General features: G+C 38.6%; 1 protein-coding gene across 1 annotated transcript; it reads left to right on the forward strand.

The window, feature by feature from the left end:
- Window positions 1-7,042: 7,042 nt before the first annotated feature.
- On the forward strand, window positions 7,043-50,099 carry LOC108682112. Its single transcript, XM_047883567.1, has 10 exons — window positions 7,043-9,994; window positions 11,730-11,774; window positions 14,024-14,158; window positions 40,733-41,109; window positions 43,219-43,449; window positions 43,890-44,067; window positions 44,263-44,391; window positions 44,708-44,878; window positions 45,274-45,356; window positions 47,002-50,099. Exons 1-10 carry the CDS (start codon window positions 7,205-7,207, stop codon window positions 47,252-47,254), a joined length of 4,392 nt encoding a protein of 1,463 aa, XP_047739523.1. The 5' UTR covers window positions 7,043-7,204; the 3' UTR covers window positions 47,255-50,099.
- The last annotated feature ends 21,990 nt before the right edge of the window (window positions 50,100-72,089 follow it).

A 72,089-nucleotide genomic window follows, 5' to 3' on the forward strand; every position in this document is an offset into this window, starting at 1 on the left:
GCTAAGCATACTGAGGTGTAAACAACTCTATGTTGCATGTCTACAGATTAAGTAATTCTTAGCATGTCTTATAACTCAATTACAGAACGGACGAGTAAGCGTACGAGATTCATGGTCATTAATGATTTAGTTGTGAGCCTCATTATTGGATCAAGTTAGGTATGATGGATGTACGGAGTTTATTTTTATACTTTCTATTATTGAGAAAAAAATTAATACCGTACCCTCGGAACTTTTAGTGTTCGCACTTAATTACCTCGTATGTATTTTATTTTTTTTCATGTGTATGAACAATTTTTTCTCCACCACTCTTGTTTGTGTAATTGGGCAAATTTCGAGTAATTATCCTATCATAATTGAACAGGGGGGAGAAACGAGGATATCTATATGAAATAAAATATTTAGATCATTAACGTCTCGATCAATAGTTATTCCAAATGATGTCATTTAGACATTATTATGATAATGCCATTTAGACGTTATAATTTTTAGTCGAAGTATTATCGAAGTATATTAGTTGCTATCGAAAAGTGCAATTGGATTTGTTTGAATCATTCGTTTTCAACTGATGGAGCTGCTGGGTCATCTTTTTATGGAATTATTTCACATAAACCACAATATAGCGTGCCTATCATTTTTTTTGTGTTAGACATCAACGTATACAGACATCGCCGCTTCTGGAGAGTTGTAACTAAATATTTCATAAAACACTGATGTCCGATGATGTCTTCGATGTTTTTTTACCATCGCACGTCGCAAGTGGCTTGAAATCGGTTTTCTCATCAACGTACTTCGATTTAAGCTGCCGACGAGCTTTCGTTTACCTCCTACTGTTCAATGGCTGCCGTGTAATGACGCGCGCTGCGTGTTGCATGTCTATAGTGTCTAGACCTAACCTGCGAATCTTGAACGCATCATGCCGACGCTCATTATAACATGACGAGAAGCTAGAACTGGCCTGTGTTGCATCTTAAGCATCATGTCGACGCTCATCATAACATGTGAAGCTAGAACTGGCCTGTGTTGCATCTTAAGCATCATGTCGACGCTCATCATAACATGTGAAGCTAGAACTGGCCTGTGTTGCATCTTAAGCATCATGCCGACGCTCATCATAACATGTCGTGAAGCTAGAACTGGCCTGTGTATCATCTTAAGCATCATACCGACGCTCATCATTACATGTCGTGAAGCTAGAACTGGCCTGTGTTGCATCTTAAAAACATCATGCCGTCTCTCATCATTATATCTCGCAAAGTTAGCGCTAACCTGTGACTCGTCTCATATTCGTTTCTCCTGTAAGCTGCATGATCTATTGTGTCAACGATTACAAGCGAATCGTGTCATGGGCATCCGTGAGAAGCAACGCTTCTTAGTCAGCGCATTAATGACCTTTCGCTTCATATAAAGTCTTATCTTATGAGTTTATCTCACATTGTACTTGGTCTTACACACTATAGGAATTACCCCTTAGTTATGTCATTGGTTGAGTTCATTGCATTATTTTGGTGAGTGAATTCTTTGGTGAAATATATGATTTTGAATACGGTACATATATATGAATTATATGTTTTTGAATACTTTAGACTCAGAATGTAATTTCCCCACAATGCTTACTTCCATATCCTCATTAAAATTTCGTTTGTTGTAATTTTACTTTATTAAATAGAATGTAGAATTTGAATTATTCAGCTTGTCTTGAGAGTGCATTTCCTGTGGCAAAATGCACAGTTGATGTGTTTGCCGCAGCATCTACGTCGCTCTGAACGCTGAGCGTCATTCGTTGCTTGCGGCGTGAACGCGTGAGCTCATGTTTGACTCATCGCTTTGCTCTTTCTTATCTGGGCCGCGAGCTTTATATGTGATGCATTGCAATAGGTCGTTGCATCATATCTGTGAGACAACTAATGATGAATAATTAGTATCCAAAGTGAAAGTCTGCTTCTAATTCTCATTTCTCTTAACATTGATCGGTGGCACAAATTCCGCGTTCAGTTGAATGATGTTGGTGTTAGAAAGTAACTTTGCTCCTGCGAACTAACTTTTTCCTGGACTGCATCTCAAAACGCGTGAACAATTTCGCTACAATACCAAATAAATTTTGTTTTATCTTTCTGTAGTGTAAAAAATAGTTTAAAACACCGCTCACGATTTTTCTGAGCACGGTGATCTTTAGATACGACTCTGACATGGATAACATATATTGGTTTTAGAAAACAGTAGTTTCCGTTCATTTGTTGCCTTATTTGGTTTGTGCTTAAGCGATCAAATTATTTGGAAGAGATAATCTTACGCTGAGTTTTGATTGGGCCTTCTCTGGTTGTGCTCTTATTTTTCAATCAAATATATATAGCATGTTATAAAAGAACACTACACATGTTTTTGGCCAGTTTTGTTCAGTTTTCCAATGTTTGCATGCATCTAAATATCGCTGTTTTTATTGTCTGTAATTGTAAACAGCTCATCACGTTTGTCGCGCACAAAACAAGACAAAGCGAAGTTGATTTTCCCAATACATTTGCCGGTTCCCAATCGGTATTATTCATAGTATATAGTGCCAGTGTTACCCTTCAGGAAAGGTTGTGCTATACAATCCAAATATATCCTCACAAAACCATCTGCTCGTGTCTCGGATGGTTTTCTATGTTGAGGATTCATGAAGTTCTCAGATTCATGGTGCAACATAGTGTTAGATACCTAACGTATGTACATGTATGTATAATATCCTTCAGAATTAGAATGTTACAATCTAATTAGATCATTTGAACACATGCAGCCAATATACAGAGAAATCCATCCGAGTCCTGTCTATGTCCTGAAAGCATCCTGCTCAAATTAAGCATGCCTGTGCTAACCGGAGGTATCCTGCATGCAGAATATATGCGTACGCTACCCAGAGATTCCTACATTAAACAAGCTTACGGTGGCCCGCAATATCCTTCAAGAAACATGCTTACGGCTCATGGCGTAATATTGCGCAAACAAGTTAATGATGCCTCAAGGAATAACTGCAATTCAAAGCCCCCCCGCAACTGCACTCAATTCCTTACACTTCTACACCCGGCTCGTCCTTGCCCGCCCACACCACTTGGTAGGAATCGTCTGCTCACCTCAAGCCGCCTTTTTGGACGTCGTCCTTCGTCTTTTTTTGCTCCCTTCATATGCATGTAAAGTTGCTGGTTTATTACCTCTTACTTGGACCATTGCCTTGAATTAGGAATTTTTTCAACTTTTGCTAGCGCTAGCAGTAAAAATTTACTGCGGTTAACCTTCATTAAAACTTGTATTCTATCCAAGATTGTTCGTTCGTTGGTATAATTTTAAACTATTTACGAAATCTTAATTTTATTTATGTAATTCACGGTGGTGTCGGTCATGTGTATCATTTATAATTAATTGTGCGGTAGCATTTTTAATTCATTTGAAGTAAGAATAAAAATGCGTTCTCACATTGAAATAATAAGGCCTAGTACTATATATCTATCTTAAATGGCGTATATTAGAGTACAATAGTGCAAGTCCCTCACTACTGGTATATTTGATACCTCATAGACAACTTAAAGTACTTTAGCAAATGCATCTCCCGCAATGATTGCCATCATTGTGATGTAATGTAATATTTATTCCAACTTGCCATGACATTACCTAAACGCACAGACTTGTAGGCTATTTCTCAAACTTAGTTCTGTGAAATTACATACAAATTTTATTTTCATTTGCTCAAAATTAATGTCAGAAATATTTCTTTTTCTCATCAAAGAAACGTAAAAATACTTAAGATGCATTGCGTCCAGATCGAGAGTACAATATATTTCAAGAGACTACACGCTCAATGCTCGCGTAACGATTTGTCTGTACGGGATACATGTACTGGCACTGGCATGGAACGTTTCTTGTTATTCCTAATAGCTCACTGGAGGCTCAATTGCATGGTATGGTCTCTGATATTTCCCCCAGAGTGGCCATAAATTCATTGAAACACAGCGCCGAGATGACAATGGTTTCTGGACACACAAGAGAGGCAGGCATATTACAATTATTTGAAGGCCTGCATTTCTGTTTGCAATGATTAGACAATTTCATGGCCGTCGCTGCATTTCCATTATGCTGGCTGCATTGTCAAATGCGCTTGTAATTTAAGTGTACGCAGAACACTTTTATTACCATTGTTAATTGGAATTAACAATGTTAGTAATATATTAATCATCGTGCATCCATTAACTTTTTTTGTTTGTTGCCGATGTATAGATTGATAAAAAACTTCCATTGGTGTTAGTTGAATTAGTGCGGGGAACAACAGTTTCAATTATTACAGCCATGAACTGAATGAAACTAAAATTTAGATTTCCTAAAAATAACAGCGCGTTATTTCTTCTTGCCGATGATTTTTCTCAGGAGTGTTTAAGCCTTAAAGACGGAGATTTAAGGTATTTGTTTCGTCAAGAAGTGGCAGGAATGTTTCAACTATACTGCCGACGATCCTCGGTAGTCTCTGCGGAATTTTGAAGCTCAAGAAAATTAGAAACGTCTTCGCTAATGCTCAAGTGTCACATAAACAGAGGTTCTGTATAGCGTTCTATGATATAAATAGCATTTAAATATAGATTGAAAAGACCAGCTAAAGCGTAAATATGACTTTTCACTAATCTTCTGATAAGGCCCAACCAGTGAACCATGTATGAATCTTAAAAACAGAGCTATGGTTTTGTAGAAACGTACGAAAAAATTCAGAACTTGAAAGAAAATTTGAACACAATTGACGGTCAGTCTTCGTTCCTCAGCGTTGTCATTATATATTATTATGTTAACCTATAAGGTCGTGACCGCTGTCTTCCTCAACCGAAACTGTTGCAAAATTTCCTGATCGTGTGTGCGTTATTGAAGATTCATTTCAACGATCACTTTTTCATTTTTGTTGATAGGCATCTTTCGTGGTTGCGATGTGGTTGCAACCGTTTTATCTGTACGGGCATCATGCCGCATGAGATAGAAGAAGCGTTTCTTTCTGTGTTCTTAACGCCTTGGGTGCGGCATCTCTGTGATCACGGATCGATAAATCTCGGCGAGCTAACCAGGAATCTCGACGTCGTTTCTTTTCACCGATCACTTTTTGTGCCTGTTGTAGGCAGGTATATACCTTCTGTGTCTTAAATGTCTTACTTCGTGTGTAATAATAAATAATAACAATGTTACATTGTTTCAAGCGCGAATAGTGAACTTTGTGGGTGCTCTATTTCCTGTCGCGAATTTGTTAGATTCTTAGAGATGTTTTATCTAGGATACGACGCGAAAAGATAGTATTGACGGAGAGGCAATGAGCACGAGACACTCCCATATCCGGCACAGCATCTAGTGCCATGTCTCTGCAGTATCTGTGGAAGGCTGGGGAGTGCCGAATGTTGGGCACGCATCTTTACATGGCCGTAGTGCTGAACTCCCTGACATCCTTGGCCGTACGTTAAAATCTGTCAACGAGTGACTGACGTGAACAGACGTCTTGGCTCTTTACGACTGCGCCGGCACAAGGTGGTTTACCTAACATGCATTTCTTAGCAGCTCAGTCTCGATATAGCAGGATAAACCTGCGAGCATATGGAAAAGTGCACGAAATGTGCTTGTCTATACATTTATGAAAATTAATGTCCATGGAAAATACACATTTTGAATCGATTTCACTGGTTTATGAAGCAACAGTCACTAGTTTTTAATTCGTTTGCGCAGTTATTTGTGAAGCAATTCAGTATTGAGCTTTTACACTACCGATAATGTCGGCCTATCCTACGAGAAGTCTTTAAAATTCGAGGCGTTAATGACGTGATTTTGCAAATCAATTGCAACAACGATGTGTGGACCGTAGCAACGAAGCGGGGAAGACAGAACGTCGTTAGCAGTTGAGGCTGTGAAGAGGTTTTGTGTTTATAACCTCACCAGGAGGTCGACGCTAATTACCTGTTCATAATGCGCCATTCATCTTCACAGTGCCCTGCTCCAATGAACTCTTCACTGTTATTTCAGGAACGAATTGTTTGTTTTATGCGCTCCTGTCTTACTGTTGACGCCTCCGACACGAAATTGAGCTGAAAGTAATTAGGCAAACCTCATTACATTATCGAGAAATTTCCCACATGCAGCACAAGATTGTTTTATTATATTTTCATTTTATTCCCGAATCGAAAGCGTTAGCGCCAAAAAACGACTCCTTTCTTTCGGTTCGGTCAACTTGCTTTGAGGTTAATTTTTTTCGAAAGATTCATATTATTTCACGGTAATTCATGTACAATGCAGACAAATATATCTGCTGGAGCAATCCTTTTTGAGTTTCTACTCACTATGCACTTCATATCATCTTTATACAAGAAGTTAGTGCATTGTATTTGTTAAAGACCCATCAAGTTCTCAGCTCTGGTCTGCCCCACAAATCAATTACCGTTCATTTATTTTCAGAATGCCTCGCGTGACTTCAAACAACCGTCGTCTCAGTTGTTCACTGTTAGACTTTTCACGTTTGCCCATTTTTTCTCTTCTGGTAATAACATCATAATCTTTTAGTTCTTGAAGAATTTTTTCACAAGCCTTCAGTTTAAACTTTTTTCTTTACACATCTCAATGTATCTTGAAAATTTGAGTTTTTCACATCTAGGCTTTAGTTAATGATTGTTATGTGGAGGTTAAAGTGTGCCGCTCGGACGAGTCTCACTCTAAGCTGGCATGAAGCCGAGCTAGAGCTAATATTGTGGTGTCATTTTTAGCCGACGGTGTTGGCAGAGCCTTCGCTCCTTGCCACCAGTTCTGTTGCTCGATCCGCTCTCTCTGCATGCACTCGCGTCCCTTTGCATTACGTTACTCTGTTGGATTATGACGTTCTAGATTATGACGTTCAATACAAGTTCTAGTGATATGGCGTTAAACTATGAAATTAGCCCGTTAATATTTACTTCAGTGATTGTGTATAGTTATTGCTCGAAGTGCTGCTTAATCTTGAGCGTGCTGTAAAATGCCCGTGTGTTTTTCCAGTGAAAATTTCGTGCTCTCTTCTATAAAACGAATTTTTGTGTGTATTTTATTTTGGTAAACAACATTTTCAGTGTTTGTTTTATTTTAATTATATACTTTTCGTTTCAGAAAAACTGTGATTGCCTTGTTTTTTCACTTGCGTATATCTATACGATAAATAAGTTTGCTGAATTGTGTCTAGATGCATTGAATGTCCAGTGATGTGGGTGTTACCGTATACTTGGCACAGAACCGTGTAGCGTATTTCCCGTGCCGTGCTGAAAACCTGCGTGCTTTCCATGTATTAGGATCTGCTGATTGTCACGTGAAAAACTGCGGTCAACACTATGCTTTCTGCTCCCCCGCCAACGTTGATATTTTGGACTTTGAGAATAACATTGGCGTGGTCACCGTAGACACGGAAGCTTTAAAGCAGTTTTTAGCGGCGCGGCGTCTACTACCCTCCTGTGAACCTTCACCCTCTCCCGCCACTTCCACCTTCTGCCGCGCCACCAGCCTTCCACCTTACCACTATCAATCCACTGCCGGTGCCTCGAATTTCAGCACTTCTCACACTACCACTCAACTACCCCCCGATCCTTGTCCACCACGTCGTTCTTCCCTGAACATCATCCACACCTGGAATCCTGCGTCGCAGCCTCAGCTTGCAAGAAACTATAGCGAGTCCGAGCTGGCCGCCACGGGACGCAGAGGAGGGGGCGCCTCGCCCTCCTCGGCTCACTTTGACTCTTCACACCACGCGTTCTCCAAGCTTATGCAGACCGACGATGTTTCCAGCATTGCTGAGCAAATTGCCAGTCAGGCAGAACTCATCTATCAAACGTGGAAAACAACGGGACTCAACCCAAATCAACTGATTCGTTATCATAGCATTGCCACCGAAGATGATGTTGACTCAGCGCCAGCCCGGGCAGTTACTCCCGTTCCGCGAACCCCGATGCGAAGCATTAGTCCGGCTCCCCCAGGCTCGTCACCCGCCGTCCCCCGACGAGTTCTTGATTCCTCCATGACGAATGGTCGTCAATCTCAACAGTTTTCAACCAAATCTATTCCACAACAGAATACGTATCAACCGCATCAACAACCGGAGAAACAAAAAAGCGATTCTCCATACATCCAACAACATTATAATCAGCAGTCGTATACATCAAAACAACCTCAGCATCACTTCCAAAACCAGCAAGTTCAGCATATCCAGAATCAGTCTCAGCACGCTTCTTCGCCCGTGAGAACCTTAAATGCCAGTCCGCGTCCGTACGTGTCTCCGAACAGTCCTCAGACCCAAGGCCAAGCTCCTTTCCGGTCAGCGTCTCCGTCTCCCTCAAGCGGAGGTTTCCTTCACTCCAGCTCGCCACGTCCTTATGTTACGTCTCCTCCTGTGTCACCGCCACAGCCCCCTGAACGATCGTCTTCTTACTCTGGTAGTGACTCGCCCGGCGATGGACGTCAGGCACTTACAGATCCCAAACTTGAAGTGTCACTTCGAGACCTGGTAAATTCATTCGTTCTTGAAGACAAAGCCCGGCAAGGTTTAGGTACTCGACTCAACGAGCGTCCTAAAAGTGCTCCTTCCACGATCCAAGATGCTCTGCAGCGTTTTGAGCGACAAATGGCAATAACATCGCGCTCTACGCCTCCAGCGACAGACGATCGCTCGCTTGACATGTCTGTTGTTCCCTCCTCCATGTCATCGCCGTATTCTTCGGATGTTTATTCTGGTTCTTCACCCTATTCTCCTAGCTCGTCAGCTTCTCGATTTTCCGCTAATAATTCAAATAGCTTGGTGGGTGAATCAACTTCTAAGCGTTATACTGGATCCAGAAGCGAGCCGTTGGTCGCTGATGGCTGGCAGAAATCGAGCTCGAGTAATAATCCGGAGCTGGATTTCAGATCTCGGCGGTCAATTTCACCGAGCCCTCCTCCTCTGGCTCAGCCAGGATGGAATGAGACTTCTCAGAGCAGCACATCAACCTGGCCGTTGAAGTTCAAGCAACCTCCCCCCGGACAACAATCTTCTTCGTATTCCTCATCTTCAATGAGCGTTTCGCCTCCAAAAAGCAGCCACGGATCTTCTGGCAACAACTACGTGACAACTCTCGAAACTCGAGTCGAGCTTCCAGGATCGCCTGCAACTGTTCCGAGCCGCCACAAAGTTATTAATTTGGGGCCCCCATCTCAAGAAGAACGAATTTTGCAGTCGTTAAGATCCAGTTCACTTATCCAAGAATCTGAACAAAAGCGACTTGCAAGCCAGCAAGCTTCTCGATCAAGTAGCGGGACATCAGCTTTTACTCCAAGCTCTCCCAGTACCACATCCAAGCCAAAACACAAATTTTCCATTAGTGTTACCGTCGATGTGGATGAAACCAAGACACCCGAAGTTGACAATTCCGCGTATCGAATCAGACCAGAAGTCAGTCAAATGTCCACAATCGACTACGCAAAAAATAGATTCCAAGAAGCCCAACAACATCCTAAAACATCTGTACGCCTTCAAGATGAACGAAGTATATTAGGAACCAGAAGTACCGCTGTTAATGGTGATGGCCGCGTTCTTTCAGTCAAGAGCAGGTTTGAACCTGGTGATGGTATGCTGCGCTCTTACGATCCAGTACTGTCTACATTACCTGAATTTTATCGCCGGAAACTTCGGAAGATGCAGCGCAAGTCGGGTTCGCCAGAACCTCTGGCCGGTGTACTAGCGACTTTACCTCACCCTGAGCTGACGGATCAACAAAAGGCTCACATCAGAGAGCGGTCACAGTCACCAACCGCCGCCGCATTCCATGCCGCTGCTGGAGCCGCTGCCATACGGCCGTTCCTAACGCAAGGCAGCGTCGCCGAAAGGGTCATGATCTTTGAGCGAGCGCCCGTTGAAATGAAGCCCAAACCTCCGTCAGAAATATCACATCTTCCTCAAGAGCGACGACGTCCGATCTTGCCATACCGGGATCCAGATTCCGTACGTTCTAAAGCTCAGGTAAGTCATGTCACTCTTTGTTCCGTGTACCTCTGTAACTTCACCATTACTCATGAAGAAACTGACCGTGTTTAACCGTGTTTAACATTACTCTATAACTTCGCTGATCGTTGGTCAACTGTGTTTAACTGGGGAAAAACTACATGTTAATTATTGTTATTGTCTATACTTGTGACTATAATCACATTTCAAATCATCATCATGGCGTTCAACTGTTTCTGAAGTCTCAGGATTGACGTTTATCCGTGTCTCGTGTTGTACAGCTCCATACCGGAATACTACTACTCTCTGACGTGTGAATACATTAAAGACCTGCTATAAGAAGGGAAAAATTTATAGGATCATAACACACTGAGCTGACCTGGCCAAATTAAGAATGAGGGAAGAAAAGTACTTGCTAAATTGTTATCATTGTAAACCTAAGATTGAGATGTCTTTCAATCTCTATTTCATTTTGATTTCTAATTAGGCAGGGATGGTAGAATTGAAAATCTAAGCTGTGTGAGCTTCATTCTCACTGTGAGGTAATATCGCGGTAACTGAACTATCGACGTAAAACGTTGGCTGCGACCCAAAACTTAGTTTACCCTGACCATTGTTTTGACTTGCGCTTTGAATTCAATTAAGAACGATTTATTCGTAGAAAAAATATGATGTTGGGATGTTGGTGCAGAAATTTTAGATGACATACTCCTATTCTAAAATAGACCAGTAAACAAGTCAAGAATTTCATAACATTGTTTAAAAATTGCTGCATATGCAGGTGATATCATTCAACGATCAAGAACAATCCCTTATCGTCTTATGTTTTAATTCTCGATGAACACGATAGATCCTTGAGAGCTTTTAAATCGTATTTTTTTCTGAATTTATTAGCGCATGTTATCGAGTTACATATCAATTGCAAATTTCGTCCGTGATTGCCATTAAAAAAAAAAGTTCGAGTTCATGAAAATTTAGTCCATTTTAAATTTCTCACTTATTATATTATAGTTAAATGCATTCTGGCGTGACATTTCCTAGTTGAGTGGGAACCCTGCGACCGCTCTTCATTTAGTGGCTTCCTCTCACCACAGAATGTCAATGCTTCTATTACTCCAGCTAATCTGCTTTGTTAAGATCGAGACCTTCTAGAGGGGAGTTGGTAGCACCGAAAGTGTTACAATTAGACTATTGTGCTCGCAGTGCACTTCCTTTGAAACTTGTTTTGGTGACACTATGAAACTCTGGGGCGTCACCGCTGTTTTCGAGAGTCTCTCTTGCGTCTTATGCGACACCTCTGTATTTATGAAACTTTTATTAAGGTTCTCGCCCATTTTTCATAAGGAGACGAAGTTGTGGTTGCGAACTTTATTCTAGTTCGCTATGGGTGTAGTCCTTTGGCTATGTCTTGCAATGAACATTGTAATATACTTTAATACGAGTGTTATTTTTACATATGTTTGAGTGAATAGTATCATCGTTTCTTTAAAGTTTCTTCGAGGTAAGTTTCATCTTCTGAAGACGTATTTTCACTAATTTTTTCGAGAAATCTATCCTGAGATATGAATCACGTTTTCATTCTGCTGATAATGTACTCCGTTACTTAAATTCTCTCAGTCTATATAACTGAACCTAAATTATCATGTGAAATGCCGTTCTATTGAATATTGCTAGATAAAGATAAATTTGCAATGTTTACGAGGTTGAAGTCCGTGGCGCGTGTTAACACGTATGTCTTCTTTCTCTCCTATAGTTCTGGAACATCTTGCACTTTTTGGCCGAGTTAGACAATCTACCGGTAAATATATTAAACCTTTACTATACGTGTGAAGTGCGGCTCTGTTCAATTCAAATCCTTTACGCCTGTGGAAAACTATGGAAACATCTAGAACTTACACCCTCGACCACGCCTGATGTCAGACCAAATGGGTACATTGTATGACACATTCTCTAGATTCTATTCTCTTCATTAATTTCATTTAGGGCGCAGAATCATTAGCACCAGTCAATTTACAGAAAGAGAATTATTCTGGCCGTTATAATTTCTCTTAAATAAAAAAACATCTGTGAACATTAGATTTTTAGACGGTTTTTGTCTCAAAAAAGCTCAGCCTGCAGAGTAGGAACTCGGCTCCATTTATATCCCTGAGAAATATACTCGAAATGTGGGATCGGCATCGTTGCCCATTTAATTACAAATTTTCTCTTCTTATTTTTCAATGATTGAAGAATTTAATTAATAGATGCCGTTTTGATTGTCATTCATTAGAGCGTTGCTTAATTTTACTAAAGACGCGTGCTGTTATTGAAAATTATTCAGGAAATATGCCCTTATGGTCTGACACGGGCCTGTGGTGGTTGTTGCTGTTGTCAGTTAAATCCTCACCTTAATTGGTTCACTAACGGTTGTATGAGCGTGATTGTGTACGTTCCATTTATATGGTATTTGTTGCAGGCCGTTTATTATAATTTGATCAGTTCGATGTTTCCTGGTCTCCTCAGTTCTTTTCTCAGTTGTGGTTGGATTCATGTCCGTGGATAGATTTCTTTTCAGTTCCAGACAGCTTGTTTGTGTTCCCTTTAATGAGAATCGTCTTCATTTAATTTTATACCGCCTCATTTCATCGGTGCTTAAATTTGAGAATTCCGGCCTTCAGTTAAAATAATTTATTTTAATCAACTGCGGTACGAGGGCTCTACAGCTTTTTATGTCATTGTAATTTACTGTGTTCTCTATGGGTAGATTTGTATTATATTTTTTTGTTGATTATACACATCGTTTTCAAAACACAAGCCACACTATCTGTTGTGATGAAAATAATTAACCTGAATTACCGCTTGAGCTTCAACGCTCCAAAAGTTGCTCTTGCTATCATTTGCAAAATGTGCTCTTAATGATTTACTTTGTTTTACTTGTACTGCCGTAGTGCCTCGCACTTGCCTCATTTAATACGTTAAATCATCCCAACCACACTGAGAAATTTTACTGATCGCGTGCGTGCTTTACTGATGAATAACATACATGAAATTCTTAACTAATGTCCTGGCGTGTCTTGCAGCTACTTTGTTCACTCCAAATTGTGTTTCAAATCATGCAAAATTTCTAAGTGACAATACATTGTCAATCATACGTGAATTTTTTGTTAATAATTGAAACTCGATTTTGAAACTTTTACTGATTTATTTTATTAGTCTTTATAAAAGAAATGCTCGATAGGTAACAGAAAATGTTTTTTTATCAGGTTTAATACTTAACACGAAAGTCACATTTTATTGTAAATAAAATTTTACGATCGGACTAACTATATGAGGATATGCTTTATGCATTTTCATTTTTTAAATATAATTACGTGGGTGTGTGAAATTTGTTGCTTTCAACCATTTGTAGTGTGTCAAACTATTGCACTAAGTTCTTCGATGCCCTGAATAAAATGGTTCGAATGAAAATCATTTACTATTGTATGGAGTTACGTGCTTCGTGGACATCTGAAGCAGCGAATCTACGCTTTGGTTTTTCGCCTAGTAATAGTTGCGTTATTTTGTGTTTTTTCTTATTTTTGAAGGAATGAGTCCCCGCCTATCTGACGCTTAGTAACAAATCGTTTCGCAACTCTTAGAAGACTGTCCAAATTGCCATGTAACGTGCAGCAAATCATCGAGGTTCCACGTTCATATTTTGTCGTGTACTGAACACTTCCTATGCACTAATGCCTACTATATACAAACATCGCCGTATTGTGAATTAATCAGTTTTTTTATATAACAACGCAGTGTTGTATAAATGTGTTTACACAACTTAATACCACTTACGCAATGGCCCAGTTGTTGATGGTACAAGACTATAACGAAAAATATTGTAATATCGCTTGATTGTCAAAGATTAAACCTCGTTAGAACTGTGTTCATAATGGTAGTTCGACGACAAAATCCTGACCTTATTAGCACTAACAATCATTGTTTGTGATATTTTTTGTAGTATCCTTTCCCAATATTGTAGTGTCACACACACCCGTATTTACAGCACATGAATTATCTCGTGTCGTGCAGCCCTCAGAAGAGACCTTGGGTCCTCCGCCTTCAGGAGGCACGAGTCCCGCCATCGCAGCCGCCGTGTCCACCGTCAGCCGCCACATCGAGAGCAACGTACCCGCCTTGCTCGCTCCCGCCGACCTGCGCAATCAGGTGACGTACTCATATATTATTTATTCTTATTTATCGGTGATTGTAGGAATCTTTCCTTTCGCCTAGGAAAGAAGTTCTAAGGAATTTTCCCTTTCGCCAGGGAAAGAAGATTTTTAGAAATATTTTTGTTGCTCTGTCTCCTGAGAGCGATAGGCCTTGTAAAGACTCCATTTGGAAAGACTCCTCTCTGGTTGTTTTGCAGACTCGTACATGGATAAGATATTTTTTCCCGTCCGCAGAACGTAAGCGTATCTTCAGTTAGGATGAACTACGCGTGTCTTCATGTGTTCCGGTAAAAAATTAGAATGAATTTATAAATATCACAAAATATTACGTCAAATTGTTGAAGAACACCAATCGATTTCGATTAACCCGGACTCGCTTCAAGGATTCTATCACGCTACAACCCCGGGTGTGGGACACATTAGGTATATACCTGATCCTTGCCGCAATTACTGTGTAATTATTATACGAAGACACGTTATTCATAATTTTCTCCTAAAAATTGTTTTTTAAAGTTCAGTTGTTGACATAATATAATCTACCACTGTTGGAGCTATGGATGTACTTTTTTTCTACTCTCATGCATCCAAACCGTGTGACCACAGTCTGGCGTTTGCCTGTCTTTGCACCCAGCAAGCGCCTCATAGAACAAAGTTGCCGTAATCTATAGAGACTGTCTTGGACAACATTGGTTCTTGCCTTTGTTCTCGTGCGCCAAACGTTATTTCTGTAAACAAAGTTTCACCTGTTTCTGTCGACAGCTTCCGAACAATGGCTGAGTAAGTTGAGGCTCACATCTAGACGGAATGGCACTCCTTCTTGGTCGAAAGCTCCTATAATCTGTCAAAAATAATAGTTACGGCTTATATATGGTCACGCAGGTGTGACTTCTCTAGTAATTTGTGCTCAACATTAGGATATCTAGAGAAAAAATGTTACTCGTACGTGCCACTATCGTAATGGTTAAGAGACGTAATTTCAAGTTTATGTCCTGTGGCGAATTGGGAAGTTTGAATTGCTAAGTTCGGGAATAATGACGAATTATAAGTTCTGCCCGGCTAAACAATTGAAGAAAAAAAAAAATAACTCAGTACTCACTGCAGTGAGTGACAGAGAGCGCATTTTCTCGTCGACGAAAACATGAAGTCACGGACGGACAGACGGACATGGCGAGCACAATAGTGCATTTTTTCATAAATGAGAAAATGCGCTAAAAAGCTGGAATTTCATCACTTGAATTTCTGTTTTGATTAGACTAGGAAAAATGATGAAATTTTCAAACTGAGGAAGGTGTTTGAAATATTGTCACTCAATTAGATTGATGACTTTCTTTATATTCGGCCTAACTGATTTACTAAACAATTAATTTTTAATCTCCGTACCACAGAACATATTTTTTGGCTTCATAGGATCAACCAATTCTAATTATTTTGAACTTCTATTGAGGCTAATAGAGCCGTTATAATAGATGCGCGAAGCACCAATAACCTTTGGGTTTAGCAGTGTTTACGCTATTTTTAGTGTTAGCTTTGTAACTTAAGTCTGATAGTTTGCAGCTTGTTAATAGAGAATAAATGAAAATTTACTTCTTTTATTCTGGAATAGCGTCAACGGGTTTGAACTTCGTGAACGACAATTGGAACAGTCTCCCTGATTACATCGCGACGCGCCGAGTATGAACGCATGCCAGAACAGACTAGATAAAGTCTGTTCTGGCAGAACAGAATAATAAAATACAGAAATATATGTTCAGACTTGAAATGCCTAGCACCATATCCGCATATCGAACCTGATGGAAGTCTAGTGGAGCTATTTCAAAGTCAAACTAACGTCAGTTGAAATGATCCAGTTAAAGGACCTGTTTTTAGATCTCCTGTGGTCAAGTCATGAAAACTAAAAGAATCGGTGACAGGCCACATCAGGCCTATTAGTCAGTGCCGACATTACTTTGATAAACGTATATGATAGTTAGTTAGTTTAATGGTCAAATGTTTACTAGCGCTTCAGCTATTTAGCTATCTCGCACCGAAAGTCAAGATGAACATCACTAAAGAGGTGGAAGGTCTCAATTATTCATCACCCACAAGGGGCGGAAGGTCTCAGATCTCCGGCCCGCTGAAGCTGGCTCGAAGGAAGCAGCGTTAGCATCTCAAAGAGACGAAGTGACAAGGAGGGACAGGTGAAAAGCAACAGAAACGAAGACACTCGAACAAGAGGTCGCTTACACGGGACGTCGGCCGCCCGCACGAGAGAGACAGAGAAGGGAAATGTAGGTATCCTACCTGCATAATAGCTTAACCCCACAACTGAGATCTGCAGTCAGACACCGCGAGCTCAACGGTGGGGCGCTCAGGAACAATCCCCCTAGGAACGCGAAATCCCATAGGACTTCTGACGAGCACAGACAAACGTATATGATAATGACCTCAATCTGCTAAACGTGGCGCACTGTGCAGCAGTTATAGCTTAGTATTGCATTTTCTTCGTAGTGAACGAAGAAAACGCGTCCTTTATTTTTGGGGTAACTGATGATTTCCTATTAATATCGTAATTGTTGTTCTATTATTCGCTGAGCAAATTTATATGTGCTTTTAATATTTAAGTGAAAAAATAAGATTAAGTTTGCACTTCTACTATCTAGAGTAGGTATGCTGCGCCCGAAAATTTTTTTAACTAGTGTCTCTGCTGGAATGTTGGATGTTTTTCCCGAGGAGCACTTGCCAGTTACCACCTAGAAGATTCAGAGCTTTGGTGATCTTTGCAACTCGAATCAAATATAAATAGAATGTTATGCTATCTGTTCAATTACTCGTTTGTAGGTACTTCTTTTGACGATCATTACATTTAATTTGAACTACAGGTCGCATGTTGGGTCGGGTATAGTATAGATCCTAATAGTCGTGATCTTCTAAGGCATAGTCTGGGCTCTGGACGATGCTTCATTTGCGCTCTAATGACTTTATTCAAATGGATCAAATTACCCTTATAGGGCTGATATGCGCCAAAAGTTATAAAAGTTTAAATATGCATCAGGTTGTTAGTGCGTAAATGACAAATTGAAAAGCCGTAGTTCCGTACGAAATTTTTCGACAGTCCACGCAGTTATTTATTTATTTAGTATTTTTAATTCGCAATTTTATATATTTTATTCATGGTATTCTGCATGAAAGTGTCCAGTATATAAAAGTGAAGTTGTTTTTTATTTGCGCTTCTTTTGTACTGGTCACCTAGTCAGAGTCAGACATTAATTGGACGCCGCTCTAACGACCCGCAAAATACATGCATTTCAACCTCGTTTGTTGGCTTATTATCGTCTCGCTCCCGCCAGAAGCAAACAACAATTCATGTTGGTGAAAGTCTGTGTCCGGCATTACAGTGCTATTGGCATTAATGTGCTCGCTGCATCGACAGGAAGTTTTGTCTTGTACAAGTAATGTTGATGCATTCTTGCCTGCGTTCCGACTGCGTGCAAAAAACGACGTACAAGATATCATTGGGTATTATTATGATTAATAGTATAATTCTGCCAAGGGATTGTCGTTGCTTCTGTTTCAAACGAACTTCGAGGGCACGTAACACATTGTTTGATATCTTATAAGTAGTTACATTGTTATGTGTTCAGATTCGAAAGAATTTGCCATTATCTTATTCTATTTTCAGAGTTCCCGGTGTACTGAAGCGCATTACTTTTTTAATATTTCATCAAAAGTATGTAACTTTCGTTCATTCTGAAAATCAAAAGTCTGGGAAACATACTTTGAAGTTATTTTTGAACGCACTGAGGAGTAATTTTCAGTGAACACCTGCTCAGTATGCCAGCCATGTAGTTAATTCCTGGACGAGTTTGCCGAGCCTGCGCTGCTGCGCCCTAACAGTTCAAGATCCGCTGAGCTATTCCGAGCATCTCGTAATGACGTGCTCGTTCTGACCCTCTTAAGGACCTTGAAATGTTCCAGCGACGCAGCGTGTAATTAGACGGATCTATTTCGTTATTTATATGCTCATTAAAGCTTGCTGAAACGGATGCCGAGGAGCTCTTAGCAATTGTTGTCCTGAACTGAAATGCGGCGAGCCTGTTGGTCCCGCTCATGGCTATGACTGCGAATATGCTACTTTCGCTAATGAATACTCTTCTGTGGATGGTGACTCACTCGCTTAATTGCTAGTCCAGTTTTGTATTTATTCCTCGTCTATTGTTGAGTTTCAATCCGATAAAAATCGTCCAGTTCCCCCATATGTTTTTTTTTTTCTATTGCCTAGTTGATGGTTGAATCGAATTCGTTTAAACCAGGTTTATTTCAATGCGTATATTCTTGGTTCATGAAATAAATTGAAAGATGTTTGTTCATGTTCAGTGAAGTTTACGAGTGCGCAGCTACGACGTGAAGTGAGTGGTATCTTACGCAAGGAAGACGTCGAGTTGCGTACAGCGACATTGATGCGTTTCTTGGAGGGCAGGGGGAGGGGGGGGGCTCTCTCCAGGGCTCAGCTGGTGTTGGGGTCACATCGCCCCTCCTCCTGTCTCCCCCTCTCCTCCTCTCCCTCGCACCCCCTCTCCCTCGCACCCCCCTCTCCCTCTCTCCTCAAAGAGTGAAAGTATTTCTCTTCGCAATTCTCTTTGATTGGTCATTCGCTCTTCCCTCATCTTAACGTCTCTTTTGCAGGGTTTGTCCAGTTTTGGCGATTTTTCTCCCGTTGTTTCAGTCTGTACGTATGTTCTTTCAGTTTACCTAATGGTTATCGAATTTAGTTTATCCACCCAGTGCACTGCATGTCAATCAAACGCAACTCAAGGTGTGCATTATTTTCTGTGGGCCTCATAAGTTAAAGTGAAAATTACCCACGACACCATTACCATATGTGAAGGTAATATATTACTTGTTTACCATGTCAACGATACGTGATGATTCACGTGGCTGAATATGAACTCTTACAAGAAACACAGAGGACGACGAGTGCAAAGGTCTGTAGGTGACTTCCTTTAGCAGTTGTACACGTACGGAATCAGTCACTTCCTCGCAAGACTTGAAACCTTTGTGTTGGATCATGGACGACCTGACTCATGTCATCTCCGTGGCTAAGCTCATTAACCATCTGGTTTTCAATACTGCGGCTCTATTGTACGAGCTGTTCATTGACTATTTGGCCTTGCATCTCACTCCATTGTGACGATGTTGAATTGCAGCTTCTGCTACTGTGTCATATCGCGCGTGACGGGGACTAAATTCTACTAACTAATGCCAAGCTTTGCTGACATTATGTCAAATCCTCCATAAGTATATCGCCGGACACGGTTCAGTGCTTCCAATACGATCTCCGATATCTTGCTTCTCCCAAGAGTCCATGTCCGAAGATTTTATCCATGAGCGAGTAGCGCAATTTTTGATCTCTTCATAGAAGGTAGCTGCTTTGATTTGTCGCGGCCGTGTTTTGCCGCATGCACAAGGCCGTTGCTCTGCTGAGGTCGCGGGGGGCTAGGGAGAGATTCCGCTGTCTCAACAAATGGAAGTCGCGGTCGCCGTGCCACCTGTTGAGTACTTTATATAAAATCATTTCAATGTCTTATACCGAAGTCTTTAAAAATTACCTTGATGTTAAATCAACTAAATTCACGTGTATTAGCGAAGTAAATATACGTCTAAGTTCTCCAGTTTTCCCCATTTTAAAAGAAGATTGAAGTTCCAAGGTTCTCTGTAAAGAGGAAGTGGGCGAGGATACGCGCTTTTGTAAGAAGCGAGACAGCTCGCTTTAGAACGAGGGGAGTTTGGTCAATGAGGTAAAGCATTTTCTGTATGCGATTGCGTATACTCATTGTCCAAACGAACTGTCTGGTTATTACCTTAATAAAAAGTGTTATCCTCGAATCTACTATTTTAGCTTTACATCACTAATCTGCGTTTTACATCACGTCTATTTGTTAGTATGCTACAGAATGAAATTTTGTGAAACTACATTGGTATTTGTTTAATTATTTTTGTAGCTCGTCAATTTTGTTCCGAAATAACTGCATATTTTGGTTGTGGCCCCAGAAAAGAAATGTTTGTCACTCATCAATTACTTATAGGCAAGCAAATATTGTAACTAGGAATTGCAGACATTTTTCACTTGTGATTGCAGTTAAAACTTTCATTAAATTCTTATCTCAGCGAATCCTCGTTCCGTTGTTTTTATTGTCATTCGTAAATTACTTTTCTGAATTCTTCAAGACGAAATTCGATTAGTTGTTCGAGATACACGCCACGCTTGTCTGTGAGTACCACAAAACAAAGGTCAATTGATTCTCCGGAGATCGTCATCCATTTGCGGCGGAAGAATTGACCAAATTTAATTTCGGCCAATTTTCTCAGATGCGATTGTGTTTCTATGTTTAAATTCCTGAGTTCCATTTTTATTTATGATGGTTACTGTTGATCATTTGGATGCAACCAGCACTCGCATTCCGGGTTCAGACTGTCCTTTGTATCGTTGTATTTGAATGATAGTTTGTGTGCTGTGCAAGTATTTTTGACTTGCGTTTTTGCAAATAGTGAGCGATGTTTTTTGCTCTCCGACTTATAATAATGGTTTTGTTAAAACTGATATTGACTGAATTTGGTTGTCCGTTGCTGATATTTGTTCTCACATTGTTGAAAGACACAGCGGTTATTAAAGCTTGTAGGTGGAACCGTGACCCAGTTGAATACTATCGCATATTTCTATTCTTTGTTTACGTTGCATTGAATTAATGTGCAAATCACAGACTTCCTCTTCAGTTACATTTGTCTCGGTTAAAATTAGTTATCCTTATTCAATTTGCCTACTCACGTGCACACCTTTCCTGGAGATGTGAGGTGTGTTAGGTGGCATTCCTTGGCACTAACTTTCCAGCATCTTTTTTTATCACCGTGTATGGTAGAACAACCGGAAGTAGCTTAATCTTATGTCAGTTGAGTACCAAAGCTTTAAGTTTGCTTACTTTTAATTTTTCGTTAGTGTCAGCGGCATATTTTCTTGTTTTTTTTTTAGTAGCGACTCAGAGTAACTTCCGCTACAAGTGTTCCAAGTTTGACATTTCTACTTGAAGAAATTCTGTCTCGTATTGAGAAACTTTTGTGTTTGAATTTACTTGATTTTTGCATGCATCTTAATTTCTCCGTGAAGGGAGCTACCTTCTGAGATTAATGGTACGCATTACCAATCAAGCATGACCGTCGCACTGAGTGTATCTGACAACTTCCTGGTGACATGATAAAGTATGAGATCACGACTCCAGATGCCCAGGAAATGCGCGTATCGTTTGTCCTTTTCTGCTGTGCTCACACCTGCTCGTTATCGGAACTGCTGGTCCGTTACCTGCCGCTACAGCGCAGCTTATGAAGTTGTGACTCTCTGTCTGGTGACTTCCGCTTTACCTTTCTATTTCTGACCGTGGCTCAATTATTCATAGTTTCAAGTTACCCGGCCATTTGGAGTTGTTTTTTTAATAATATTTCGAATGTTTTTGATACATGTTTTAAAAGCAATTTTACAGCTGTAACCAACGCTTTTTCATCTTCCCAGTCTTTACATTAATCACAAGAATTATTTTAGGTATGAATTTTCTTGAGCGGAACTTATGGTTGACGGCGGGTACCGTTCAAGAGTATGTGCTGCTGCATGCGACACGGCATTGAGACGGTGATTTGTTATTCTCAACGAGGAAGTGTTAATTCCAGTGTCTCGTTAATTTATCGATGTTAAGCGGTTAGTGGACAAACTGTGCCTTCGCACTGTTCGAACTAGTGGAATTAAACGGATTATTAGCCAAGCTTTCGCTTTTTAGAATACAGCTGCCACATTTTCATGATTTCATTCCATAGATGCGATTGAAATTCTTATAAAATTTTCAATTGCATTTCTGCCGCCAATTTTCTTCCGCATGTTGGAATTGCAAAGTTCACTGCTCCAGAGACTGTTCGAAAGTATATCCTGATGAAGTACTTCTCATCACTTTCCAGTCATAATTTTGTTCACAAATTATTGTTTCCAGTTTCCTCATGACTAATCATATGCTTATCCCTATTGAAGTTGAGTCGTGCAAAATTTCTCACGATGCTTGCGACCGCAAATATTTGAACGCTACTTGGCTGGAACAGATGCTCGCTCACCAGAGCCGCCAATGGGCGCGGTGGTTAAAGACGACCTGTTCGTACTGTTGCTACTGCAGCTCAGCTCCTGCTACTCTCATCACATTCTTATTCACCACGAGCAGTAAACTCACCGGCCAGACTCAACCGTCTCAAACACTCGGCCATCTATCTCATCTATCATCTTGTCATATTATAGTCATGCCTACAGCGCTTCGCTTTTGATCGCTCCAGAATATGTTCACACTTTGAAATTAATAATGTATATTTTTCAATACGACTTGTGAATATTGTATTGCCGTTACTTTTTAAAATCACCAATCAAATAGTTAAAGTACTCATTTTGGTGTACACTGTCATCCGCTTCTTGGGAAACGCTGTTGTGAGAACCGTGCAAAGTACTTCACTTTTATTACTCATGCTTGTGATGAATCGTCCAGAAAATCGTCGACGTGTCAGACTTCCACTTTTACTCAATAAAGTTTTTTCCTCGTGCCTGATTTGTGCTGACGAAGTACTTTTCGTGCCGCCATATTTCTCAGGAATTTAGAGTGAAAAGTTACTTTTACTACTCGCTTAAATTTGTCGTTTTTACATTCTTCACAGAATTCCTGCGAACTGAACTTGATTGGCTTGGCGTCCTAATAATTTTTAATGTAATTTTAACGTTTAAAAGATTCGCTAGCCAATAATGTTGTTCGTCTCTGTTGTTCGTCACGTTGTACGTTGTATTGCCGGCGCGCTGTGTTTGTCAAACACGGAGGTTTGTTGAATTTGGTACCCCCATGTGTCGCATTGAATATCCTGTTTGTATTCAAGGTTATATTTTGAAGTGACGTTACTATTAACCAACCCCTTGCTGCCTTGCAATCGTTATGACAGCTCCTGCGACCATTGCCCATGCTCGGCACACACGAGAGCGACCCGCATGCTCGGGCTCTTCTAGTGCATCTGTCAGGTTTTTTCTCTTCCTCTTGTCAATTGAACGTCGCTACTTTACGTTTTTTGTGTCTATTCATTTCATATTAGTGGCACGAGTATATTGCCGTTGCTCTATTGCACGTCTGTAACGGTGTTGCTCGGCACGAGAAGTGACAAGAAAATGACATCTTGCTTGTTTTCCATCAAGTCACTTTTCGAAATCATTGTGGAATTAAATTTTTGAAATTTTAAAACGATTGTTGCTACAAGGCAAGCTTTCATGTTCATTTTTAGACTCATTTTTTTACTGCTCGCTATGACCGTTCATGGAATTTATGAGCGCTTCTATTAAACTCATTGATAACTTTGTAATTCGATTGAGCATAATTTGCTGCTTGATTAATTCTACTGCAACTGAGATCCAAGACCCCCAGCGCCTCGGCCTCGCTCCTCGAGCGGCGATGGTTCAGTTATGTGCCGGAGCTCGCTTGGTGTGTGTGTCGGTGTTAGAGCTCCTTCTGGCTGGCGCATCGGTGTGCGCTGTACAACCCCTGTTTGGGCGTGGATCTTTTCGTTTTTTTTTGTGTGTTTTCATGAGAATTTTTAATTGATGTGTGCGATTTTGTAACATGTATATGCGGCTATTATATAAGAATAGCCTTCTTCTATCACGTCTGGTCAAGTTGTTAATTAACCTTCACCAGATGCGGTGATGCAATGCTTGAACACATGTTCACTTCATTTATGACCTCAGTGTACAACAATAGGGTTTCCAAAGGTGCTTTATTTAAACATACGTTATCTAGAACAATGACGCTATCGACGTCACAGAAGTTCAACCCTTGTTAACCCTCGTCACAGAATTCTAACCCATTTTACCATTTCACTTTAGAATATTTAGACTTGGTAATCTAACATTTATATCATTGAAGTTATTCTAACGTGATCATGCGACCGTTAAGTGCGGTAAAGCACAATTGTAAGTGCAATACCGGCTTGCACAACAGGGCAAGCCGGTAGTTTGTCAACTACAGCTGGAGATTTGTAATCTTTGTTAGAATCTTGACTAAAATTAAAAGTTCGGTGCCTTTCCGCGCTTGCTTCAGATTACTTCTAATCCCATCTTGATTGATGACAATGACGGTCGTCTATTATGTGCTGTTCAATGTAGTGTGCACCCCAAGAGGTGTGAAGAGAGGAGTCTCTCTAGAGCGCTCGCTAAGAGAGTAGCAGCCGCTACTCTTTTCCTTGCTCTGCGTCCGTAAATCTGGTGCTGTGTAGCGCTGTTCCTCCGATCAATGTCGGCCACTGCTACCGCTCAAAATGCAACCATTTACCGCACGGTTTAAATCGTCACTAGCACAATATACAAGTCTTGTGCTCTACGATTGATAGTTTTGTACGTATTTAATGTTAAACAAACAAAAAATTCATACATGTTTTTTTGTACAGACATGTTTTAGAAGTTAATTGCTGTAATTTTCAAAAGCTAATGTTCGTGCATAATTGTCGTCCTAATTTGTATTCCTTTGGTTTTACCGTTTTAATATCTGGGAAGTTTCAAGCGTTCCAAAATGGAGTACCGTGCTATTTTCAGTGAAATTGTTTCATCGCACTCCTGTTGTTGTCAGTGCGAGTAATAGACTTATGATTAAAGTACGGTAGTTTATGGTTGAATGTTCAATATGTATAACTAAACTTGTGTTTTTAAATTCGTTCAACCTTTACTGGAGGCTCATACAAGTTAAACTTGCGTATATGTAATTAATGAGTTATAAAAGTATGTGTATTTTATGATTTGAAAGTATTATTCCTTTATGCATAATCTCTAATTTTTATGGAAATCTAAGTTTTTCCGGAGTCATTGATGGTTAGAAGCCAATTTTCACCTTTAGCCGGAAATATATTATTTTTAAGCAAGACTTCGTTGATCATGTTGGTCGTTGTCGGTAATTGATTGTTCTGTCTTATCGGAGACGTAAATTTGATAAGATAAGATAAGTTCTTTCTCTACAATCTATAAATATCTCATCCTCGTGACTAATTTTATCAATGTAATATGTAACAATCATGTTTCAATGTCGGTCTCGATTGTATTAATTAGCGTTAATTTATCTCCTTATAGATTTTAAGTATCAGTGGTAGCGCAATATCTGACAAACTAATGAATAACTACTCACATTTTATGTGCAAGAAAATAATGTGATTATAATTTGGTTGTGTGTGGTGCCAGTGAGTTGGTGACATGCGTTTCGTTCTGCCGTGTGTCTTCGGCAATCGTGGGTGTTGGTGAACCAGAAAACACGTCACGGGTATGAGCCCAAGCGGCGGGACGTGTGAAGTCTTATTATTGCTCAAACATAATTTAAGTAAAACGCTAGTGGTGACAACGTTCCATGACACAAATGAGCGTGTAGTTCACGTGCTATGGCCTAGCGCCACTAACGCATTGCTATAGTGTAGGATAGATGAATTCTAGTAGCTTTAGTGTGTAGGTGCTGAATGTGAGGTGTTCTCTAGTGGTAGAAAATGGTGAATGTTCGCTGCACGGCTTGCCAGGCTAAATATCGCGTGTTGTCTGCCAAGAGCCTAAACTTGTTACTGGACTGCGATGCGCCTCGACCACAGCCCAAGTTTCCCTACAAACCGCCCAAGAGAAGAAAAGCTAGGTCCTATAACCGGGTGAGTTCTTAACTGCTCTAATTAAGCTAAATTAATGAGAAATGGTATTTTGTTATAATGTTACCCGTTGCTTGGGTCTATTCAATGAATAAACGAATCAAGCTTTCGGTGACCCCAAGCATTTACCAATAACCGTCGCTCTTGATGCTTAGTTGACTTCTAATTTCAAGGTGTATTTCCAAAACTGTTTAATTTTGTCTATTGCTGAGTGAAGTCTTGGTCCTTTTGGGGCATATTGACATAAAATAAGTTAACTCAATAAATAACTTATATTTTGCATTACTAGATACCGGTACCTACTTAAATTAAAACTACTTCATTGAGAACCCGTTAAAAATAAGTGTCCCAACACACGGAATACTTTTCAAACTCTACACAAAGACAAGCCATTTGAAAAGTCCATTCATACGTACAGCTGTGACTGTTTATATGCGAGGGTGAGCGCAGATGGCTTCTATTGGATTAGGTGTACAGTGACGTCATCACTAACGTGTCTGGGCGAATAGTGTTGCGAAAAATTTCGCACTGAAAACTTTTATGTGAATTTAACTCATTAATGTTGAACGCACTGAAATTGGATTTTTTAGTGATTCATGTGCTTATTCAGCGCTATATTTTCCAAAGTTGATGCGTATATCAAATCTGGGTTGTCTCGTTGGTTGCCTAGACGAGTATTCGTTTCCATGATTTAAGTATCTGTTAATCTAATTTTCCTAAATTCATATTATGATCATTTAATCAGCGTTATAGATGAATTTCCTTGATATTTTCTGCACAGCCTATCTAAATGATGGATTCGCACCATAATTACTGATGGCCTCATCTGTTTTTACCGTCGAAATTCTGCCAGTGTTGAAATATGAGATTTGTAAAGATGCCTGTGTTGAAAGACGATAATTAGTGTAGATTTTTTTTATTTTTCAATCTCTTCATTGTATATTATATTGTTTCCGTTTTCCAAATGAATCGAAAGAGTATTCCGCGATTGTTTGTAATACTTTTTAAATCATAGTATGTTTTAAGACTGCATGTATTCCTGTCGATTCATATTTTCATTCAACTTTGAAGGTTTGATTTACCGGTTTGATGATTTTTGTTTACTTGTTTCGTAAAAAAAATGAAATCCCGTTTTACCTGTAGCTAAAAGCGGCGAGACGTGCTGTCAGAAGCCACCCTAAATTATTCATCACATGTCGTTCGCTCTAATCAAACTCCCCAGGGACCATGCAAGCTAATAATATTTTGCTCCTGCAAAAAGTGGACTCGTCTTTTGTATATTCCATTGCAGATTCGAGACGTTTTTTGCCCATTCCGGTAGCATACACCTAACTAAAAAAGTAAAAAAACGAGTAATGCAACCTTTCCTAAAACTGCAGGAAAGCGATGGTGCCCATTCAGTTATTGCCGTTGACATGATTTAATTTATCTATGTGCTATAGTATAATTTGGTAAACATTTTATAATGATATTAGTGCCGTTTCTGATTGAAATGATGTCTGCATACTTATTCTCTTGAGTTTACCGAAAAAAGCTTCTTCACTAATCTCCAACTTTCTCTGCTCGCCACGAAAAGTGTTTTGCGATAACGAGCTTCTGGCATTTGCCTCTTAGGCATGGCTAATAGGAACTAATTTGATGCTACATTTTTTTGAACTCCAAAGAATTGCTACGTACCTGCATAATTTTAATTATATGTTTATGTGTTTTTCAACTGATAATTATTTTAATGCCACAAACGTCGGCTTCATATATAATAAATTTGATGAGTTATCAAGCGGGAAATGAATTCTGCGCGAAGTACAAGCATTATGAATTTTTCTGTCCTAAATATAATATTGTCTACTTTTCGTAGTGCAAACTAGCGTACTTTCATTATTTCTGTATGGTTTTTCACCATTTATTTCCCTTAAGCTGTAATGCATTCACTATGAGTCGCGTGTAAATTAAGCATTCTGATGTAATAAGACGATTGACTGGGTTATGATTAAAAAATGTAATTTTCCGTATTATATATACTTGGAATGCATTACCAAGAAAATTCCTTTCTAATATAACGAGGCTCCGATACACGTCATTACCAATGATTTATTTCAAACGCAGTTCAAAAACTTCGAACATTGGTTTGCGCTGACGATGATGTATGGGACTCTCGTGACCATTTCAAGCTGGTGCGCCGTATGGTCAGACTCATCGACCGCACCTAAGATTCATTCCACGTTGGAGTGGCGCGCTACGCTCATTGCTGTTCAATGGTTTCTTTGTCACTCACACGAGTTTCATTCATCTGTCACCGTGCGAGTGTGTGAGTGGAGGATGCCTATTATATTTTAGTAAATATAAGCAATTATTTTAGCGGTTCGCTGGGGTCTATTTCCTATCCTATGTTTGGAGTTACTTGACCGCGCCGGCGGGTTATTTTTATTGATACTAGAAGAATTTAATGTTTGTTTTCCTCTTTCATACTGATTTGAGCTTCGATTAACCCGCATTTAAGTTGACTATTTTACGTTCTTCCTGCCGTAAGGGAGCGTGTCTGCGGGAGGTTTTTTATCCCACACGGCATGCTCCTCTAATAATTCTATTCTAATCGCTAAGCAACCATAATTGTGACTTTAAGAACTTGCATTGTAGCTCCGTTGAATTCATTACTTCCTCGTCTTGTAATTTCAATTCAATGCAATTTTCTTGCAAACAATTCAAATGATTGCTGTCTTTACTTTGCTCAAGTTGTATTGGGCTCATCTATACCTCAGGTGCGGTTGTAATTTGTCTCGTTAATCAAACTTTAAGCGCTTCACGGCTTGGATCTTCCCGTTATCTTGCCGCGACCCGCCCACACACATCTTGACTGAGGTCTGAAATAGTGTGCATATAATATTTCTATAACCTATACTCAGTCGTTAAGCCTGGCGTTCATCTGATCTTCTAGCTCTTAAATCGTTGTTCTGTGGCATAATTTGTTTTATTAATGGGTTGCAATTGGGCGTTGCATTAACTCGATTTATCACCCATTCTCTGACCTGCCCTTTTCTCTTCATTCACAACATCTGCCTAATTTCTCTTCATTTGTGTTTCTTCGTTTTATCGTTATTTCTAGGATTTAAATTCGTTATTTCTAAGATTTAAATTATCGAATTGTTGCGTTGTAACCGGACTCTTTGTGATGCATACTATTATGTTCTCGGAAAATTTTAATAGAATCCAAGCGAATAGTATGAATAATTTAAAAATACTTTTTTTATCATATCTAATTCTGTCCGTCTTCTTGAAACCAGAATCACATGAAATTGTAACGGTCGTGTGAAACATTTCTTCATGGTAAAATTTCCCCTTTTAGAATTTCTTCAGTTGATTTTCTTTTAAAATTTTATTTATTTCACTTCTCAAGCGCAAAATTATTCACTAAATTTGTCTGATAATAATTAATCGATAAAACTTAAAAAGATTGCTCATCAACACCAGGCTAAGCTTATCACTTACAAATATTTTGCATCCAGTTTACTTGATCGAGGACCGCAAAATGCCACATTGGAGTCTAAAGAGAAGAGGATGGATGGTTGAAAGACTGTTCGGTGGTTGAACGCATGCCGCGGTAACGAGGCCCCGGGGACCTATATATAGTGGCCGGGGAGCTGTCGTATCGCGCCGTCTCGTCGCTAATTAGACGGGGAATACGCGGGCCTGATACGACCATGTTTCTGTACGAGACTATGAAAAGGACATCTTGGTTCTATTATCGAATCTGTGAATGGGATATTCATATGGCCGATAACAAATATCAATTCTTGTTTATTCTGAAAATTGTACTATAATCAGGTTGGAAACGAAATACTCTTCGGTAAATTGCTAGAAATGAATGTCACCCTGTGAGCATTAGTTACTGTAAATGGAAATAATTGCCCATGTAGAAGCCTTGCTTTAAGCGTTGTAGCGGTGCTATTCATTGCTGCCAAGAAAGGTATGGACCCATAAATATCCTTGCATGTTACCCATAATGCTATATGACTATGACCTCTCGGGTCAAATGAAAGGAGTGCTTTGTCCGAGAATATTCGTTTGTTTTGTTTACATGAAGCGCTTGAGTGTCCTACGGTTGTGGTTGTCCACATCGAAAAGAGTTTTGTCTCTAGGATGACTTATATATATGTTGAAAATAAGGCTTCAGTCTTCATTATGTTTTATGCTACGCTAAATTTGTTTGTTTTATGCAGTACCTGAGCTAGCACGAAACGTCCTGTGGGTTTATCTGTGCTGATGGCAGCAGTCGACATTAAGACGGAAAAGGAGGAAAGTCGCGGGTGCATTGTATGGGTGTTGCAGCTTAAGAGTTCGCTAGCTTTATCCTTATTTGGAGTGCGGCGCTGGAGCTGTGAGAGGAACCAGTCTCGATACGATCAACTCCTACTGCCCCATTGCTTACGGCGTCTGTCTTATTACTCTTATTCGCGCCACTGACGTTATTTTCCTGTCTTTGTTTTATTGTTCTCACCTCTATTCTCACCTCTATTTCTCACCATCTATTTCTTATCTCAAAAATAAATTAGTTCCTATTCTTTACAGCTAGCCAAAATATTTTCAGTTAAATTTGTTCATTCGGATCTTGTATATATACGTACGCGTATCCTCTATTTGTTATCAGTCTAGGATGTTAGCGACTAATTTTAAGACAAGATTCTGTGTGGAAATAATGTGCGGAGCGAGATCCTGATACAATTATCTAGTATGGCGTAGTATTATTTTAGGATTATTATTTATATAGTTGTAGGATTAGGAATCCCGTGTCTGAAATGGATTCTCTTCTACATCGATCCCTAAGCTCGCTACAAGTTGGCATTGAAAAATAACTTGTGTGTGGGAAGGTTTTTTATTCGCTTGCCCATGGCTTCCGTAGTGTAGTTAAGCGCCAGCTTCAAGGTCTGCTCGGTCTCGAAGGCGTCTGCAGATGAGGCGAGTGACTCAGACTTTACAAAGCGCGTCAACCCCGCCGCAGTCGTTGAGAATAATAGCTCCTAATTGTACCATATTATTAGTGATTATTATTCTATTTCTGCTCGCTTTGGAGGTGCATCCGATTAATGAATTGTGTTATGTATATTTTTCCTCACTGGAAATTTATGGGCACGTGTTTGACTTGATCATCTGATTTATTGAATTTTAAATTTCATTTGTCGCCCTCAATAGTTGAACTTTTTTGGAGCCAAAGCGTAATCTACTTATAATTTCGTATTTTTTTGCTTAAATGCAGTACCTCGATCATACTTTGTTTTCTCGCTTCTCTTTTCCTTTATTCATCCGTCTCCTCACCGCGTCTCTTCGGTCTTATAATCATGAGTTCAACGAACTTGTGTGCCGGGAGCCTGTAACGTATTTCAATCAGTAATGTTTTTATTTTTCATCAGGTTACCGTGAATGAAAATCTTACCGGTTACCGTTTCTTTACTTTCATCTATGGTCCCTCTAATCGTTGTGCTCTTCCAAATTTTACTCGGAGTAGAATGAGCATTCTGAACGTATATCTCGGTAACTCCAGCGCCGTATGATCAAAATTGATTGAGCTTCATTTGATGTCATCTGAGCGTTTGACAAATTTTGCCCTTCTTATGTACTGGGCTCAGATTTTTCTTCTTGTGATCAATCCGCTGATCTTTCAGTGCTCCCTCACTATCGGCTACAATGCCGTTCTATTTCTCCTCGTTATGTCTAATGACGGAATCGTTGTAAGAAAAAGAATATTTGCATACAGATGTACTCTGTACCTACTGTAACTCCCAAACTGTACGTTTTCCAAAGCATTGCTTAGCTCTGTGTCAACAATAATGGCAGTTACGGCGCATTAAATGGAGATCAGATGGCCCATAAGTCTCGCGACTGACGCCACGATGCACCAAAAATAGCAAATATATGATCCCTATATAGACGACTCTCGGGCGTCGATCCTTGGTGTACTCTCATATATTCTGCTTTCCGTTCAAGCGCTTCAATGAGCAAGGATTACTCCCCGAATTCCACCCTCGCTTGGAAATGACATTGAGCTATTGGGCATCTCTTCCATTATTTCTTATGCGAGTATCCTAATTTGTACAATAAATGCTAAAATTTAATGTTGATGGACTATTCCCGATAGATCATTTGCGATAATTGTGTTCGCATGCATCGCATATTACAATTCGCTGAAGTCCGTATAAAGGTTTGGTGTTTCGAAGGAGTTCAATTCATTAAGCCCATTTTACCTGAGAAAAATATGCTGATGAAATTACTCAATACTTTTATTTTAGCAAACTTGTGGAACGTCATGCTTCGTTAAATACAAGTCTCCTCTGATATTCAATGTTTTGATTCATTTGGTGGTATGTAGCAAATAATTCCAAACTTATATACCCTGAAAATCTTCTGTTTCTGACTGGTCTTATTTTATTCCCTTTTTAAAATTATTCTCGATATTTTAAGCAAGCATCATGCATCTGCATAATTGAGTGTCGCACAAGATATCACCGTCAGCAGAAGTCTAATTCATGCTGAGGACGAACAATTTCTGTCATCTTGCATCAAAAGTTAATTGCATACTCAGGTAAAATTCGTTTCTCAGAGCCGAATTATTTATATTTATTAAGGTCATACGTTAAAAAATAGTTTGTTTTAATTTACTATTCTGTGGTTTTTATTACGATGCACTCAGTGAGATTGTGTACCTGCAACTTGCAGAACGACCTTTTATGGAGAGACGTAAACTTGTCATTTCTTCGTGCCCACACAATTTCTTGAGCTTTTGTACGTCATAGTTTTTCGCAGTGGTTATTAGTGCCGTTGTGGCGGGCATTGTCGATGTACAATCACGCTTCATTTATCTTGATGGCGCAGGCTAATAGTACACCTTCGTGTATCCTTTGCGGTTTCGGCGGATGTGTGGCCCAATATTATAGTCGTGAGCGCATGTGCTTTGTGTAATGTCCCAAATATTTATTCACAAATACTACGAGCTTGCGACATCTTTTGAAATCCATTTACCTCTCATGACTATTTCTTGACTATTATGGCTATTTCGGTAGTAACGCCAACCAACCTAACAGATATAGGATAATATTCTGATCTTTATGAACCACTTGCAGATGAGATGAGGTTCAAATCTTGCAACTAATTGATGAATGATGCAAAAATTCACATCTCCTGCATCTACCTGCATTCTTTTCATAATTCTTTTCCGGGGTTGGCATATTGTTTTTTTTTTCTGCTGACAGTTTTACCTGCTCTTTTATATTTATAGCCACGCTTACCTTCACTCTCGCGAAATTCTTATTCGTTGTTTTTGATAGTTAATCATCAAATCTGAATCAGACAGTTATTTAATGATATATTTCATCAAGATAACACGCACTTCCTTTTTTCTTTCATAGATGTTCCTTACTGTAAGTTACACATGAGCGCAAGTAACCTTATAACTTTAAATAATTTCTCTATCTCGCTCTATCATCATCGGTTCAATCATTTCTATGTCGTTGAGGGTGAGAGGAACTGCTCCCTCTGATTTAGGATGATGCATAAACTCAATACTTCATATCATGCATCCGGCCGTCTTGTGTTGAGGTTCCGCGATGATATGAACTTCCGTAGCAGCTTCTCAAGAACCTTGTGCGAAACAAAGGTTTCTTAATAATTCTATGTTTGATGCTTGAGCATGCAATGCTTCCAAGAATCTCACTCTCATCACGCGGGCGTTTCTATGCAATCGATTATATGCGCTGTCATTTTATGTATTAAAGCAATGAAATTGAGTTGATTTCAAAGTTTTTTTTCCAGCTTTGATATTTGTTTAAGCTTTGTTTGAACAAAAGAAGAATTCATGTGACTCGAATAATGAAGTAATATAGAGATCACAAAGTGTATTTCAATTTTAGTCGAAATCTCTGTACCTGAATTGAATGCGAATCGCATGTTAGCCAAATGCTGTAAGGCATTGCGCCTGCGCTGTATAGTAATAGCATGGAGCCGGTCATGGTGTAAACACACACTTTAGCTCCCCGCATCCATGTAGGGACCGCGGGTGTAGGAGGCTGTAACGTCATGCTTACCCTAATGAGGCTTTACTTCTTTGCACCTTCTGATTACGAGTGAACGGTATTTATTGCGCATCAGATCGTATCGGACCGAAGCACTCCTGGAAAATTAGAATTATCGGATTATCTCAATCTGTTATATAAGTCAGTTTCATTCTTAATCAGTTGAAGGGATTTTCCGGGCTTGATTAAAGTAAACTCTACTAGTCATTACAAGCTAAACATGCCGGAGGTCTGTGATTGATTACAGCTGTTGTTTCCATTCCGTATGTTTGACCTTGCGGTAATTCAGCACGAAGGTCCAGTCGCAGCGACGTTCTGGCCCATGGCGTGTGGTCGTCATGGCGCTCCAATGCGTTCCCGTCCATTATAATGACCGCTCCGATGTGCTCCTGCACGATCAACAGACGCATGCCTCAACTGTCCTCTTCTGATGCTGGTGGAAAATACTTGTTTGTTCTATCGTTTATATGAGCGTTGCATCTTTAAACACTCGATGCTTTTACAGGTTCATGATTCATGTTGTCATTTAAAAATTTCATCCTGAATGGGCTTATTCAAATTGACTGCCAATAAAGTTCAATGCAGGAATCCTTTAAAATTAAGAAATCGTGTAGTTTTCCGCCAGTCGAAAGTTAAGCTTCTCACGGTTGAAAAGATTGTTCAGGAAAATATTTCCTGTCGAAATGTTAAAGTGTTAAAAGCAATCATGGGCTCATAGTCTTGTTCCCCGATCCGTGTCTCATTATTGAGATGGAGTTGCCTGCAGTTGTTGCAGTGGTTGTCGACTGCGTATTCTAAGTGATTTGGATTCATGGTGAGACGGCACGCAAGTTTATTGCAAATGCTTTGTATTTTGAGCGTTTGCATGTATCTGCATGCGTGACTCGCGTCATTATACCGCGCCAGACAATCTTGAGGTCGCTCATCCTGCCCCGTACACCTCGCCTCCTGCACTCCAGGCTCGGCGGCACGACACAAATGCTTGCTGCTTGTCCTACGTGATGACTGCAAGACATGCGCTGCGCAAAACTTCCAGGCTACATTTTATCTTAAGAGGTCACGTTGTTTTTTACACTTGCGGCACAAAACGTTTTATCGTCGTTGGCAATTTTCTTTTGGTAATTTTGACAGTGCTTGATTCATTTCCTCGTACTAACTACCTCGATCCGATTAAATTTTGATTGTATGTTCTTGACATACTATAATTTTATCAATATCTCCTGCCAGGTAATTTTTTCGCTCATTGGATGCCAGTTCTAAAGTGGAATCGGTCGCTAATTACGTTATTCAGCGTTCTCTTTTGTGAGTGCAAATTAGTTTGGGCTCGGCTGCTGATGTCGAAATCATCTTTTTGCTGAATAATATATTAGATTTTTGTAGCCAATAACGATGATATAAATATTTCTATAATTAAATCTTAATTCCTTTAACTAAATTAGAGTTAAAATTCATGGGAAGAAAATGATTTTAAATTATTTAATCGTTTGCATTTTTTTCCTTATATGTATATATATATTAAGAGATGCGAGGAGCTGGAGTTATGACTGAATGCATCCGAAAAAGCTTTGAACTTTTCAATGTCGCTTTTCATGGTTTCATGGAAATATGAGTCACCATTGCGCAATTTCCTGTATTTCAAGTGCTTTTCTCTCTGTGATCTTGCGATCTTGCTGAATCCTTATATGAGATCTCTTGCTTGATAATGCATAACTGGTGTGTATTTGGTGCCATCCCTTATTTGTGTTCTCTATGATACATTCATTAAGATTTAACTTTAACTTCAAGTTGCCATTCATGTTTTCCGTCTCTTATCTCTTCGATTATCCTTGTCCACAAATGGGAATCCACAGCTTGACTCGGATCAAATTTCAAACCTTTTTGGATCTCACCACGATTTGCTGGTGGTTGAAATTCGGGTTTAACTTGACCTTAAGCTGCTTCGACTTAGTGCGTGGTGGCTTTTGCCGCTGGTGTTGTGACAAAGCCCATGCAATATATTCAGCCCAACCACCAAAACCGGTTCTTGCGCTGCCTGCTGGGCTGGCTCATTTCTTGCCGAGTTACCTTGACCACCTCGGCTATTAGGCTTCATACTTCTTGGGATGAATGAATGCAGCGGCTGTTGAGTTGCGTTTGCATCGTACTCTTAATAGCAATCGTGTTAGAATTTCCGGTGCACGTATCTAATTACAACTTCTAATTACTGACAGTTTTATTTCGTTTGATGTATGAAATATTACAGTGATAGCTAGTGTGAAGCACTAGCTATATACAGTGTGGGAGCTAGTGAAGTGATATATTACAGTGGGAGCTAGTGAAGTGGTGATATGATGAATATTGCACGACAACAATATTTGGTGGAGGCGATATGTTTACTTCAAAAATGTTTTTGAATCGTGCGTTACTTAGGCTTTGTTTGCGTGGTTGGAATATGCACGCATTGTTATTGAGTTTCCTGTTTCGCAAGCTAGGAAATACATGACCAAGCATTGCAGCGTGGGCCGCTGTTCATTCGTTGGTCGGGCATGTGGCGTGCATCTGTGTAGACTCCCGCCGGTTCAGCGCCGTGCTCTTACTCACGCCTGCGCCTGCAGCACTTATAGCGCATGCCGCATATGGACGGCGTCTTCATAACGCACCTTGCGCAGCGTATGGACGGCGTCTTCATAACGTGCCTTGCGCAGCGTATGGACGGCGTCTTCATAACGTGCCTTGCGCAGCGTATGGACGGCGAGCATGGACGGCGTCTTCATAACGCGCCTTGCGCAGCGTATGGACGGCGTCTTCATAACGCGCCTTGCGCAGCGTATGGACGGCGTCTTCATAACGTGCCTTGCGCAGCGTATGGACGGCGCATTCAACTAGATTACCGATATTAGTAAAATGAGTAAGACTCCCATGGCGAAAAATTATGCTCCTTTTCAAAGTGGGAATACATTCCAAGTATTTTGCATTCATCAAGCATAGATTGAATAATTTGAATGATTTTTAAGCTGCTGAAAAAATATATTTTAATTGAGTAAATTCCACTGTAAGTCATTTCTCAGTCTGTCTATCATGTTTTGATGATAGAAGATTGTCAATATCGATAGAAGAAACGGTATATCGTACAGACGTACACGAATGCGCCAGGGGAGTCCATGAACAATTTTTCATTGCAAATTGAATTGCTACAGCCAACAAGTATTATCAAGGGAATCTGGGATAGTTTGTTTTCGCTTTGCTTTATGATGTCTCGCGCCACGTTAGTGTTGCAGTCTCGTTGATGTCTCGCGTCACGTTAGTGTTGCAGCCTCTTTGATGTCTCGCGTCAAGTTAGTGTTGCAGTCTCGTTGATGTCTCGCGTCACGTTAGTGTTGCAGTCTCGTTGATGTCTCGCGTCACGTTAGTGTTGCAGTCTCGTTGATGTCTCGCGTCACGTTAGTGTTAGTCTCGTTGATGTCTGGCCGTTGGTATTACAGTCTCGTTGATGTCTCGCGTCTCGTTGGTATTACAGTCTCGCTGATGTCTCTTGAGTGCCCTCAAGTGGCTGCTCCCTCGCGTCCTCGCTTCCTTGCCGTTCATTGCTCAGGGATCTCAGTGAACCCCAAACCTCACGACGTCTGCTACAAAACTCATCCACTCCTGAATGAATAAATAAGTGTCCATATCATCTAGATATTTATATTGCAATCATAGTGAAATATGTAGCAAACTATTGTAAATTAATGTTGACGGAAAAATCCCATTGTAAATTCTAGTAATGGTATTCACATGCCTCGACGCACAAAAGAATATTTCTTCACTAACACGCGATCTGCAGCTGGATTAGTCGTTCTTGTCAGCCTACGCGACGACTGCTGCCCTGCGGTGCGTTAACGCCTTGACCTGCCGCGCCTTCTGACCGCTCAACACCTGCTCATGCTGCTGCAATTTGTTCGTAATGATGAAATTTGTTCATAATGCTGTAATTTGTTCATAATGCTGAAATTTGTTCGTAATGCTGAAATTTGTTCGTAATGATGAAATTTGTTCGTAATGATGAAATTTGTTCGTAATGATTTGTTTAAAGTGCTGTAATTTGTTCATAATGCTGTAATTTGTTCGTAACGATGAAATTTGTTAGTAATGCTGAAATTTGTTCGTAATGATGAAATTTGTTCGTAATGATGAAATTTGTTCGTAATGATGAAATTTGTTCGTAATGCTGAAATTTGTTCGTAATGATGAAATTTTTTCGTAATGATGAAATTTGTTCCTAATGATGAAATTTGTCCGTAATTCTGTAATTTGTTCGTAATGATGAAATTTGTTTGTAATGATGAAATTTGTTCTAAATGAAGAAATTCGTTCGTAATGATAAAATTTGTTTAAAGTGCTGTAATTTGTTCATAATGCTGTAATTTGTTCGTAACGATGAAATTTGTTAGTAATGCTGAAATTTATTCGTAATGCTGAAATTTATTCATAATGATGAAATTCGTCGTAATGCTGAAATTTGTTCGTAATGATGAAATTTGTTCGTAATGCTGAAATTGGTTCGTAATGATGAAATTTGTTCGTAATGCTGAAATTGGTTCGTAATGATGAAATTGGTTCGTAATGATGAAATTTGTTCGTTACGACGAAATTTGTTCGTTACGTTGCAATTTGTTTGTTATGATGAAATTTGCTCGTAATTGGTTAGATTTCTTTCTCTAGTTATTTCACAGCTTCATAGGGCCTTGAACTTGATGAGCTTTCAATATCATTTTTCACTGATCAAGTCTAATAATTAATTGTAATTCTCTCGAATTTTTTTCTTTATATAGCGATCAATATTACTGTATGTGGCAAATGGTCTAAATTGTTGCCTAGTTGGAGCTTATTGATTTCAGTTATTGAGTGCAATCGGGCATTTGACTGGTGTCCTTGAATGTCCATTTGCACTCTAGCTAAGCGACTTTAGAGCCATTATCAAGCGAGTAGAAGTAAGGCTATCACCTGCTTGGCTTGACCACGAGCGCCACTCCTTATTATCTGCCCAGTGTCCAGGCTGTGATCGACATTCAAATGATGCACTGCAAGACCCAGTCCCTGTCTACTGCATTGTTGCAGCTACAAACATAACATATTTACCTATATATTCAACTCATTATTTGTATACAGAGCGAGCGCCATGTACAAACGTCTCAAAATCCTTGGATAATCCCATGCTCGTCTCAAATTGAAATTATTTTCCATTATATATATTTTGGTGTGATTTCGTATTTTGAAACATTCTAATCTTAATAGATTAAGAGCTAATCATTGAAAGAATCCGGCAATTTATCGTAACTGATTTTAAGTAAAATTTTAGTCTTTTTGTATTATATTTTGTATAATATTCACAAACTGCATGTAAAAAGACAATAAATTGGTTTCACATTAAGACGAAATAGGTACATTTATTCTCGATGCAACGTGAGAAGATAATGACAGTTCACTTCGGGTATATATGTACGTGTCATATTCTTTTGCAATGTACACCGTTCTCCCAACAGAATGATTTGCCTGAAACGCAAGTTTTTATTTTATGCCAGTGTTTTGTAGACAATCACTGAGCCAATCGGCAATTAACAATCATTGCAGAACTTGTAGCCCTGATACGACACGTCAACTTGTCAAGATTTTTAGGCTCCACACATTGCTCAATTGGCGTCCCTTACATTTTTGTTAGAAGGATATTCCAACAAAGTGTTGTTCATTTTATTTATTTATGCAAAAATTTACTACTTCTATTTTAAAAAATTGTGTTTAAGCCGGCACATGTATTAACATTTTTCTATTAGAACCCGATAAATTTTATAAGAACATTACGTTAAATTTGTAAATTGTTTTTGAATAGGCTGGATTGTCGTAATTTATGACCAGGAAGCGCTAGCCTTATAATTTCTCACACAAAAAAATATCTTCAATTTGATTGCACTTTCTCTACGCAATAAGTTAGCAATGAGGGTCATCCAATTTCTTAATGAGGGACTTTGTATAGTTTAACTCACACAGTCTGTGCTTTATAGACGCGTAGAAGCTCCATATTTGCCTATACATGTTCTGACGTGGGCGGCCTTATCTGGGCCAATCGAATCATTCATATTCTGTTTGCATCGTTTGGGGAAGTTGATCGCTCCATCCTTTTTGTGGCGCAATAAATTGAATGCCAGTGCCTAGGTAAATTATTTTTGTCCTTCAACACAACACCAGGAGATTTAAGTTATTGAATTATATATCATTTTCTAAACTAGATATTACGTGTCTAAACGATCCTCTTCTCCAATGAACTGGAACGATCCCAAGACAATTTTTTTTTGCCAAACCATAGCCAATTTAACTCGAATAACTACGCAATTTTCTTATTGTGTCATTTACTCTTATTGTTTTGTTTCAACTGTATATGAGTTTTATTTGTATTGAATATAAATTGTTTCACAGCTTAATTTCCCAATTCTTTTGATCACCAGACTCTTTCATCGATAAGTTGCACTGCCTCCATGATGAAAGCTGGCGGCAGAGGGTAATTAGCTTGTCATTCTATAACTTCCAGAAAGAATGTTTAAAAGCTGCCGCCGATTAGCTGGTTAACTTCTCGAGCCGCTCTTTTTTTCGCTATATTTTGTTTGTTCAGCTGATTTAATAATTTTTCAACAATCAGGGAAATGCTGTATTGGATTAAAATAATGATTTTGACTTCAACGAGCAGTCGGAAGGCAACGAACATAGCTTGTTAAACCGTTTTTTTTGTGCTGCGTTTTAGGTTAATTATGTATCGAGTTCCTTGTGCATCAATTGCAATATCGTATTTTCTATTTCAGACGTACGTGCGAGATCCCAACCTTCAAGATAAACCTCAAAATGTCTTCAAGGCCAGTTCTGGCACCAGCACAAGTGCTAATGGCTGCGCGAGTGCTGGAAGCGCCAGTAATTCAGTCACTGCAGTGTTGCACAACAAAGAGAACACCCGTCCCGGTGCTGCTGCCAGCAGTTCACAGCTCAAATCATCGCTGGCAGGAAGTGTGTATGCCGCTGGCAGCGGATCTTCTAATTCCTCTGCGGGAGGTTTTGCTGGCAGCTCGCCTGTCAGTCCGTCGCACATGTCCTCTTCACAGCAGTCATCTGCTGGCAGATCTGGCGCACCTCCCTCTGCGAGAAGACTCGCCAAGACTTCCTCTAAAAATATCATTATTCCTAAGTAAGTTCTTGACATATTCTGGTTCATTAGATTAACCAAAGTAATGGCAGAGTTTTACTGCGAGTGTCAACCATTTATGTTTTACATTATTTATTACTGAATTTTTATTGCTTGTGTAGGTTGCCTTAAAGGCCATGAGCATGAACTGAACGTCTTGCGGTTGATGCTCATGGGTCGATATTTCCCCTCTGCCTCCTTACTTTACCTGCTGATGTTAACGCCCCTCGCCTGAGGGACGCGTTTGTGCTGAGGGAAGATGCCGAGTTCCACCTTAACTCCAGTTTACTTTCATGTATATTTTGTATACAATTTTTAGAATCAATGGTATGTTCAATTTTGTTCTCATCTTCTCCAGACGAAGCGCGAAATTTTTAAAAATTGGTTTTGAATTTTAAATTTTACAGTAAACAATGAAATTTAATTGATCGTTCACCACATTCATCTCGTTCGTACACCACATTAATCTTGTTCTGACATCGCATTCAACTTGTGGCAGAGTGCATGAGTTGTGCTCTTGCTAGAAGGTTTTGAGCAGCGTCAAGTAGCGGAAGCTCTTGAACTCACTTCTTCACACTTTTTCACCTAGTGTAACAGCCTCTATTTGATTCTTTTCCTTACTCGTTTACAAGTATCGGCTTCTCTCAATCACGCTTCTTTATTTCATTTTTGTTCAATTATTTTTTTTGTCTCAGAGTTCTTTTACTGATTTTGTCTTTATTGCAAAGACTACCTTAATGTAATCTTGTCTGTCATATTTTCTTGTTCTACCCTACGCTTGTTGTGCTGCTGCGTTGTCACCTGCGCTCGTTTTCAGTATCGATTTTAGGGTCATGCTGTTCTCTCGTGCATCGATTTTCGCTCCCCTTGATATTCTTAAAGCTACTTTGTTCTTGTTAATGCTTGCACAATATTTTGCTTTCAACCATTGCGACAATTTCCTTGAAGTGATGCATGTTTTTAGTGAGAAATTTAGTATAAATATAATAAATCTGCGAAACGCTGAAGCTCATTCCTTTTTGGGTTTATCTCGACGAAGTTCATTAATTAAAATATACCTTTTCCTACTATTCACGGTTTTAGTTAATTAAATTTTACCACGTTCTTATTTTTCGAGTCAATTTTGATGCTCTTGAGCTACTGACAATGAAGGGTGGGGAGGCTTTGTGTTCTTCGTTTCGCTTTCACTGCCTTCAGATTGCCCGCCGATATTTATTGTCATCCTTTGTCGTAAAATCCGCCAGCTTGTAATATCTGATATATATTTCAAGAAACGAAGCCTTATTGTATCCTTTTTTTTATCGCCAAACGGTTTTCACTGTTTTTAGTTTCTCGTTAAGAAATCTGATGGATGTTTTTTTTCAATTCCGTTCTATTTCGCGTTTTCCAATGAATCATGTTTTGTATTGTAGTCTATCTCACGGTGTCGTGACACTTTAGAGCCAAATGTTGCAGATCTCATCTTGCGTCGAATTTGGTTCTGTCGGTGAAGGTTCGTGGCTACGCTTGAGCAATAGCATAGCAACGTTCCATGTTTGATCGTGTGTGACAGACCTCAGTTTGAACTCATCTCTCTCACATCGATATTTTTCTTCATCTGTCATTCTTTTCATCGATGTTTCTCATCAGCTGTTTTTCTCATCATCTTTGTTTCTCATCATCTACCGGTATGTTTCTCATCATCTACGTTTCCAATTATCTACGTTCTCTTATCTACATTTTTTCATTAATGTTTCTATCCAACAACCGTTTTCTCCCGTTTCAGATGAGACATTTCATTAGTATCGCCGACGCCTAGTTTATTCTGTTTTTTTTTTCTTCTTAAACGTATTTAGAAGTTGACATTTCACTATGTGCATTAGTTTATCGACTACTTTTCATTTGTTTTCTTGCCTCCTCCATCTGTTATCATGTAGTGTGTTGGCAGTGCCGTCAACTTGATTACCTATAATACTCTGCGATAGTAAAACTCTGCACTTCGTGATTGTTATATCCCAGATTGTAATAATCTGCACTTCGTGATTTTTATACCGGTATCCTGGCTTATAATACTCTGCACTTCGTGATTGTTATATTCTACACGTTATGTGTAATCATGCACTTTGTTTGCAGGTTCTACTTCCCACAAGGGCGACCCACGACGCCGGCGCAGCAGGAGGCGAGCGTGCAGCGGGTGGTTGCTTGCTTCAGGGACCACGGCGGCCAGATAACGAGAGACCAGCTCGCCGTCCTCATGCGGGCCTGCGACCTGCCGCTCTACTGGAAGGCGCCTGTCTTTGTTGCTGCTGGGGGGGAGAAGCTCGGCTACCTCACCCAGGAACTCTTCACTGATTACTGGACCAGGTGTGCTTTGGTTGCACTTAATTCTGCAATATTATCACGGACGTTATCGTTCGTTATTTAGTGCGATACATCTATTCTAATTTTGGTTATTACTGGGGAATGTATTTTTCGAGTACTTCCTTGCCTTGGGAATGCCAAACTTTAAAGGCTACTCTTAATCATTTTCTTGTATTTTTTTTCACTAAACTGCCTTGAATTTAACATTCATTTATTGTTTATGTCCCAAACAATTGAGTACAGCCTGTGAAAGATGCGATGCTTCTATTTATCCAACGTTCATCTTATTAATCGTTAAAAAAAAATTTTTTGGAGCCGATTGAAGCTCATTTTATTAATTGTTTTTAACAAAAAAAAAGTTTTTTGTAGTCGATTGATCGTATGTTGGTCGCACAACATCATCGCAAGAAGCCCATTAGTCACCAAGTTTGTCCATGTCTCAGGGTGTTGTCGACGTGTCACGACGAAGCGTCGCGCTTCATCCACGTGCTCAGCAGAGGCGCGCGTAATTACATCCTCCCTGAAGACCTGGTCGGCCTCATACAAGACGTCGTAGACTCGCACCCTGGCCTCGCCTTCCTTAAAGACGCCGCAGAATTCCATTCACGATACGTGCACACGGTGGGTTTGTCTTCACTCCCGATACGTGCACACGGTGGGTTTGCCTTCTATTTCACTTCCTAATACGTGCACATCTGTCTCTTATACACATCTAGATGTGTATAAGAGACAGACAGTTGCAGGTGTATGACGTGTTTGATGTTGCAGATGTATGACGTGTTTGATGTTGCAGGTGTATGACGTGTTTGATGTTGCAGGTGTATGGATATCGACGGAGACGGCTTTCTCTCAATGTATGAACTCGAGTACTTCTACGAAGAGCAGCTACAGCGCATGGAGGCGCTCGGAATAGAAACTTTGCCTTTCCACGATTGTCTCTGCCAGGTATCCATCATATTTAATGATCTGCTAGAGTTCTTGTTGTTCTGTTTAATATTGCCACGCATATCTTGAAAAATATAGTTTATTTTATGACTCTTTCCCTTAAAATTAACTTTTTCCTTGGCCTCACATCGATTTTTTGTTAGCATTTGAGAATATAATGAATCAATTTTCTGCCCGAGTTATCGTACTGTCACTTTTATATGAAAATTTTTATTTTTATTTTTTGGTTTCCAATATAATTTTCTTTACCTGACCCTCGCACTGCTCTTCCAATTAATGATTGAGAAGGAAAATAAAAGCCTTCGATTTTCGTCAGATGCTGGATATGGTTCGGCCTGAATTCCCAGACAAAATTTCACTAACTGATCTCAAGAGATGTCGAATGACTCCCATCTTTTTCGACACTTTCTTCAACCTGGAAAAATATCTTGACCACGAACAACGAGATCCCTTCGCTTCACATCGCGCTGAGGACGACGGACCGGAGGTATGAACCTCACTTATGTTGATGTCTCGTATATTTGTCACAAGTTGTTTGTCGATTTGCAAGAAAACTTGACACTAAAATCCTAAGTTCTAGAAACCTTGTATTCTTGTGTAAAGATTCAAAGTCGAATGTGCAGAGTAGCCTCGCGTTAGTGTCGTAGTAGGTTTTGTATGTAATGCACGTTAGATTTTAAATTAAAGTTGATAATTGCTACTGATTCAACTTGATATTGAAAATCGCTACTTTTTTAGTGATATTAGAACTTGGAGGCGATGATGATTGTGAATTGAAGTTATTGCATACATATACCGTGATAAAATAGTATTACCTCTTAATAAAGCTCTTATATCCTTTTCTTTTTATGATTGAAATTTGCATGAAATTTTCTTTTTCAGACTTCTGATTGGGACAGATTTGCTGCTGAGGAATATGAACTTCTTGTGGCAGAGGAGGGCGGAGCTGATCCACAAGATGACATGTAAGCTCAGATGATGGGCTAATGATCCGCTAAGGCGCATTGCGAGCGCCTTTTAGGATTATCACTCATATATATTGCTGGAAAAATTATGCGTTTTAGATTTGGGTACATCTTCAATATGAGGCCTATTGCGATAAATATATTCTTCTGCACATAATATGAGTATTAAAATATTTCTGATAGATATTTTACGTTTTGAAATGGTCGATTGAGGTCTCTGTGACGAACAAATACTCTATTGTTCACTCGCTGTTCTACCAACCTATTTAAACTGAGGGATAAATCTTGGTTTCTATCCATGTTTTGTAATGTTCGTAGCCTGTGCATCAGCTGGAATATTTTACTTACAGGATTGGAGAAGAAAGTATGTGAGGCAGCTTATAGTGAGCTCGAGGTGGGAGTTTCTCAATTGCGTTCATTTCTGTGTTCTTTCGTTCACAATTTTGGTTCTTCGTCATTGCTGCGTTAATCTTTTCTTTGTGTGGCGGATTTATAGTGTAGTTTGTAGTTGTGCGAACAAATTAATTAATCTCGTTCACAAAACACATTAGGACATTCAATGTTCACCATGAAGCATGAGAATTCTTGGTTTGAACACCTCGAGCCTTTTGTTTAAACTTTGTCGCGCTTTAAACTTTCCTTCATATTAATTGCGTCCTTCATATTATTAGTCTACTTGACTAATTCAGCCACGCTTACATTGTTTTCAATAGTTTCAAGTCTACATACTGCTAATGTTTCCATTACTTTGAGCCTCCGAAACGTAAAGCGCCAGCTGTATGCGTTCAATAAATTGAATTCAACTTCATCTTAACTGAAATACACTCAAAATAATCTTAAGTGAAAAAATAATCTTGTCATCAGTGGAGATTATTTATGTGTGAAAAAAACGAGTTTGAGCTCTCGTCGGACTCGCGCTTGGTCGCTCGTGAACAGCGGTGTAGCTTTTCGCTGAGAATTTTTTTTCCTGTTTAGACGCTGTTTTTAACAGAAGCTTTTTGTGGGATTTAATTTGCTATAAAATATGTTGCTCGGCTAACTTTTGTTTAATTAACGTTGTGTGTTCCAAATTATTGTTTGAAACCAACCTTTAATTCTGTTTTGGCTAAATACTGAGCCCTGAATGACCTATAATTTGCTTTTCGTCTGATAATGTCCGACCGACTTGAGTCTCTTTACTCCCAACTGAACTCCTACCTACGTTTGTTGTTTTATCCGCAGTGTGCTTGTTGTGAGTAGGTTACTTGTGGTGCACAGCGAGCAACGCACTTTTATACTGGGCGATAATTTGAAGAAATTCATTTTTTTTTCATCATTCACTCGAGGTCATCTTGTAGGGCTGTGTGCTAATTTTGTAGGTACATGTAAAGGCAATTGCAAAATTCAATTAGTTTTCAATGATTTATGATTCACAGAATTATGCTCACAACGTACTGAACAAAAAGTTTAACTGGTTACTTGCAGAGAAACATAGCCGCTCATGTAGAATCGACCAAAGAAACTGCGCTTTGTCTATCATTTGCCAAGGTCCCGTTTATTTTCCCCACGTTGCTACAGCCATCATAATTCATTATAATTCCCTATTGAATAGATAAAAAGTTGTAGTTGAATAGTTCCCTACAAATAAAACATGTTTTGTTTGCAGGGGTTACGGTGCTGAAGATGAGCTATCAGCTGGCCTAGAGGCAGTTCTAGCGCGTGGCGGCGGCGGCGTTGACGGAATCAACGACGTCTGTCCAGACTCTCTCTCGACCACCACCTCCATAGATGCTGGACGCTCCGTCGGCCTTAACAAACACTCGAGCCTCTCAGCCACGCTCACCAACCTTGCCGTGGATGCCATGGATGTGGATGATGACTACGCGGACTATGTCGACAGCGACGACTATCACTACTGACCAATGAAGAGCCTCTCAGCCACGTTCACCAACCTTCTCGTGCATGATAACTCGGTGGCTTGCATATGGATGATAACTACGCTGTCACTTCTGGCAAATGTGATGTGTGGGTCTGCAATGCTCGCTGTGTGCGTAGCCTTAAGGCTCCCGTCTAATGAATTACAAATATAACTGCTACAAGTTACCGTTACAACATTTTGTACGACTCATTGAGTACTAGACAGCACTAGGTATAAAATGTATTCATTATTGAAGCCAGCTACGTTTTTACTTGAAAACCTTCGTTTTCAATGCGATGCTAGAGTTATGGTAAAAAGTAATATGTATCGCACCAATCGATGCAAAGTATCTACCTACGTTAAAAGGAAACTATCTTATTCTTCAAGAAAGTTGAATGCTTAAAATGCGTGAAATAGTTCTGTGAACAAGCGGCTATTAATAATGTTAATTATAGTTCTCGCTTCATCATAGATTCAGTTCAGTTGTTCAAAGTTTTGGAAAAGTACTCTAGGCAATAATTTAGAAATTAGTTAGGAGTGTTCATGATATTGAAGGATGATGTCCTAGCGTGCGCGTCATATTTTGAATCTTCTATGTTACGATCATTAAAATTGATCGTGAGAGAATCATTTATCCACGCTATGGCCTATATACTCAATGCCATCCATATTGAGCAATGCCATCCACTCGAGTATTGAGGTGGTTGTTGTTGAAATATGTGACACAGGTGATGTGTATAGTTTTCTAGAGTCACACATATTGAAACCAATCGGTTCACTGAAAATATTCTAGTTTACCATTTTTGTATCGCCTGTTATTAATGTTATAATGCAAAGTAAATTAGTTGTCCCTAAATGCGTGCGTACTTTGCTGAATTCGAGATTCATTAAGTGCCTTAGCAGCCACGACTATGTACTTCTCATCTCATTCTGGCTAATTCCACTTGCTGCATATTATGGCGCGTTCCGTTTATTTAACGCCACAAGTTTTGATAAAAATCTATCAGTGAAAAAACCTCTCGTTGAAATCGCTAAAAATTAATTTTGAATTTAAAAGGAAATTGAATCCAAAGTAAATTATAGTAGATTTCTTAAAATAATTGCTTTGGGGTCCAATTATGTTTACCCTGAGACTCTTTTAGGCCGAGCGTAGCGTTTATCTGCCTGCTTGCATTAAAGGAAGACATTCTGTTTTGGGTCCCCTGGAATAAATAGACGGCTGCAGGGGGGTAAATCTTAGCTCTCACTTAGCGCTGCTTGTATATCTTCATTGATGTAAATATTGTAAATATTAGCCCCTTCATACTCAAGTGCCTCCATCACCGTGCGTTATTGTAGAAGCCGCATTGCAAAGTACCTCAACTCTGAGCTCAATTCAAGAGACACACAATGATTTAATATTGAAATGTTTGGTTCGAAGACTTCATTATTTCTTAAGTGTAATAGATCATTGTTATTTAAAATGGTTTGTCGACGTTTAAACAATTTTCGTTTCGTAATCTAAGACCACGTAGTGATTGAGATTGAACAAAGATCAATTCAAATGTAATTATAATTCAGTTGTGCATGTGGAAATTTCCCTGAATTTTAGAATTGTACTCAAGATTGGTTTATTTGCTGAGTGTAAATACTTGTAATAGCTTACAAGGCTCATTATAATTGGTGATGTTAATCCTGCGACAATTAATAAGTAAAGGATCGGTTATGATCTGATGGTCGACAACCGAGTTCTGGCGACTACAGGCTGGATGAGCTACTATGTAGCGTGGAGATTTTTCCTGTATGTTCATTTCTTCCTCAATTTATAACCATAATGAAGCTCATAAATACCTAAACGGACTTAATAAAACTTTATTTGGCCTTCACTAACTCCAAAAACTTGTATTAGTTTTGAAACACGTTAAATTTTGATATAAAAATTTCGTGCTGTCTCCTATATTTCTCTCGAGAAAGCGTCTGTCACTCGTGTGAAATTATCATGAATAAGAACTTCTAACCGTAATCTGCTATTATAATTTAAGAATGTTTAATTTGACCCTTCTGGTTTTCTGTAAATGAATTCAAAAATATCAAATAAAGTGCCAAATGATTTCTGTATTAAATTATAATCTATTAAAGTTGTAAGAAATGGTTTGAATGATAATGTTTGTTCGTGCAGTTGAACCAAACAATTGGTAATTCTTAAATTCTTTATCGTGACTGGCATGCTTTTCATCTCACGATTATTTTGTCTCCCATTACTTTATACCGAAATAATCCCTAACACCATCAGCTGCGGGTATAGTCATTTAGTGCATGTAAATGATAGTGGCGTGAGTTATCCACAATCATTATCCGCCTAGGTAATAAGTACTCGTACGATTATAGTTCCATTCCTGTGTGGAATTGCGAGCTCTGTACTGCATTTTTTGTACTCGATTGCTGTACGAGTTTATTTCTCTGATGTATTGTTGTAAACTCGGCCCACTTGTAGTAATTTTTTTTTCATATTCATTCATTTTACTTCTAATTGTGATTATCCGTTTAACGGCCACCAGAAACTAGTCATAGTCTTGCTTAATCCTTCCTTTTTCGTGCCCTTTACGTGATTACGATGATGACTTGAGGTATCATTAACGATGGTTCATTTTATGAATGATCCTTACAAGCAATTATCATTTGAAATTTTTGATACTCATTGAAATTATTTGAAAGGAAGTTTTTGCTCTACGCCGAACTCTAGAAATGAACTATCCTTCCAAAGATATTAAGTCGCTGACTAGGGTTGAGCGGGACTCACGTGATGAGCTGAGTATTGTAATGAGTAAAGAGTTTTAATTAATAAATACAAAGTTTTACATATTGAATTGTCTCTGAAAGCCTTTTATTGAGATTATGGGGGGGGGGGCTTAGGCGGCAGGCTCACTATATTCATCACGATTGTTCACTGTACAAGAGACAATTTTTTATCTGTCTTACACGTTCTAGTGAAATCACTAATAAAATATAATCTAATTTGTAGATGATTGATATATTAAATTCCACTAGTTGAGCTCCACTTCATTTGTTTTCTAACCAATGAAAATGGAAGAACTATTTAAAATTGAAAGTGTCCTCAGTTTGAAATGAGGTGGAGTTAAAATAATCAGGCAGCTTCTCATTCAGTAATGGAAGAAAAACTTATCACTTAAAACCAGAAACTCGAGTTAAAATTATTAATTAAGTGGTCACAATTCTATGGTGAAGAAGTCAATCTCATTTCACAGACTCTTGAGTTTCAACGTAATGATCAATTTAACATGCGTTAAAATTGTTCATGAACGACCTGTGAAGAATCGTAAGCAAAGTTGTAGTGAAGTACTTGAAACTGAACTTAACGTTCAAGTCGCTTTTTCGATTTAAATTTATGCTTGATTCAAAATTGCGTTACAAAAATATTTAATTGTGAAGTGAGTTACACTATTTCAAATGAAAGTGTACATTCAAAAGTATGGCATCACCTGCATTGAACTTAAGAGTTTCAAGATTGGCGCAATGCAGATCAGGATTATGGTGCCATCTAATTGCCATTTAAGGCATTATGGGCGATAGAATGGGTGATACCGCTACTCCATAATCTGCTAAGACCATGCCAGGTTGTAAGGGCTGGATAGTGATCACTATACTTCGTACACGCCACGCGAGCGAAGCGTGTTAGAGATCATAATTCTTGCTGCGCGCCAACCGCACACCGGAGTTCTTGTACATACACGCCCGAATTGATTATTCAGTAATCATTGGATTCAATTTTCCACGCCGTAATAATTAAATATCCTTGTGCAAACAAATCTACATTATTTAATACCACTTGCACGTTCTCCTTCCACCGGATATTGAACCGTTATTGAATCACAAGTTAAATCAATTGTCAATGAGAATTTCCCAGCAATTGCTGGGAAATCGTCAGCCAGGCACAGCAACATAAAAGGAAGCAGATCACTTGAGTTTGCCTTGGCAGCGCTATTGGGTGTTCAATGACAATTATTGACCTGAAAGTGTACCTGTTCAAGCGATTTTCTAGGAGACGAACCAAAAATATGCTGATGTTGATAACGTTTGGTTCATTCGAGTGAGATGCTCGAGCTTTGACACGAACAGCAGCGGAGCATGGAGTCGTTAGTTTACCGCTCGAGGTTATTAATGTGTTAATGGTCTCATTAGCATTAGAAATGCGATCATATGAATGTGCTGCGCTTCAAATGTTGATTCGCAGAACACTGCTCTGTAATGGCAGCGCGCAGTTGTTTGATGTTCATTGCTTAGCGGAATGTAGTTTGTTGATGATCGGTGCACAGTTGTTGAATGCTAAGAGCACAGTAGTGTGATGCTCAGCGAACATTAGTTTTAAGTTCAAAGCAAAGTAATTAGATGGTACTGAAAAATAGATATATACTTTTACTCGGATCGTTATTTGGCTTTGAGCTGGAGCTTTCCTAAGGATAGCACGACAATGTCGTAACGCACTAATGTTATGATGAGACTATCATACGTAGCTAAAAATACTATTCCTGAATCACAAGTGCGATTAGTCAATTGCCCCCATACCTCACTTCCGGCAGCCGTGAGCCACGAACAATGCGCGGGTTGACTCAAATTGGTAAGTTAGTCAAGAGAAGAAGGTAACCTAAGGCAACATGTTAACCTGGAGTTGCTCGAGAACTAAACTTTTATGGGCGTAGCTAAGAGGTAAAGGACGTGGTAGCACACATACTACATGTTTGCAGCGTGTATGATGTGTAAATTACGTAGTTACTCACTCCGAATAATACAAGATAAAGTATGTTTGTGTGCATGAAAATATGCATTAATCGAAATAAAAAATTCTTTAATACCTAAAGAGTGATTGCCAGGTTAACATAGAGTGATTCGAGACGTTTTGCGTAATAAAAACGATATAACTTGGCCGTGTAATCGGAGACATCTATTCTGAGAAAAGCCTCAAGGTAAATACTTTCCGAGACACTAACGATTAAACAAAATTCTAATCATTATGTCATGATAATCATTCGTTTTAGATTTGGCACCATTCATGAAATATTTAAATTATTTTTGCTATCTGGTCCATGAAGTTAAGCAATATAGTGGTAGAGATTTCAACATTTTATTGAAATAATCTCATACCTGTTTATGAGTTTCTAAATTTATGCTGCAATGCAGTGATTTGTTATTTTAATCATTTATTCGGCATTGATCGATTAACACTCGGGATACCCTAGTAATACTGTCTTCAACTCTCTTGTGAAAATCATAGAAACTAAAACATTCATAGTGGAAATAATATTCTCGTTACGACTCGGCATCACAATACATTTAGTCTCCGCAGTCGGAAAAATCTCCAGTCCGCAGCAAGAATCCAACTGAACGAGTTTCAAAATCTGTTCCATGCGTTGCATCTTCAACAGCAAACTGTTATCATAAGCAAGGAACGCTCCCAATGCAAATAGGAACCTGCTATTATATGCAAGGTTATCGAGTCCCAAGCTCTAAAATGAAATGAAGTAGCTGATATCCGGCATTTGCAGGTATTGGTAGAATAATATTATTGTTCATGCTCTTCGTAGAATTTTCTCGATCTGAATTTTTTTAGATGAGCTGGTGAACTCCATGCGTCTACGCCGATATATTAATACCGTGCAAAAAATATATATATCGTATGAAGATTCAGAAATACAGTAGTTATTTTTGCATTTCCTAGAAGTATTTACGGGAGGGATTAATAATGTTATTCACTGTTTTGTTGGCTCGAAATTTGATTAAGTAATTTTATGTAGTTGCATGATTAAAATGTGTTTAATTTACTTCACTTTCGTGGCAAAGAAATGCGGCGATGGCATGCGTATCACTGACTTCAAATATTTGAATTAAAACCAAGTCTTAACATGACGCTTAAAAATTTAGCAGACTTGGATCTCGACTAAATAAGAACTTTATTTTGTCCTGGCTTGTTTTTAATCTCACTCGCTGGGAAGGAGGAACATCCTGGTGGATTAATCACACCTGCTCCTAGCTGCCTCCGTCTTATTTTCTTAGAGAGACTACCAGTTAATTTGGTCATTAAGACCACTGCAAACAGCGACCTCGAGAGTCTTCGTCTTCTGAGAAGTTCTATATATAAAAAAATTAATATTGTGTACTCGAATCAAATAGCAAATGAACTAGGATTTTATTTGCAAATTATGGAAAACTTTAGGAATATATTTAAATATCATACCTGTGGAGTGATTAGGATGAAAGAAGAAAAACTCTACCTTAGAAATCTTGTATCCTATTCAGTGTAAAGGCCATCAGATCAAACTATAACAAGACTACGTTCCTCTTCACTCAAGGCATGAGAGCACACAACTGCAGGAGCGATCATCACCTCGGAGCTTTGCGGAGATAGCGCGCGATTGTCGGGGATATTTGGGCGGGCATTAATTTCATTTATTCTCGTCCCGAGGCTTTGTACAGAGAATGGGCTCGATGAAGGCGTGCATTTGCTTGGGTCTACCGATTATGCTTGCAAATTCCTAGAAAGATACATGAGAGAGGAATTGACCAGACATAATAGATGTTATGTTATGCAATCGCGTATATGTTTAAAATTATTACTGACAAAGAAATATTTATTCATAGAGAGCTAGCGGTCTAAAAAGATCGATTAAAATATCTAATATGTTTTCACGTGAAGACCATTTGGTGATACCTTAGTAAGAAATAATCTTCAACACAATTTGATGAAAAGTTCCGAGTTTTGACTCAGTTAATTAAATGCCGCGATATCTCAATGATATGAGATGTATCCCAAATGTTCCTTTAATTTTGTCACTGAGGCGCAGTCCCCGTCCAATTGACCGCGCTATCCAATGCAGCGCCCATCAAAAGAAGCGCCAAATATGACGCGTTTATGGGGCATCAAAAGCGAGCCTCCTCACAGGCTCGGGTCGAGGTTATTAAAGTGCTTAAAAGTTTAATTAATGCCCGAATGAAGCGTTATTTCTGTCCTAGGCAATCAGTATTCATGGGATTTTTAATTAAACTAAATTCTCGACGCAGAGAGTTCCAGGCAGGTTTTAATGTTGGCTGAAGTTTTCTGTAAAGTTGTTGTGATAAGTTCAACTTCATTATCATTTCGAAGAGTTTAGCACAAAAAATTAGCATTTAATGTTCATTCTAGGTTCACTGGGTACATTATATTAGCTGAGAATCAATGAGGGAAGTGAAATAGAAAATTGAATACGAACGCCGAACTCGCAGTGCATGCAGACATCAAGAAGAAAATTCGAAGATGGTTTGACTCTTAATTTAGATTATCCTAAAGTAAATCATGTTATGAGGATGAATGTGTCGCGTGGACAGAGATCGCAGCAAGATCTCTCGCATCAGCAATTCTCCGGATGGCATGAGCCTGTTTTTACATTGGAGAGTTTTAGATAGGACGCCTCGGCATCTGGCGCTCGAAACTTGCGCTAGAGTTTTCCCGTTCACGCTCGAAATGCGCCGGAGTATTGACGGAGCTTGCCTTACTAGCAAACCTGGCAAGCTCTGCCTCTTCTGAATACTTCCTTCGCAATGGGATTTGTCAGCATTTTTGAGCTAAAAGGTAGAACTATGAACTCTATAGTTAATATCATTGAGGAAAATTTTGACGTCCCTCTAGGAATGATATCTCAGGCTGCCACAACTCTGATTATGATGAAGCTTGTGGATGTGAAATCCCGTGTTATTTGATTCGCAAGTGTCACTGATAAAATTTACGCTCACAGGTCCTTTTTGTCGACATTGTGATAAAAATGTAAAAAATAAATTTTTGTTGCAGACATACGCAATTTATACCACAAGTTTTCTGCTGTTACAAGTCCGTCGATGAAAAATGTATAGAAACGTGCTTTTTGTGAAAATAAACTTTTCATCAATTACGGACTTTTAAGTTCACATCTCAGACCCACACCAGCAATTTTCTAGGCTCCGGATCTCTTTAAACAAATTCAACTCCCATGACTTCCTAGGAAGTTACCGAAAGAGAAGTTAGAAAGTTTTGAAACTAAGAGAAAGGATAATAAAAGAGTCTTCTTCTAAACAGACTTCATTGTATTGAGTTGCTAAAGAATACAACTTGGAGAATAAAGTTCCCTCAACTCGGGGGCTCATTTCGTTAACTGCAGCTAGAGATGTCAGTGCGAGACTTTTTAGAGGCACCTAAGTCTTCTCGCCAAGCTTTGTGTATTTAACACATACAACAAATGCAAATCTAGTAAAATGCGTAATGTAATATTAATTTATTTTTGTGTTCTAATTTTCACAGCCAATCTGGTTTTCTTATTCGAATCCCAGACGTTGGAAGAAAAGTTCATCAATTTGGTTAATTGAATTAGGAGAAGTGACGGGAAATGAACCAAATAATATTGAAATGTTGTTACACGTCCAAAATAAAAGAAAAATTTATCGCAAATACAAAATTAATTATGCATCTAGATTTAAAGAATAATTCTCCGCTTGCAAAAATTTCTCAATTTTGAATGCAAAGTTGAAAGCGATAATGGTGCACACTGTCCGATGTTCATGCAGATTTCTGAGTGAATTCAGTTCAAGAACACTGGATGCTTATTGGAATTTTGGCCTGAAAAACAATACGGCTGCATCCTTCAAGAACCATGGTTTCATGAAAGGCTCATCTAAAGAAGAATCGTATGTTGTTCAGTTTTATTTTCTGATCTCAGAAAGCTGTTAAGGCCTGAAAAGTGGCACAAACGAGCATATCCTTGAGATTTAATGGCAAAAATTGCCTGATGGATGCTGGCCTTTAGCTGAAAGCGTTGGCTCGCCATAACATAGCCGGAAGGAATTAATAAAAAATAAAGTAATTTATAAGCAAGAACTTGTAGCCTGTGAGCAGAATGGCACGGTGATTCAGGCACTATAATATTCATTGCGATATTGAAGATGACACAAATTGCGGTTGGTTTTGTAGCCACGGTCAAGGCTCCTAAAAAAGTAAACAAAATTTCTCAGAAGAAATACGTAAACTTAGAAAGTGAACAGCTTCCTTTTCATATAGAGTATTTAATTTAATCATTAGAGAGAAAGGTTCAAGGTCAAACATTGGCTACATGGGTTAACAAGCAACGAATGTCAGCCGAATTGTTACGTTGACAATTTAAGCACTAAATAAATAATATCATTATTGGACGAGCTCCAACATTTTTTCATCAATTTTCATTTACAGTGGCGGTATTTGAAGATTCAAATTAAGAAAAGGTCCCCAACAAACATTGAGAATCTTAAGGTTGTGTGCCAAGAAGAATGGTATAAAATACCAGTCAGCATCTGCAAATCATTGGTCGAGACGTATAGAAATAGACTGGTATCTGTTGAGCTGAATAAAGGGTATTCAACCAAGTATTGAATTAAAATAATACGGATTTATTGTTTTGTACGAATACTTTTTTCACCCGAAAAGTGAACATGATGCATTGTTTTTTGTTGCATTGAGATTTAATTTCTTTTGATAGTATTTTTGAATACTATGCGTCTCTATACATAATTTAAATCACTTTTCCTGTTAAGTTTGTGTACTTACATACATTAAAATACGATTTTTCAAGTGTACGAATATTTATTTCCCCCCACTGTATAATCATTTGGTAGAGGTAAAAAAATAGCGATATCCACATAAATAGCCATTGAGCAATTGTAATTTTCAAGGAAACTCCTTTGCTCGAGTTCTCAACGATTAAATTTTCTTCGTAATTTAGAGAGATTCTAGGTTCACCTAACGTTTTTTGTCACTCGCCACTAAAAAAAAATAAAATGGTAAAATTAAAGAACGTTGGATGAATCCTAACTAAAGACAGTGGACACGCCGTAAATGCCTATGTTAAAGATCGATTAGAAGATTCAATTTCAGAGGCTTCCATTTTCTGAGCGTCACTCCACTGAGAAAAAAATTTGTCATATTGTCAAAATATTGATACTGGATAGTGAGGACAGGAGGAATAAGCTGTCCTCATAAATAATTTAGTGAGGCATCAGAATATTCTGAGGAGGCTCCAGTCCTTCTAAAATTGACCTAATAATGCCATTGTTGCTGAGGCCTTTGACGCCGTGGTCACTGAGTAGAGTCTCGCGTACTACAGTACAATATCGCTACTACAGTACAGTATCGGCACTACAGTACAGTATCGCTACTACAGTACAGTATCGGCACTACAGTACAGTATCGCTACTACAGTACAGTATCGGTACTACAGTACAGTACCGGTACTACAGTACAGTATCGGTACTACAGTACAGTATCGGTAATACAGTACATTATCGGCACTAAGGTTCGGTATCTGTACTATGCAGTACAGTACCGGTGCTGCAGAATTCTGCAGTTGTAAAGATGTATCAGTATCTTGAACAAAATTTTTAACATCTTCACAAATTTAAAATATACAGAACTATATATTTTGTCCATCTTCTGAATACAAATTTCTTCGTGAATAATCTCTAAAACTTTTCAAACGGTTAGAGGTATATAACGATGTGCATCTAATCGAAATTTTGACTTTTGTTTACCTTGCAAGAACTACAGAAAAGTTTATGTTTTCAATCTTGTTTTATGCTGGCAATTTGTCTTGGGGAAACGGCTGGCACAACTTGATGGAAGGGATCTTGAGCTTGAGTTTTCTCAACTAATTCGGTTTTGTTGTTTTCCTTTTATGTGCAATGCTTCACTAAATTTCGGTTTGAAATTATATGGAAAACTCTGATACTTAACATTGGATCAAACCAAAGGTTATTTCTTATAAGTGAAGTAAAAAAAATTCGTTTAGCCGGGTATATATTTATTTTTATGTGCTACTATATGCATTATACAATGTTTAGCAATAATGCATTAAAATTGTACATTCATTGTTTGCGAAATAATGTCGGTCGTTTCGTTAAGATGCCCCTAGTGACATTGTCCTTGCAAGAGACGTGAACGAGCCGAACCAAATCTCATTCTTTGCTTGGTACGAGACGAGGAAAATTGTTGGAAATGCCGTGACTGTGCGGGCATTTGCCATGACAGGAGTATTTAAGACGCAATTTTTAGAGAGCACGTAAGTGTCGTAAAGTGACCGCCGCACTAGAGCTCTGCCTCGACGCTCGTGCTGGAGCTCCACGGCAGCAAAAAATGAGTGCACTTCCGAAAGCCAGTTCTGATTTTCAGAAGAGAAAATATTTCAAGTCAGAAGTATGAAGAACATGCAATGAGTTAGTCGTCAACTTATCGTAGCAACATGCCCGTCCTGATGATAAGCATTTTATTTAAAAAGTATCAACTACACTATATATTTTTTGAATGAGTATATATTCAACTCCAACCTCACAATGCTGGATGCCAGCATAATTAAACAATGAGGGTTGCAAAAACGTTTGCAGGAAAGTTTTTCAAGAACGATGAAAAATGTTTGCAAGAAAAACGTCCTGAGAATTGATATGTTTGCACGTGTGATATGATAACATCCGGCATCGTGTTCTAATGAATTTGCGAGTGAATTTAAAAAAAAACTTGTCACTTGCTTCGGTCTGCGTCCAATATAGATGTGTTAAAGCCGCACTATTAACAGGTGGAGCACTTCGGTGTCTCAGTCTTAGTAAGCGCACCGCTGCCAGCAGTTCAATAGCGCGTAAATAATAACGTCGAGGACTAAAATAAGATGCATGAACGACTAAGAAAATCATTGGAATTTTTTTCAGTTTTTCTTTTTTATAATACGTGTGGAGTATCAAAGATTACGTACATAATAATAAATAATTTTTGGTTTCCATGTTCAACGATCAAATATTAATTTTAATTTCTGATAGTTGTATTAAAAATAAATCGTATTGCAGATGATAATTGGATTATCACGAAGCTTCCCCTGTCGATTATCAGTATTTCCCACGACTCTGATATTTTCAGAGGAATGGGCCAATTTAAAATATAATTTTCATTAAAAAAAATAATCGAAGGCTGTTTGCTCGGGATAAACTAGGAGTGAACCGTAGATGAGAATGGGACTCATTAGAAAACTGCATCACAAATAAATAAATTTTATTAACATGCAAATTGGCGATTGACTGCAAATCAAATAAAGAAGCAAAATATAGATGAAAAATTGATTTATTTGATTCTAATAGAGCCTATTTCGTAAAAATATTCGTTATGAACGTATAAGCGTTATCTTGCTCCGTTGCTTTGTTCAAAAAATTCCTATTAACGTAAATCACTCGAACGAGTTGTAAATTCTAGAAAAGACCAACAAAATTTATTTCCATTATAACGGCAAAAACATTATGAAATATGAGCATGCAGCGAGTATTATATTGCGGTCTTTAATAGGTCACCAGGTTACCGCACAATTTACTTCGCATCCAGCTGTCGGTATATAAAAAAGGCAAAAATATAAAAATTGACATTTAGAAGGACAAAGCGTCATAAAATGTGAGTAGTAGGCTGCATTTATTATGTTGCAAAAGTCACCTGGTCATCATACAGTTTGCCTGGTACACATTATGCCGTCGGTGCTCTCTGTCGAAAATTCCAGTAAAAATTTCGAACTTGACTTTTAGAATTTCAAAGCATCATGAAATATGAGTGGTAGGCTGCAAGTATTATTCTGGATTCTTTGCATTTATTATGTTGCGAAGGTCACCTGGCCATCATGCAGTTTGCCTGCCACCCAACATACTGTCGGTGCTGCCAAGCAAGATTAAAGCGAGCTTGTTTTCGCTGTATGCAAATGCACGTCAGCGTCGAGCCGCGCAGCAAACCAACATATTATGCGATATCACGCGCACTCGAAAACATCGGTGGTTCTTTACTAAAAATATCTTTGGGGCGAGCTTTTTTTTGCGGCGATTGCAGGCAATAGCAGAGCACCATCTGGAAAAAACTTGGTTCCACACAAATTCCTCTTAAAATACGTTAACAGACGATGTTTTTTGGACTGAATGCGAGATTTGTTTGGGGTATTTTTATAATTAATATTCCTCGTTACCATAAGGTGATGTGTTCTAATATGGCTCAGGGCAAGACTTTCATTACGACAAACATCACTTACTTTTACGTGTAGTTACTCATCATTGATATTTTGATTCATCGTGCCAGGTAAATTAAATAAGTATCGATAAAAAGTAGAATAATAAATAAATATAAAAAATATAAATATTAATAGAATAAAAATAATAGAATAGAATAAAAATATATATAAAATAATATATATAAAAAAGTTTAATTTTACTCGTTTCAAAATCAGGCACAAGATCCTTCAGAGAAACTAACTCAGTACAATATTTTTTGACGCTATTTGGATGGATCATAATGTTCGCAAATGAACAGTTTGCGATGATTTCCTAACATTCTCTATAACTTTCAATTTAACAATATAACAATTTTCTCAAAGAAGTTCTTCTGGGACTTGAGTTCTTCTGAGACTTGTCAGTTAGGCACACAGACAGTCTACGCGTTGGCTGGGCACACAGACAGTCTACGCGTTGGCTGGGTACACAGACAGTCTACGCGTTGGCTGGGCACGCAGACAGTCTACGCGTTGGCTGGGTACACAGACAGTCTACGCGTTGGCTGGGCACGTAGACAGTCAACCCGTTGGCTGGTCACACAGTATACAATGTGTCTGTGTCAAGCAAGGCTCTTCATGAAAGCTCGCAGGTGAACAGCAGCGAGCTTGCAATCGCATGCTCCGAGTGTTGCAGGTGACAAGGGATTTATTTGATCCAGTTATCCACACTCGAACATGGGTTTCAGTGAGCTCAAAGAAAGTGAAATATAGCATGATAGATAGAGACTATGGGTTACTAAGAATAATAGTATCTAATAATAATTGAACAATCAAAGTATTAAATCAACAAATTTCATGTGCAATATGAGGGCCAAATTTAAATTAAAAATTAAAAGTGCAATAAATAAGAATCAACCGAGTCAACATCACCCAGGAATGATGATGAGAGACCCGACATTTGAAGTTTATATCGCCGGAATTAGGATATTTTTTATATCTCAAATGAGGCTTTAAAATATAATTCTAAAATTGAAAAGTATTGCTGAATTATCCGGAGGATTAGTTGATAAACCTTATTTGCTTTATCTCAACCTGAATAATAATCTGAATAGGCTCATTGCTTATTCACACACTTTTAAAGATTTAGTGATCCCGAATATATTCATCAGTGATTTGAAATAATGTTAGAATAAAGTTCAGATTAATTAAAGATATTGGCATAGGCTAAGAAAGGCTAAAATGAAAGCAGCAATGCGAATTGGTATGGCAGACACTGCCACCGCTCGTGAGCTCTCATACACGCGAGCGAGGCAGCGCCATCTGTGAATCTGCCGCCGAGATTGTCACAATTTGCATGGTAATCTCATAACGGGCTGGATAACTTGAACGGGTTACAGGCAGGCCTCCAACTAATGTCACTCAGCGAGGAGCGTAGCAGCCTCTCAACTAATGCATCACAAGACCATCTTCAGCGCGAAGACTCGTATGAATGTTGGGGCTTAGCAGCCTTATTGCTATGAGCTCGCAATAAATAAACTTATTACGCCGCTGCAGATTACGCTCAGCACACATGCTTAGCGCTGAATACATGCATTCGAAGACAGGCTTAGGAAGATTGTTCAAGAATGTGAACAGAGTGAGATGCGTTCTCGATTCCTAAATGTACTTTAAGTTAATGCAATAGTTGCAGTATTCTCACTTGCCTCACCTTAGAGGCTAGGAGAACAAAGCAGCTATTATAGCCCTTGAACAAGAAAGCAATGTAGCCATCCACATTGATGTTCTCTTTGCATAAATGCATTGCTTCTTCCTGGTGAAGTAGTACAGGTATGATGAAAAGAAGCATAAGTGCAGACTATTCAATTTTTACTTACAAAAATGTACATGTTCATGTTATTTAGAATATATTTTCAAACTTTGATATCGGATTCAATATGCAACACTAATACATATGTGCGATGAAGATTTCCCGATAGAGACAAAACGAGTTTTAACATTTGGAACAGATTCCTAAGAAACGTGAGTTTGGATGAGATTTAAACTATTTTCTTGCTTGCCTGTTGGTCCAAATAGCCTAGCGTTATTGACAATAGAGCTATGGGACCATGGATTTGCATGTAGCCCTGAGCCATCGGTGACGCCGTTGAGCTGCAATCACAAGGCAAATTTCCCCTGAGATATTTCTTTGAGCATGAAAAAAAAAATCGTGGATTATACAAATACTGTGGCACAGGATAGAGAAATGGAGGAGTGAGGAGAATGATTTTACCTGTACAAAATCTTTAGGAAGATATAATACTTGCCGAGAAATCAATTGCTGATCGATTTCACTCATAATTTCGTAGTTTTCACTCCTGGTAAAATGTTCTCGCATTGAACTTTTAATCGAATTGCGACAGGGCTGCATAATCGTTCAGTATTTGAACTGCCTGCATTAGAACAATTCTCTGACTAAGACTTGGGGTTAATTATTGCTGAATAATGATCGCACGACAGCACCAAGACCAAATGTCCAGCATCCACTCATATATTTAATCAAGAAAATATCACATCAAATTTGAAGTCAAAGCTCCTGAATGTCTCTCAAAAATACATACATAAATTATTTACCACCACGCACGAGAAAAAATTGAATATAAATTTCCAGTTGAAATGGAAGGGAGCAAAAATTTATCCGTTTCATAAATTAAATGAACAAACGAACGCCGAGTCAACACGTCAGGGAAAATACAGCAAGCGTGTTGCTGGTTCTCTGATGCAGAGTAAAGCACTCCATAAAGTCGCATCGCTTTATAAGTCTTTTAATGAAATTATGCGGCAAGCGAACACGAGCGGATGCAGTGCATCACAGAGGGAGAATTACTGCACCATAAACAGCGGCAACTGAACGTAGTTTTGATGCATCATTTTTTCGTCTAAACCGGTTGGTAATGTGCACTATATTCGCCACGCTTCACACAGACCGACCCTAATGATATTTTTAAATGAGCTGGCAGTGGTCTACCTGAATGACAGCTATTTGTTCATTTTGATTTGCCTTTTAATTCGAATTTTAAAGGTCTGTTCCATTTGTTTGAAGCTTGCACATTAACAAAAAAGTCCCCTTACCGCCCTCGCTATTCCTTTTAGCTTTTCAAATCTGTGAAGGGCGCTTCGCTTTGCCGCAGGAAACTGGAGGCACATCAGCAATGCATAACCTTCTAGACGCAGTGCGGAAAAGCTGAGCGTTTTTGCATTCTTTCCCTGCTGCCTTTCTGTTCAGGCATTCACAAAAAACCCTTGCCTGGTTCGTGAATTTTCCTTTCCATTATTAATAAAGCATTTTCCGCTCATTTTCTTAGTCAGAAAATTCGGAGGGAACGATTTTTTTCTGTGCATTAGAAGATGCTTCAAATGGCACAATTTCTGAAAATCCCAAAGTTTTATGAATCGTTTTTTTTAACTTTTGAAAAGACTTGGTCAGGAAATGTAGTATATATTTGCGTTAGAATTAACGAACACACATTGTTAAGTGAATTTTTAATGCAAATATGAATGTTAGGGTATTAAAATCTACACAAATATATGTTCTAATTCTGAAAGGGCAATGAAAAACTGTGAGATTCGAAGCTTTCTTATAAACCAAGAGTTAATGGAACAACTATGGTTTTAAGTGCATTGGCGTACAAAATTTGGTAACAACTATTTACTAATTGTAAAAGTATCCTAGTTTCCTGTAAAACTGTGCTGAGTTGCGTCACGATTCAACGCTCACCGACTAAGAGAGCTAGCAAATTTAGGTTACGTAAACTCAGAAATTTTTTCAATTAAGGAGCGATATTTAAACAGCGGTTGTCTGATTTTGAAAGGCGGATACCGTCCAGAAAATACGTCCTGAAATAATACTGATTCGAAGAAGCGCCTTATTTCTTTCAAACAAGTAATCATATCATTATCACTGCGTTGAAATATCGCTCACTCAGATTAATTGCGCGTACTAAAGACCGAAAAATACAACTCAGTACTCACTGCAGTGAGTGACAGAGAGCGCTTTTCTCGTCGACGAAAACGTGAAGTCACAGACGGACGGATAGACAGACGGACGGACAGACGGACGGACAGACGGACGGACATGACGTACATAATAGGGCATTTTTCCCATAAATGAGCAAATGCGCTAAAAATGATTGATGAATTATGTTTTATTCTGTTTAAGATTTTGAATAATCAAATTTTCATTATGGATTTTTAAAATTTGAGTTTTTGTTAATGCGATCCGCATTAGGTTACTTACATTTTTATTCGCTCAAATCTTAATCATTTACTAACTACTCGGATAATGTTTTTCGATTGCATGAGTGGGTGTATTTAGTCCAAATCATTGTTTTAATTTAAAAAAAGACATATTCTCGTGACTCGAAAAAACTCTGGCGAGTATCCAGACGATCAACTGCAACCAGAAATAAAGCCTATACCGGGTTTCAGAAAACAAAAAAAATCTTTTCTCAATGGACGAGAAATCAGGACATGAGAAAGTTACTTGACTATAGCCCACTCGAAACTTGAAGGACTTTCAAGAACTCGTTCAGACCAAATCTGCACCAACTTTGAGCCGACTTGAGCGAAGAAATAAGCACTCGCACCTCTTACCTAAGAGGGAAGAAACGCGGACTGCATGGTCCTCGCTCCAAATATGGCAAAATATAAATATTTTTAATTTTTTTCCTCTGTCGAGTCCACAATATTTTGACATTTAGGGAATAAAGATAACCATTTATTATCAACTGTTATCTTAACATCTACTCTTAGATATAAAGATAAAGCAATTATCTGCTCTGTTAGCTCGGTCCTCGATGAACAATTTTTAGATGAATTTGAACTGACAGATTTCCTGCTATAAACTCAAGCTATAAACCGACTAAAAGTCCGACACCAGAACAATATCGGTAATGCAAGAAAATTTTTGATCATACACTAGAGACTCCCGTCAAAGTTCAGGACCTTTAATATTATAATAAAATCCCAATATATTAATGGCACAGCTTAAGTGTTGGATGATGGTGCAGTAGGACGTTGATATACTAACTACGACGGCACTAGTGGCGGCGCAGGCTACAACGCGCGTCCTCCCTTGCTTCTTGTGATTCATGGTGGCAGCTGCCTGAATTATGGCGCACACAACTATTATAACTGAGGTGTACATATAACAACGTCATACATTTGAATTCACCTTAGTTTGATTATTCTCATTCAAGGTTAGTTGAAGCTTAAATAATATTTGTATTGAACAGTGAATGCGAGAAATAAATTACTGACAACTTTAGATTTGGCTACTAAGTCTCCGTGATGATAGCACGTGATTGCAGATGACAAAATATCCTCTAAGAAAAAAAAAAAACTGGCTGGGCACAATTGTTTCGATCTTTAATAATTAGTCGACGATTTTCAACAATTCAGTGAATTGTGATAAAATATTCGCTTCATAGCGTTTACTACATTAACTACATTACTAGATGTTTCTAGTAAATGGCTACTGAAATTCTGAAAAAATCAAGTTAGAGTTTGGCCGTTACAAAGTTCTTACCTATCATGAGGAAATATCAAGTATCATCACGAAATGTATAACCAATGAGTTATATAACATTTTTAATCACAAATATTTGCATCTGGCATATTTAAAATTAAAATTTTGGATTTTTTACGTACAAAAAAATTATTTACAAATGAAGTGAAATTACTAAAAGCGTGCACCAATCTTGAAACAGACAGCCTCAGTCTAAGCGCGCAAAATACCCCCAGCTTATTATGCGCGTGTGTCTGGTTTTTCCGACTTCTGGCGAGCTAAAATGTTAATGACAATACGAGCGCCGGAATACACGCCCGCTCGCGGATAAAAACGAGACGGCTTCAGAAAAACTTCTATAACTGCAAGCAGGGTGCCGGCCTCACGACAATCCCGCGTACAAGAAACTCGGAGGAAATAGGAAAAAGTTTTTTAGCGTAAGTGCCCGCGGTCATCGACTTTCATTTATTCATTAAAATAGTTTTCTTTTCAAAAAGGCTATTTTCACATCTCAAGGACATCTCTTTTTTCTCATCTGAAGGACAGTGAGTGGTGCTTTCACAATTAGAAACTTATCATTGCATGTACGCATATTCAACAAATTGGCGTGAACGAAAACATAAAAGTTATATTAATGTTTCATTGATTTTAAATAAAGTCATTAAGTTGAATTTAGTCATCGTGGAGTTATACGGGATATAGGTTCTTTGATTAAAATTGGCACGCGCACAGATTGTGCACCTTATTAACATCAAATTATTGGAACTTAAATTGCACGTATTACGCTCAAATTGCATTATTCTCTGGAAAATTTGAAATTTGTGAGTTATGACACATTTATGATAATATCTTGCTTTCACAATCCGATTTCACATTGATAATTTAAAGTTTACGATCTCCTGTGAGTGGAAAGGCGCTATTAATTTTGCATTTGATCACAAATTGAATTAAAGGCATTCTTGTTTGATGTTAATAAGAGGTGTAATTTATTTCTTCATATCTCATTAAAAATCAAATTCAATGTACATTAGTTCCAAATAGTTGGTAGCAACGTCCAATATGTAATACAATAACAACTATTTCTTTCAAATTTAAATCATTTAAATTAAAAAAATAGGTTTAAATCAGTTCTCGTGATTTAAACGGCATATTGGAAGTAGCCAAAACATAATTGCAAGACACCTTACTTTTCATGCTGGTATCATTCATATAATTTTGTCTATAATTAAAGAACACACACAAATAACTAGTCTTCTTGAGGGTACGAAGAAAAATTGTCATTAGATTGCGCCTTTTTTAACCCGAGCATTGCTAATAAAAATGTATTGTTTGTTAGCATTCCCTCACATTTTTAAAACCGCATCGCAACAATCTCTCGAAATTTAAACAGCAGAAAATATATTTAAAGGTAATAAAACTCTCGATAAATATCCTCTGTGAAATTTTTTTTAAGAAAACGGCTAAGATGAACTGTGATTGATAACTTAATCGATAAGTTTTGCGCTCGATTGGGCAACGCGAAAAATTCTTAGTGAGCTATTTTGACAATGTATCGAAGAACATAACTGTTTTCCTTTACAATTTCCTGCATCAAAAAACTGAACCCGAACAGCATAAATATTAGCAGGGGACTAAAGCCTTGATCGAACCAACTCAAAGTCAGGCTTCAGCGTTCCTCACGTTCCACAAGATCGGCCGAGCCATGCAGAGATTTTAACGAAATTTCCGCCAGGGTTGGACAATGCATGCCAGGGCGTTTTGCCGTCCTTTCAATTGGGCAGTATTGCTTGCTGTGGCCCCGCTCTTCAAAAAAGCTACTCGGATAAATCCCATAAAATGTAATTAGTTCTGCTACCGTATTTTTTCAATATTTGCCTCACATTTATAGAAGCTATAACTGCAGTTTTTAGTTTAATATTCGGTAAAAATTAAAAAACTTTTACATTTCGTTTCAACTCTAAAAAGCGTTGAAATGAACTCTTCTTAACGCTTATCATAATCCAGCTCTGAGTTCAAAAATTTTCTCCTAAAAAAGGAATATCCTGAGATGTTGAAGTTATATTTTGAAGGTTAGACCAAAGTTTGCATTTAGATTGCTTGACGTCAACTTCTCAGGGAAGCTCACAAGTTTTTACGGGGAGAAATTTCGCCGAAAATTCCAACTGGAGCCCTCTCCTGGAAAAACAGATCTACGGAAAATGCCTGGAGACAGCAGCGGGTGGAAGTCAATGTGTTCGGAGGTCCAGCAAATACAAATAAACAATGTGTTTCTTAAGCTTTTTTAGCAAAAAATTTCACCGAAAATTCCAAAAAGGGCTTTTTCCTAAGAAAAAAAAAAATCAGATCCACGGAAAGTGCCTCGAGGCCACAGTGGGTGGAAGCCAATGTGTTCGGAGCTCCAGAAAATACAAATAAAAATTGTGGGTTTCATCAAGGCCAAAGTGACAGCCGGCCCTGCGTCTCACCTTCCAAATTAATTGAACAAACAAAGAGTCGTGGCAAATGGCACGATTCCCAGATTTTATCTGCAAGCTTTCTCTATAGTTCCGATAATTTAGCAGCGAAAAGTCTATGGGAAGTTTAGAAATATTAGAAGGAATAATCATTTTAGTGCACACAGTCATTACTACTTGATTATACATAACTTTCATTATCATCAAAAACTATAATATATTTCACTCATGGACAATAAATTTTTATACCGTTTAAAATTTGTAGAATATAATAATAAGAACGGAAGGATATAAATTAAGTGTCATTGCTTAAAACAATAAATTTTGTATAAAAAGGAAACACAATCAAGAGTCTTGAAGTAGAAAGTGCAGGCTTCTTACATTAGTGTAGGAAAAAGTATATTAGCAAGTTGCCGCCGAGGTGCTTATGAATACTTGGTAAAAATACTCGCTGGGTTCGCTAAAGATTCGCCAGGCATTTTTATGAGGGCTTAGCGGGGCCATGGATTCATAGATTAGAAAATTCTTTTTAGTTATTCTCTTAAGCGGCACAGGAAATGGCCTCTGCAAGGCTTCCGCTGCACGAGCAGCTCGTGAATGGCTACATTAAAGCCCAAATTCTCGCCCAACCAAAAAGCAAACCAAAATGAACATCGAACGCAAAGATAAAAAAGAGATCATAGAATCGAACTTCCTGCTCTGTTCGCCCATTTGATTTCACAGTAGGAATTCATTGAGTCGAATAAGCGTCGTGATTATTTTAAGCCTTCATGTTAAAGAAGCAAGTAAGCCTACATGTACTCTTTTCACCGCGATAATTAGCCCGTATATACCATGCACGCGATCTGTTCGTTAATATGCGTACTATAAGTCTCCGTAATTTCTCGCCCGAATGTGTTTTAACTCAGCAAAAGAAGAAGTCAAATCAGATGTTATTTGCACACAGCATGAAATAACCAAGATAAAATAAAACTGTACTCATTCTTTCAGAAACAAATGGAACTCATGTCAAATTATCGAGTGCAAAAGTTATACGTACAATAGCATGGTTCAATATGAGAATAAAATAAAAGGTGATTACAGTATGACATATGATGCCGAAAATGTTAACATACCCGATACATGGTGCAAAGGAAAAACTCGACCAAAAAATATTTTGGTTGGAACGAATATTAATGAAGCCATTAAGAGACGCGTTTGATACAACACTTTAATCGCATTCGGACATTTAAATTCATTTTAAGACAGAAATTGGATCAATTTCTAAATCTTGAGTCATGTACAGTCAAATCAACGCTCTACGAACGATAAATCTCGCCATAACTTGTATTTATAATGCATATGCGATTCAACCTTCTCTTCAATAATTAAAAATTTTAATTTTAAACCCATTCCGTACAAAAGACGATTTCCTCGCTGACATCTGAAGATCATAATAGCGATCGATCAGGACCTCGCTTCCAACTAAAAACCACTTCATAAATCGAATGTCGTAACGTCCAGCGATGGCCGAAACGAGCATTCGCGATTTGAAACCAGATTGACTCTTCCTCCATTTAAGGATTTTTGGATCTGCCAGCCAGGACAGATGGAAGCGAGAAGAGAATGTCTGACGCTCCCAGAAGTGGTCGGTGCTGTTTAAATGGGATTTCTAGGATTGAGATCGCCTTTTGCTTTGAACCAAGCTAAGTTTACGGACGAAATTTCCTGTATCATTGTTTTTTTTTTTCATCGCATTGTTCAATGCAAGAAAAAAGTGAGATAAAACCGGAAGGCTACAAATGCATGAGGTGACTTTTTCTATTTTGCACAAATAAAAGCCATGTATATAAGGTTTCAATTTCCGCAATGTACAAACTTAGGTAATCAATGTATTTAACACAAAATCTCTTCAATAGCTTCTCTTTTACACATTACTCTTCAGCACTATGCAAATTCAGAGGTGTGTATGAAAAAGTATGAAATTCACTTCATAACGGGTGTCTCGATATTTAGCCGAGGCCAGAAGTTTATGAACTACATTTTTGGGTCAAATTAAATTGTTCGCAACGAATGCGTTTAGCAGAATAACTGATTAAAATTTCAACAAATGCGTAATGTTCCTAAGATGCGTTTAGTTATATGGATTGAAGCGGTAACGTTACAGCTTAGGTACCATTCCCTCGTTGGTTACAGCAAACGTTGAGAATATTCTCAGTGAGTTGACTCAGTGGCTTTATAATGCCGCTGAAATGGCTTGGAAAGGCTTCCGGAGTCGCGCTTTGTAGATGCCAATGATTGCGGCATTAGAATTGGCGGGACGCTATTTTTTTCATGCCAGATATTGGCATATAGCCAAAGCAAAAATAGCTAAAACTTTACTTAGGCGTCGGTTCGTTAATTATAGAACGTTTTTCGCTTTGAAAGAGCTGCTCTGAAAGACGGCTTGTATAAAAATGGCCCCGTAACAATAACAATACAGAGTAAAAGTATAAACAAGTCTTAGGGAAGTACCCCACGTACCATAAAAACGTTATAGCTGTAGGTCATTCACCTGAAAAACCCGAATCCCTACCTACTAGAAATGTGATAAAAACCAATTTTGAAAAAATGCAAAGAATGTTCGTCTGCGGCAAATGAGTCAGAGTACGTTATCGTCCTGGCAAGGGAAATCGACTTCTCATGCAGTAGCAATTTTAAAAGAATAGATAAATGATGCAATTTTATTAATGTATGCATAATATACGAGGACTCTGGGACACGACGATGACAAAATTTCGTTCATTTCAAAATTGAACTCTTTGTCGCAGGCGTTTACAAAAAGAACAAGTATTAAGAGCAGAATTGTGAATAGCGCATGCAATGCCAGATAAGCAACTAATACATTTAGTCACAATACATGCGAGATAAAATTAGTTGAATTGTTAAAAATGGTCGTTACATATTACAGACGGCGAACTCGCTCGTTGAGCAGAAACCACACTTTAGGGGAAAACTACTTCTTCATGTTTCTGGCAAATTTGAGAATGAATTCATAATATTTTGAAAAATCTGAGCGTCTACCGTGCATAAAAATGAATATTTAAGAGCGATACGTTTGGCAGCTACGGATTTTGGCTTCAGTGCTCCCTTCCAATTATGATTTAATGAACCACGATATTGATTGCGCCTGAAACAGATCCCTGCTTTTGCTAGGATATTCGCACTCGAGCGCGCATTCATCGGGAACAAAAATAGTCACAGCAGTTCATATGGTGATGGCATGATTGAAACCGAAAATAATTAACTTTATATAAATTCGGCACGAATTTACCAATTTTAACTCACTTACATATGTCCGCTTTGGAGAAACTTTCCTTGTTTCCAATTTTCTTCTAATCACTCACTCCAACTTATCCCACTATGACACACTATACAATAATTTAACTGGCGTACACCATATTAAGTCCCTCTTCTAAATCATCTCATTTGCTCTAACTAAGATGATGATATCTTGCAACGTTTATGTCTGTAAGATTGTTCATTTCAGAACAGAAAGGCTACGATATTTTTGAAGAGGATGGTGTAATTTCAGAACGTTACAGATCTTGCGTGAGGTTCACATTTTAAAATAAATAGTGAAGGTCTGGTCCACATATGCATCAATATTAAAGCCGAGTACTCTAATTATAGGCAATTTTATTAACTTAAATACTTAATATTTTTAACTTCTTGAGTTCAGGGAATTAATTTGTTGACTTCTGACGTCTTCTTGCTCAATTTCTTTGCTTTTATTACTAAACATTAAAATGAGATCCGGGCTATAATATAAGATGTTCCATTGTTCTTTCTACT

The sequence above is a fragment of the Hyalella azteca genome, unplaced genomic scaffold (genome assembly GCF_000764305.2).
Source record: "Hyalella azteca isolate HAZT.00-mixed unplaced genomic scaffold, Hazt_2.0.2 contig13234, whole genome shotgun sequence".
NCBI classification, from domain to species: Eukaryota; Metazoa; Arthropoda; class Malacostraca; order Amphipoda; family Hyalellidae; genus Hyalella; species Hyalella azteca.

What these genes read in the sequence shown, in the direction of transcription:
- LOC108682112 (XM_047883567.1), top strand. Translation starts at nt 7,205, where the DNA reads ATGTCCAGTGATGTGGGTGTTACCGTATACTTGGCACAGAACCGTGTA. An exon ending in CCGCCGACCTGCGCAATCAG is followed by an intron (nt 14,159 to 40,732) that starts GTGACGTACTCA and finishes TTTCTATTTCAG; the next exon opens with ACGTACGTGCGAGATCCCAA. An exon ending in TCCACGATTGTCTCTGCCAG is followed by an intron (nt 44,392 to 44,707) that starts GTATCCATCATA and finishes GATTTTCGTCAG; the next exon opens with ATGCTGGATATGGTTCGGCC.